At 43.3% G+C, this 72,089-nt stretch overlaps 1 protein-coding gene across 1 annotated transcript; it reads right to left on the bottom strand.

The window, feature by feature from the left end:
• Window positions 1-19,100: 19,100 nt before the first annotated feature.
• On the bottom strand, window positions 19,101-71,136 carry LOC122931757 (oocyte zinc finger protein XlCOF6-like; the record flags this gene model as incomplete). The annotated part of the gene is made up of 4 exons (XM_044285818.1): window positions 70,354-71,136; window positions 69,805-70,170; window positions 20,356-20,438; window positions 19,101-20,214 (listed from the first exon to the last, which is right to left on the bottom strand). Coding segments are annotated over exons 1-4 (2,346 nt in total), but the record flags the coding sequence as incomplete, so codon positions are not given.
• Between the last annotated feature and the right edge of the window lie 953 nt (window positions 71,137-72,089).

The following is a 72,089-nucleotide window of genomic DNA, read 5'->3' as shown; positions in this document are numbered from 1 at the left end:
AAAAATTCAAGCTGACGAGTATACAAATATGTTTTTTTCTTTAACCCCTTAAGGACCAGGCTCATTTTCACCTTAAGGACCAGGCCATTTTTTGCAAATCTGACCAGTGTCACTTTAAGTGCTGATAACTTTAAAACGCTTTTACTTATACAGGCCATTCTGAGATTGTTTTTTCGTCACATATTGTACTTCATGACACTGGTAAAATAAAGTCAAAAAAATTAATTTTTTTGCATAATAAAATACCTAATTTACCAAAAATTTTGAAAAATTTGCAAATTTCAAAGTTTCAGTTTCTCTACTTCTGTAATACATAGTAATACCCCCAAAAATTGTGATGACTTAACATTCCCCATATGTCTACTTCATGTTTGAATTATTTTGGGAATGATATTTTATTTTTTGGGGATGTTACAAGGCTTAGAAGTTTAGAAGCAAATCTTGAAATTTTTCAGAAATTTACAAAAACCCAATTTTTAGGGACCACTACAGCTCTGAAGTCACTTTGCGAGGCTTACATAATAGAAACCGCCCAAAAATGACCCCATTCTATAAACTACACCCCTCAAGGTATTCAAAACTGATTTTACAAACTCCGTTAACCCTTTAGGTGTTGCACAAGAGTTATTGGCAAATGGGGATGAAATTTGAGAATTTCATTTTTTTGCCTAATTTTCCATTTTAACCCATTTTTTCCACTAACAAAGCAAGGGTTAACAGCCAAACAAGACTGTATCTTTATTGCCCTGACTCTGCCATTTACAGAAACACCCAATATGTGGCCGTAAACTACTGTACGGCCACACAGCGGGGCGTAGAGTGAAAGGTGCGCCGTATGGTTTTTGGAAGCCAGATTTTGCTGGACAGTTTTTTTGACACCATGTCCCATTTGAAGCCCCCTGATGCACCCCTAGAGTAGAAACTCCATAAAAGTGACCCCATCTAAGAAACTACACCCCTCAAGGTATTCAAAACTGATTTTACAAACTTCGTTAACCCTTTAGGTGTTGCACAAGAGTTATTGGCAAATGGGGATGAAATTTGAGAATTTCATTTTTTTGCCTAATTTTCCATTTTAACCAATTTTTTCCACTAACAAAGCAAGGGTTAACAGCCAAACAAGACTGTATCTTTATTGCCCTGACTCTGCCATTTACAGAAACACCCAATATGTGGCCGTAAACTACTGTACGGCCACACAGCGGGGCGTAGAGTGAAAGGTGCGCCGTATGGTTTTTGGAAGCCAGATTTTGCTGGACAGTTTTTTTGACACCATGTCCCATTTGAAGCCCCCTGATGCACCCCTAGAGTAGAAACTCCATAAAAGTGACCCCATCTAAGAAACTACACCCCTCAAGGTATTCAAAACTGATTTTACAAACTTCGTTAACCCTTTAGGTGTTGCACAAGAGTTATTGGCAAATGGGGATGAAATTTGAGAATTTCATTTTTTTGCCTAATTTTCCATTTTAACCCATTTTTTTTCCACTAACAAAGCAAGGGTTAACAGCCAAACAAGACTGTATCTTTATTGCCCTGACTCTGCCGTTTACAGAAACACCCCATATGTGGTCGTAAACTACTGTACGGCCACACGGCAGGGCGCAGAAGGAAAGGAATGCCATACGGTTTTTGGAAGCCAGATTTTGCTGGACAGTTTTTTTGACACCATGTCCCATTTGAAGCCCCCCTGATGCACCCCTAGAGTAGAAACTCCATAAAAGTGACCCCATCTAAGAAACTACACCTCTCAAGGTATTCAAAACTGATTTTACAAACTTTGTTAACCCTTTAGGTGTTGCACAAGATTTAATGGAAAATAGAGATACAATTTCAAAATTTCACTTTTTTGGCAGATTTTCCATTTTAATATTTTTTTTCCAGTTACAAAGCAAGGGTTAACAGCCAAACAAAACTCATTATTTATGGCCCTGATTCTGTCGTTTACAGAAACACCCCATATGTGGTCGTAAACCACTGTACGGGCACACGGCAGGGCGCAGAAGGAAAGGAATGCCATACGGTTTTTGGAAGGCAGATTTTGCTGGACTGGTTTTTTGACACCATGTCCCATTTGAAGCCCCCCTGATGCACCCCTAGAGTAGAAACTCCAAAAAAGTGACCCCATTTTAGAAAGTACGGAATAGGGTGGCAGTATTGTTGGTACTAGTTCAGGGTAGATATGATTTTTGGTTGCTCTATATTACACTTTTTGTGCGGCAAGGTAACAAGAAATAGCTTTTTTGGCACGTTTTTTTTTTTGTTATTTACAACATTCATCTGATAGGTTAGATCATGTGGTAATTTTATAGAGCAGGTTGTCACGGACGCAGCGATACCTAATATGTATACAATTTTTTTTTATTTATGTAAGTTTTATACAATAACTTCATTTTTAAAACCAAAAAATTGTTTAGTGTCTCCATAGTCTGAGAGCCATAGTTTTTTCAGTTTTTGGGCGATTATCTTGAGTAGGGTCTAATTTTTTGCGGGATGAGATGACAGTTTGATTGGCACTATTTTGGGGTGCATATGACTTTTCGATCGCTTGCTATTACACTTTTTGTGACGTAAGATGGCAAAAAATAGCTTTTTTTACACCGTTTTTTTTTTTTTTTTTACGGTGGTCACCTGAGGGGTTAGGTCATGTGATATTTATATAGAGCCGGTCGATACGGACGCGGCAATACCTAATATGTATACTTTATTTTTATTTATGTAGGTTTTACACAATGATTTTATTTTTGAAACAAAAAAAATGATGTTTTAGTGTTTCCATAGTCTAAGAGCCATAGTTTTTTCAGTTTTTGGGTGATTATCTTGAGTAGGGTCTAATTTTTTGCGGGATGAGATGACGGTTTGATTGGTACTATTTTGGCGTACATGCGACTTTTTTGATCACTTTTATTACCTTTTTTGGGAAGTAAGGTGGGCAAAATTTCAATTTTCTCATAGTTTTTATTTTCTTATTTTTATGGCGTTCACTGTGCGGGGAAAGTAACATGGCCGTTTTATAGATCAGGTCGTTACGGACGCGGCGATACCTAATATGTGTAGTTTATTTTATTTTTTTAATTTTTATTCAGTGATAAATGTTATTTTTTTTTATCTTAACTTTTTTCACTTATTCTTTTTATTTTTTGACCCAGACCCACTTGGTTCTTGAAGATCCAGTGGGTCTGATGTCTGTAAAATACAGTACAGAAACTATATAGGTTTCTGTACTGTATTTTACTTACACTGAACAGATCTATGCTTTCAGCACAGATCTGTTCAGCACCATGGACAGCAGGACGCCTGAGCAGGCGTCCTGTTGCCATGGGAACCTTCCCCGTCTGCTCAGTTATGGTCAGAACTTCGCAGACGGGGAAGGGTGAGGACGGGGCTTCGGGGGGCTCTCTGGGGGCTCTCTCCCTCTCCCATCGGGGGGCTGCAAAGGCACAGCAGCCCCCCGATCGGAGAGGGAGGGAGCTCCCTCTTACTGTTAACCTTTTCCATACAGCGGTCCGTACGGACCGCTGTATGGAAAGGGTTAAACGGCTGACATCGCATCAACGATGTCAGCCGTTTATACCAGGGTGCCAGCAATGTGCTGGCACCCTGGTATACCCACTGTACACCAACGATTACGCAATAGGAGGCGGGCGGGGGATCGCGATCCCGCCTGCCGCACCGCCCGCCTCCCGCAACGCCCCCACCGCCTGCGACACCCCCCCTGCAGCACCCGCCGCCATCAAATCATGCAGGGGTGCAGGGGGGGGGTGTACTATATTGATTTTAGGCACCCTAAAGTTTCTGATCCCCGCGGTCAGGGACCGCGGGGATCAGAAACTGCAAAAAGTGCAGCAAACCGCAGGTCTGAATTGACCTGCGGTTTTCTGCGATCGTCGATGCGGGGGGGTCAAATGACCCCCCCCTGCATTGTTACAGGATGCCGGCTGAATGATTTCAGCCGGCATCCCGTTCCGATTAACCCCCGCGGCGCCGGCATCGCTATTTAAAGCCATGACGTACCGGTACGTCATGTGTCCTTAAGGGGTTAAGGCGCCATCGCCAATACAAGCCTTCAGATTCTGTTCGCGGCGATATTGGTCCCGGCACGAGTAGCACAGTTTTTTTAAGTCTTTTACTGTTTTTTTTTTAAAAACAAACTAAATAAATTTTTATTAATAATTTTAGAAGAGACTAGCATAACCCTTGCATCTACCACAATCAATTAAAATCCAATTTTGCACAAATGCCTCCATGAGCCATCTGAATAAAGAACAAAATCCATATGACCCTATCAGCACCTACACTACATATGTCCAACCTGTGGCTATCCTGATGGTAAGAAACTACTACTCCCATAATTGACTGATACCCCGCAGCTATCAGCCTACATAAGGCCATGCTGGGAGTAGTAGTTTTCCAACTCCTGGATAGCTGCATGTTGGCTATCACATACATCATTCTATATAAATCCTGAAAAGTGACTATATTAACATTACATTTTATACCAAAAATAATAGATGTATGCAATATGAAGGAGTTAATGGATTTGCTAATATTTTAAACCACGGTTGCTATGCAACCTCAGGTTTTAATGCATTGCACAAAAGGAAAAAACAATGTATGCAAAGCAATAAAGACTAGGCCTTGTACAATAAAATCTAAACCAGGGATGCTCAACCTGTGTTCCTCCAGATTTTGCAAAACTACTACTCCCATCATTGCCGCATACCCCACAGCTATCAGCCTACAGAAGGCGATGCTGGGAGCAGTAGTTTTACAACAACTAGAGGTCCGCAGGTTGAACATCTCTGATCTACAAATCGCTGTGATTGTCCATGTCCAGAAGCAGCATAGAAAATGTTGTAAAGTACTCTTTCTATGCTGTTCCAGGACAGATAGGACACAAAAAACGGACCTAATATCGAATCTGTACACAAAAATGAGACATTACATATTATACTCACTAATTTTATCACGCTTGGCAATATTAGCCGACTCCCAGGCTGCAGACATCAATTCTGTGGCAATCTCCTCCCAACAGCAGTCCTTCAATGCACGGTCCTGATATTGGTCCTTTCTTGTATCCCACAAGGATGGCCGCTCCTGGATCATGATGATCAAACGTTCCACCTCATATGCCATTTTTTGCACAAACTTTTCACTGAGGAGACACTCAGCACAGCAGACAGGAGACAGCTTTCCCTGGTGCTGAGAGCACATGGCACAGGGGGCCGGCCTTTTTTTTATTTCCTGTCAACGGATCCAAAAATCTGGATGACATGAGCATGCTTTTAGCATGTCTTTCGCATTTTTGACGGATCTATTGACTAGAATGGGATGACGGAACGGAAAATCGGACAAATAGTAGGACAGGGTATATTTTTTTCCTGGATCCGAATAACGGAAACCACGGAACGGAACGGAATCACGGAATCGGAGAGCACCATGAGTGCTGTCCGAATATTTGACAATGAATGGATCCGCATAACATTTTATTTTTAATCGGAACGGATGCAGAATACAAAAACGGACATGTGAATGGACCCTAAACAGGATACACAAACTCCTCCTCATTTAGGTACAAAGTACTCTATTAAAGGATATTTTACATGCGATTCCACCCATGTTGTTTATCTTATCAAATGCCCCTGCGGACTGATCTACATTGGCGAGACTACTCAACACATCAGGGATAGAATCTCTAAACATAAATCCACCATTAGAACAGACCAATTATTGCTACCAATTCCCGCCCACTTTAAGGGACACAATCACCAGATTTCTTCTTTGCGCTTCCAAGTTCTGGAACAGGTTCCGATCCCACGGACGGGAGGCAACCGGACATTATTACTTAAGCAACGGGAGTCATATTGGATACATCGCTTGGACACGTTATCACCCAAAGGACTTAACAGGGAATGCAACTTTTTTTGCAATCTCTGATGGATGTACTATAGTATGAGACTTATTCTATAACAAGATTTTTTCTATAATACTGTTTAATGTTATGGTGTGTTCACAATATATCTGATATATAACCCTTTTTATTTCAGATTCGTTAGTCTTGATCTCGGTCCTTAGTGATCTAGCCATGGGTGAGAACCATACCCCTTCCCCCACCCACCCCTTCTTCCCCTTCCTTTCCCTTCCTCCCCTTTCCCGCCCTCTGAATACATTACCTTCCCCCTCCCCCCCTCTTTCTCCCCCTTAATATTCTATGCTTTAACTTATATTCTATGCTTTTTCCTACCTTTCCATCTTCCATATAACATATAATACATAACATTTTCTCCATCCTCAATCTTTAACCTTACATATTCCCTGTGCTCTAATATTGGTTCCCATTATCTCCTTGATCACCTTCCACCTACTACTCATTCGTATTCTTTGCCTCTGCTACTCCCTTATATTACGCTTTACATCCAGTCCCATTACAATATAATGTATTGTTCATTAGCAGCATTCCCATATAAGGAGGGCATAGCTTCTGCCCTCTTCCGTCTTCAATACACGTTACGCACATGCGCGCGTTCCATACAACACTGATGAATGACGTCGGGAGTCTCGGCCCGCTTTAATTTTCAATAATCGCAACGCGCATGCGCACGTTGTACGGATCATCAACGTCAGACGCCACACTTTAAGCCTCTACATAACGGCAATATCCCTATACAGGTGCCCACTTCCAGAGCGCAACTTGAAATTACTTAGGCCACAGGTAAGACCCTCCTGACGCCCTCTTATTTAGTCCTATGACACCACAGGGACACCATCCATACTTACTTATATTTCCTTCAGATTCCTCTGATGATTCCATTTTTTAACTTCCCCACACAGCATTTTCCTTCTATACTAGCAACTTTATGCTATCTCAATTATCTTTACCCCTCTCCTACCATCAAGTGCTTCCAACTCTCAATATTACTCTGGACTATATATATATATTTCTTCTCTACCTAATAGCAACATATGTCATCCAAATGAATTGATCACATGTACATATTGATTCATGTACCAAGGTGCTATATGCATGTTATATATTTAGTCATCTTATATAGAGTTGAGCGAACACCTGGATGTTCGGGTTCGAGAAGTTTGGCTGAACCTCCCGAAAATGTTCGGGATCGGGATCCGAACTCGACCCGAACTTCGCCCCGAACACTATTGAAGTCAATGGGGACCCAAACTTTTAGGCACTAAAAAGGCTGTAAAATAGCCCAGGAAAGAGCTAGAGGGCTGCAAAAGGCAGCAAAATTTAGGTAAATCCCCTGCAAACAAATGTGGATAGGGAAATGAATTAAAAAAATAATAATAATAATTAACCAATATCAATTGGAGAGAGGTCCCATAGCAGAGAATCAGGCTTCATGTCACCCACCACCGGAACAGGCCTCTGTGAGATATTTAGGCCCCGGCACCCAGACAGAGGAGAGAGGTCCCATAGCAGAGAATCAGGCTTCATGTCACCCACTACTGGAACAGGCCACTGTCGGATATTTTTAGGCCCCAGCACCCAGACAGAGGAGAGAGGTCCCATAGCAGAGAATCAGGCTTCATGTCATGGCAGAGAATCAGGCTTCATGTCACCCACCACTGGAACAGGCCATTGTCAGATATTTCTAGGCCCCGGCACCCAGACAGAGGAGAGGTTCATATAATGGTAAAATTAAAAAGAGGATTGAATGAGAAAGTGCCCTGGAGTACAAGAATATATGGTTAAGGGGAGGTAGTTATAAATGTCTAATCTGCACAAGGGATGGACGGGTCCTGTGGGATCCATGCCTGGTTCATTTTTATGAACGTCAGCTTGTCCACATTGGCTGTAGACAGGCGGCTGCGTTTGTCTGTAATGACGCCCCCTGCCGTGCTGAATACACGTTCAGACAAAACGCTTGCCGCCGGGCAGGCCAGCACCTCCAAGGCATAAAAGGCTAGCTCTGGCCACGTGGACAATTTGAAGACCCAGAAGTTGAATGGGGTCGAACCATCAGTCAGTACGTGGAGGGGTGTGCACACGTACTGTTCCACCATGTTAGTGAAATGTTGCCTCCTGCTAACATGTTCCGTATCAGGTGGTGGTGCAGTTAGCTGTGGCGTGGTGACAAAACTTTTCCACATCTCTGCCATGCTAACCCTGCCCTCAGAGGAGCTGGCCGTGACACAGCTGCGTTGGCGACCTCTTGCTCCTCCTCTGCCTTGGCCTTGGGCTTCCACTTGTTCCCCTGTGACATTTGGGAATGCTCTCAGCAGCGCGTCTACCAACGTGCGCTTGTACTCGCGCATCTTCCCATCACGCTCCAGTGCAGGAAGTAAGGTGGGCACATTGTCTTTGTACCGTGGATCTAGCAGGGTGGCAACCCAGTAGTCCGCACACGTTAAAATGTTGGCAACTCTGCTGTCGTTGCGCAGGCACTGCAGCATGTAGTCGCTCATATGTGCCAGGCTGCCCTGAGGTAATGACAAGCTGTCCTCTGTGGGAGGTGTATCGTCATCGTCCTGCGTTTCCCCCCAGCCACGCACTAGTGATCGGCCCTAACTGCGTTGGGTGCCACCCCGCTGTGAACATGCTTCATCCTCCTCCTCCACCTCCTCCTCGTCCTCCAGTAGTGGGCCCTGTCTGCCACATTTGTACCTGGCCTCTGCTGTTGCAAAAAAACTCCCTCTGAGTCACATCTAAGAGACTGGCCTGAAAGTGCTAAAAATTACCCCTCTTCCTCCTCCTCCTCCTCCTGGGCCAACTCCTCTTCCATCATCGCCCTAAGTGTTTTCTCAAGGAGACATAGAAGTGGTATTGTAATGCTGATAACGGCGTCATTGCAACTGGCCATGTTGGTGGAGTACTCGAAACAGCGCAACAGGGCACACAGGTCTCGCATGGAGGCCCAGTCATTGGTGGTGAAGTGGTGCTGTTCCGCAGTGCGACTGACCCGTGCGTGCTGCAGCTGAAACTCCACTATGGCCTGCTGCTGCTCGCACAGTCTGTCCAGCATGTGCAAGGTGGAGTTCTACCTAGTGGGCACGTCACATATGAGACGGTGAGCGGGAAGGCCCAAGTTACGCTGTAGCGCAGACAGGCGAGCAGCAGCAGGATGTGAACGGCGGAAGCGCGCACAGACGGCCCGCACTTTATGCAGCAGCTCTGACATGTCGGGGTAGTTGTGAATGAACTTCTGCACCACCAAATTCAGCACATGCGCCAGGCAAGGGATGTGCGTCAAACCGGCTAGTCCCAGAGCTGCGACGAGATTTCGCCCATTATCGCACACCACCAGGCCGGGCTTGAGGCTCACCGGCAGCAACCACTCGTCGGTCTGTTGTTCAATACCCCGCCACAACTCCTGCGCGGTGTGGGGCCTGTCCCCCAACACATCAGTTTCAGAATTTCCTGCTGACGTTTACCCCTGGCTGTGCTGAAGTTGGTGGTAAAGGTGTGTGGCTGACTGGATGAGCAGGTGGAAAAAGAGGAGGAGGAAGCCGAGTAGGAGGAGGAGGCTTCAGGAGGCAAAGAATGTTGCCCTGTGATCCTTGGCGGCGGAAGGAAGTGCGCCAAACAGCTCTCCGCCTGGGGCCCAGCCGCCACTACATTTACCCAGTGTGCAGTTAGGGAGATATAGCGTCCCTGGCCGTGCTTCCTGGTCCACGTATCTGTGGTTAGGTGAACGTTGCCACAGATGGCGTTTCGCAGTGCACACTTGATTTTATCGGATACTTGGTTGTGCAGGGAAGGCACGGCTCTCTTGGAGAAGTAGTGGCGGCTGGGAACAACATACTGTGGGACAGCAAGCGACATGAGCTGTTTGTAGCTGTCTGTGTCCACCAGCCTAAATGACAGCATTTCATAGGCCAGTAGTTTAGAAATGCTGGCATTCAGGGCCAGGGATCGAGGGTGGCTAGGTGGGAATTTACGCTTTCTCTCAAATGTTTGTGAGATGAAGAGCTGAACGCTGCCGTGTGACATGGTGGAGATGCTTGGTGACGGAGGTGGTGATTTTGGTGGTACATCCTGTGTTTGCTGGGCAGCAGGTGCCAACGTTCTTCCCGAGGCGGGGGAAAAGTCCAAGGCGGCAGCAGCAGAAGAGGTAGCAGGTGGAGCCTGAGTGAGTTCCTTGTTTTTAAGGTGCTTACTCCACTGCAGTTCATGCTTTGCATGCAGATGCCTGGTCATGCAGGTTGTGCTAAGGTTCAGAACGTTAATGCCTGACTTCAGGCTCTGATGGCACAGCGTGCAAACCACTCGGGTCTTGTCGTCAGCACATTGTCTGAAGAACTGCCACGCCAGGGAACTCCTTGAAGCTGCCTTTGGGGTGCTCTGTCCCAGTTGGCGGTAGCCAGTAGCAGGCAAACTCTCTTGGCGGCGTGTGTTCTGCTTTTGCCCACTGCTCCCTCTTTTGCTACGCTGTTGGCTCAGTCTTACCACTGTCTCTTCCTCTGAACTCTGATAGTCAGTGGCACGACCTTCATTCCATGTGGGGTCTATGACCTCATCGTCCCCTGCATCGTCTTCCACCCAGTCTTGCTCCCTGACTTCCTGTTCAGTCTGCACACTGCAGAAAGACGCAGCAGTTGGCACCTGTGTTTCGTCATCAACAGAGACATGCTGAGGTGGTATTCCCATGTCCTCATCATCAGGAAACATAAGTGATTGTGCTTCAGTGGATTATTTTCCCTGATATGCATGGGGGTGATGTGACAGACTGATGGGCTTGGTTTTCAGGCGCCATCTGTGCGCTTTCTGCAGAAGACTGGGTGGGCGATAATGTGAACGTGCTGGATCCACTGTCGGCCACCCAATTGACTAATGCCTGTACCTGCTCAGGCCTTACCATCCTTAGAACGGCATTGGGCCTCACCAAATATCGCTGTAAATTCTGGAGGCTACTGGGACCATGGATAGAAGAACAACTGGCACTCACTATGTGAATCACATCAACAGCATTTATTAGCCACTAACTCAGCAATGAAGTATAAGCGGCAAAAATAATACAACATATAATAAAACGATCAAATAAAATACAATATCCGGAAATATCAATCCTAAAAAGTTTAAAAATATAAAATATAGACAGCAGTCCACTGGTATTGGAACCCTATATATGAAGAGTCCTTTGAATATTGCACAGCTTGGTCAATCTAATAGCCTAAATGCGATATCACACCTGTATAGTCTTTATAGGCAATTTCTGGGGTAATAATATCCACAATGTCTCTTTAAGTGCAAAATATGGACTATCCGCTTAATGTTTAGGGCAATGTCCCTTTGAATACAGGTAATAATTTCATAGCGTTCACCTATCAATTGCCCTTTTACCGCAAAAGATATAATTCAGACCTTGTGGAGTATTGAGGGCTTTAATATCTTCAGGTGCACACTTATGTGGGAATATTCTCTTACCGGTATATCACCAAAATTTCCGGCAGTCCCGTTACTCAGCTTACCGCACCACTCGGCTTGTGTTTGCTTCCGGCGTCCTCACTCCTCGATGTCTGTCACGTGATCTCTTCCCGAAGTCTCGCGGGATTTGGTATCTGTATTGTGGTCTTCCAGTGAGATAATACTCACTCTTAGATGCGAGAATGGAGCGCTCCAAATGCGATACGATGATTTTAAATGATCTCACTCATGTCCAGATTCGCTTAATGCAGGGATTTAACGCCAGACGCGTTTCGGGGACTTCACTCCCCTTCCTCAGTGGCTATATCCCTGCTGCCACATCACTTCCTTTTATATTGCCACAGGTACTTTGTTAAACCTGGACTGGAATATCTTTTTCATGTATTGCAATTTTAATGCGTTTTTCATGCGTTTTTTTCTCAACAGGTGCGTTTTTTCTGTATTGTCTTCATATTGCTATCCCCAATACTGGCAATGAAGGAAAAATTGCTACCAGTTTGCTTTCATTAATAAATATACATAAAATCCATAAATATATGCCTAATACATAAAATCTATATATATGTATCACCAGCACTATGAAAGTTTACTTAGATGAAATACTTTAAGATTCCAGCAACATAGTCATCATCATATTCACAGGTGAACGCTATGAAATTATTACCTGTATTCAAAGGGACATTGCCCTAAACATTAGGCGGATGTCCATATTTTGCACTTAAAAAGACATTGTAGATATTATTACCCCAGAATTTGCCTATAAAGACTATACAAGTGCGATATTGCATTTAGGCTATTAGATTGAACAAGCTGTACAATATTCAAAGGACTCTTCATATATAGGGTTCCATTACCAGTGGACTGCTGTCTATATTTTATATTTTTAAACTTTTTAGGATTGATATTTCCGGAGATTGTATTTTATTTGATCGTTTTATTATATGTTGTACTATTTTTGCCGCTTATACTCCATTGCTGAGTTAGTGGCTAATAAATGCTGTTGACGTGATTCACATAGTGAGTGCCAGTTGTTCTTCTATCCATTTTTAAATTTACCTTTACTGATTGGGTGATCAGTTCTCATCTAGAGCACCCTTGCCATATAGAGGAGGGTGGTGAGCTATCCACACCAACCTATTCCAATTTGGGTACTGGGACCATGTCCGCGTCCCTTAGTAGATGTTTTCCTCATTGTTACCGTTCACCACAATAAGAAAAATATTATTTGGCCCAATGTATTGAATTCAAATTCAGGCCTTTTTTTTACAGACACCTAACACTATCTGGCTATCTATTTAGGTACCGTATTACACTAATACAGGCACAGCAGTAACCACTGATTTAGCTGAATATAAATTGTAGGCCTAGTATTTAGGCGCTGGATGACAGGTATATGTTTACGGACAGAATTAGACTTGGAAATGCACGGTAGCGTATGTGTGAAGTTATTGAGGATGACCCTATCAGCACCTTCAATCTAGTATACCCTTTTAGGGATATATTTAAAGTAGGCCTGATACAGCAGAAACCACTGATTTAGGGAATTGCTAAGTTGGGAATTGTATTTCAACCCAGAAAAAAATATATCCTTTGCCAGACAGCAGACAGTATTACAATTGGCTAGCCACAGCTGAAACACCAGATTTAGGGTACTGCTATATTGGCAATTGTATTTCACCCCTCAATAAAATAGCAAGCACAGCCAAGCCCCTGATGTAGGATATAGCCAAAAAATAACCAGACTATTGATGGTTAAATGCACTTGGTGACAACTTGCCCCATATATAGGATATAGCCCAAAAATAACCACACTATTGATGGTTAAATGTACTTGGTGGCAGCTTGTGCTGGCGCACCACAAGACACAAAATGGCCGCCGATCACCCCAGAAAAAAGTGACAGAAAAACGCTCTGGGCAGCCTAAAAACAGTGAGCAATTAAATAGCAGCAGTTCAATGATCCACAGCTGCAGATCGATCAGTTAATCAAGTCCTTTGGAGGAGTTAATCTGCCTAATCTCGCCCTACTGTCGCAGCCGCAACCTCTCCCTACGCTAATCAGAGCAGAGTGACGGGCGGCGCTATGTGACTCCAGCTTAAATAGAGGCTGGGTCACATGCTGCACTGGCCAATCACAGCCATGCCAATAGTAGGCATGGCTGTGACGGCCTCTTGGGGCAAGTAGTATGACGCTTGTTAATTGGCTGCTTTGCAGCCTTTCAAAAAGCGCCAAGAAAGCGCCGAACACCGAACCCGGACTTTTACGTAAATGTTCGGGTCCGTGTCACGAACACCCCAAAATTTGGTTCGCTCATCCCTATTCATGACACCATGTCCCCCCTTATTTGCATCCGCAATAAGGTTTTCTCAGAATATAAACAATACTATATAAATACAGATAATTGATGCTATATAGCGTATATATTGTGTGATGTAATTGTCCATCATGTATTGTGTGGTGTGTTTGAGGCTATGTTATATACTGAACTAGAGCAACTATTAGCAACCATCAAGATAGTATTAATACTACAGCGCACACTTGTGCAGGAATATACATAGCCAAGTTGCACATTGATGGAAATCTAGTGTCTTATTTTATATTTAGTTTTAATTTAGGTTGCATGCATTTAGAATAACATTGTTTCATATTTTTTTTTATAAATGTTTTAATAAATGATTTAAGGATATTCAGTAGAGATGAGCGGAATTCTAAAAAATTTAAGTGGGGCCCTAAATCCCCCAAATCCTGAAATATTGGACTTGCAGTGTGACAGAACTTTGTAGGCACGGACAGCGGCTGAGTGTAGACTGCCACATTATATCTCTTTAGCCTTTCCACTGTAAGCTGCTGATCCTGCAGCCTCCTTGGGTATGTTCACACAGAGTATTTTCTGTGCTTATAAAACCTAATGCAGAATCACATCAGGATTTTTTGGGATGTGTATTTTTTTTTATTATTTTATAAAAGACTTTTTGATGCAGTTTTGGTGTGAATTTTCAGTGATTCCCATTGTTAATGGGAATTGTGGACATGGACCCGCGTTATGAATGGCCTGGGCACTTCTGTTTTTCCATGGTGCAGTTTATAAAACCACAAGCTGCAAAAAAATGTGTTATGCCATCCGAGCCCCTGAAGTGAAGGGAGAGCACAGTGTGCATGCACGGTCATCCTCCATTATGCTGTGAGTGTCCCGATAATAGCTGATCACTGGCTCTGCAATTTATAGAAATTCTAGAGCAGTGAATAGAGATAATGCTGCACATGCACTGTTATGGGGAACGGGTGGATGTTACACTGGTATGAGGGACCTGTGGATGTCACACTGTTATAGGGGACCTGTGGATGTCACACTGTTATAGGGGACCTGTGGATGTCACACTGTTATGGGGGACCTGTGGATGTTACACTGGTATGGGGGACCTGTGGATGTCACACTGTTATAGGGGACCTGTGGATGTCACACTGTTATAGGGGACCTGTGGATATCACACTGTTATGGGGGACCTGTGGATTTCACACTGGTATGGGGGACCTGTGGATGTCACACTGTTATGGGGGACCTGTGGATGTCACACTGTTATGTGGGACCTGTAGATGTTACACTGGTATGAGGGACCTGTGGATGTTACACTGTTATAGGGGACCTGTGGATGTCACACTGTTATAGGGGACCTGTGGATGTCACACTGTTATGGGGGACCTGTGGATGTTACACTGGTATGAGGGACCTGTGGATGTCACATTATTATGGGGGACCTGTGGATATCACACTGTTATGGGGGACCTGTGGATGTCACACTGTTATGGGGGACCTGTGGATGTCACACTGTTATGGGGGACCTGTGGATGTCACACTGTTATGGGGGACCTGTGGATGTCACACTGTTATGGGAGACCTGTGTATGTCACACTGTTATGGGGGATCTGTGGAGGATACACTGTTATGGAGGACCTGTGGATGTCGCACTGTTATGGGGGATCTGTGGAGGACACACTGTTATGGGGGATCTGTGGAGGACACACTGTTATGGGGGATCTGTGGATGACACACTGTTATGGGGGATCTGTGGATGACACACTGTTATGGAGGATCTGTGGATGTCACACTGTTATGGGAGACCTGTGTATTTCACACTGTTATGGGGGATCTGTGGATATCACACTGTTATGTGGGACCTGTAGATGTTACACTGTTATAGGGGACCTGTGGATGTCACACTGTTATGGGGGACCTGTGGATGTCACACTGTTATGGGGGACCTGTGGATGTCACATTATTATGGGGGACCTGTGGATGTCACACTGTTATAGGGGACCTGTGGATGTCACACTGTTATGGGGGACCTGTGGATGTCACACTGTTATGGGGGACCTGTGGATGTCACATTATTATGGGGGACCTGTGGATATCACACTGTTATGGGGGACCTGTGGATGTCACACTGTTATGGGGGACCTGTGGATGTCACACTGTTATGGGGGACCTGTGGATGTCACACTGTTATGGGGGACCTGTGGATGTCACACTGTTATGGGAGACCTGTGTATGTCACACTGTTATGGGGGATCTGTGGAGGATACACTGTTATGGAGGAGCTGTGGATGTCGCACTGTTATGGGGGATCTGTGGATGACACACTGTTATGGGGGATCTGTGGATGTCACACTGTTATGGAGGATCTGTAGATGTCACACTGTTATGGAGGATCTGTGGATATCACACTGTTATGGAGGATCTGTGGATGTCACACTGTTATGGAGGATCTGTGGATGTCACACTGTTATGGAGGATCTGTGGATGACACACTGTTATGGAGGATCTGTGGATGACACACTGTTATGAAGGATCTGTGGATGTCACACTGTTATGGTGGATCTGTGGATGACACACTGTTATGGAGGATCTGTGGATAACACACTGTTATGGGGGATCTGTCACTTGGTTGTGCCCTCCAGTCACATGGAGCCCACAGGACACAAGGAGCTCACACAGGGGGCACGGCGGCACAGGGAGAACTCAGGAGGGGGCACAGGGGAAACACAGAGCTGACAGTGGGAACTCACAGGTCAGTGACCATCAGTACTTGAGATCAGTGCAGGGCTTCTACAATGATAGTGTGACCCCAGCAGCCCTGCAACCCCTCCACAGACACTGCTGCATGCTTCTTACTAGATGGACTTACCAGGTGCTTTAATAGGAGGATCCTGGGAGCTCCTGCAGTATGGCAGCTGAGGTCAGAGCCTGTGGCATTATGGGTAATCCCACCTTCCCAGTTCCTTTCTCCGTGTCTTCACATGTGCTGCAGCCATTTTAGGAAAAAAATCGAAAATTCGGATCCGGTGCGAAACAAATTTTTCCTGAAATTCGGATCAAATTCCACTTCATCAGCTTTGATTTGCTCATCTCTAGTAACTAGAGATGAATTAAGTTGGTAAAAATTCGATTCAGCTGCTTCGCTAAATTTTACAAAACAATTTGCTTTGTGATTGCATCGCTCTTGTCACTGAACCCCTCAGATGCTGCGTTTATTACTGATCACAGCATCTGAGATGAATATTCAGTCCTTTGAGGGGTTGATGAGCTAAAAAAAAGATTAATTGTACTCACCTTATCCATTTGAGCGCAGAGACTGCAGAGGCCATCTTGCTGGAAGATCCAGCGCGAAATCTAACTTTTCGTGATGAGATTTTGCACGGAATCTTCAAGCAAGATGAGCACAGCAGCCTCTTCACCCACAAATGGATGAGGAGAGTATGTTTTTTTTTTTTTTTTTTGCCATTTCAGGGAAAACTGATTCATTAGCACAAAAAGCAACAAAATTCGGCTTTGTAGTAAATCGAATTTTCAGATACTTCAATTCACTCAACACTAGTGGTAATAACTTTGGAAATCTCATGGTGGGTTTAAGACAAAGTGTGGCTCTGGGCAAAATTGAAAGTGGGGCCCTAAACCCTGAAATCCAGTAGATACATGACATCTAATGTATCCAGTCAAAAAGGACTATTCATTTTTTACAACAGTCCAGGGATCACTGTCTCGCATAGATTACCTATTTACTACAAAATTATCCACACTCCCTTATTCTTGACAAGGTCACATCTGATCCTAGTTTTCTAAAGATAATTTGTTGGGGCTTCAGAAAGTGGTGGAGTCATGTTGCAGAGGAAAGAGGAAGGAAATGTCAGGTGATAACTTGTAAACTTCTCTTTTTATGTTGCTTTATTTTCCCCAAACCCCTGGACTGCTATGTGGGGGGAGCACAATCACCATCTGAATAATGGGAGTAGTTGTCATTGTGAGGCTAATGTCCAGGTGGGCAATCACACATCTCTGTGAATGTGGTAGACGATACACAAGGCGCGGCCTCATCTACACATTACAGTGGAGCGATATTTCATGATTTAAAAAAACTTTATTTGCATTTGTTTAATAAGGACACAACAATTTTATTCTATTTTATTTGCACATTTCAAGAGAGATTACATAACTTTTAAACTATTCTACAGTGACAACATGAAAAATATTGTGACTCTGCCATTGCTTTTTGAGTTTGCTATTTCAAACATTCAGTTTTTTTTTACTTTTGGACAGTAATACCTTTTTTTTGTTTTTACATTTTTTTGCTTCTCTTCATTCAATGGCCCATAACATTTGTACTTTTCTAGAAATCTAGCTGCATGAGAGCTTGTTTTGAGGGACAAGTTACAATTTCCATTGGTGCATACAACTTTTTGATTGCCTTCCTAATTGTATTTTGTGAGCTGGAATGCTAATCACTGCTTATTTTGTTTAATGCTAATGTTCATGGGATCATGAACATTTGATCTGCTCATCGCCCATTTAATACACTCTAAGGCTATATGCACTTGAACGTTGTCTGTTTCCAAGTCTATTCTGGTTTTTTTTTTGCGGATATGATGCGAGCCGATTCATTTCAATGGGTCCGCAAAAAATGCGGTCAGCACACCATGTCCGTTCCGTAGTACCGCGAAAAAAAATAGAACATGTTCTATTCTTGTCCATTTTAGGCATTGTTACAATGGATCCGCAAAATTAAACGGATGGCATAACGATGTGATCCGTTTTTCTTTGCTGATCCGCAATTTGTGGACCGCAAAACAGATATGGTCGTGTGCATGTAGCCTAATACTTCTGATTTGCCTTGTATAGAGTGGGCCCGCTGCAGAGGCCCGCTCTATATATCCCCTAAGGTATTATGACGTACAGCCCGGACAACCCCTTTAATTTACAGCCAAAGCATTCCCCACATTCTGTATATTAAATAGGCTTCTCTCTAGTGTGAATTCTCAGATGTCTCTCAAAACTTGATTTCTCAATAAACCACTCCCCACATTCTGAGCATGAAAATGGCTTCTCTCCTGTGTGAGTTTTCTGATGTTTAATAAGATTTGATTTGCTACTAAAACATTTCTCACATTCGGGACATGAAAATGGCATCTCCCCTGTGTGAATTCTCTGATGCACCTTAAGACTTGATTTCTCACTAAAACACTTTCCACATTCAGTGCATGAAAATGGTTTCTCTCCTGTGTGAATTTTAAGGTGTCTCACAAAATATGATTTCACACTAAACCACTTCCCACATTCTGAGCATGAAAATGGCTTCTCTTTTGTGTGAGTTTTCTGATGTTGAATAATATTTGATTTGTTATTAAAACATTTCTCACATTTGGGACATGAAAATGGCTTCTCCCCTGTGTGAATTCTCTGATGCACCTCAAGACTTGATTTCTCACTAAAACACTTTCCACATTCAGTGCATGAAAATGGTTTCTCTCCTGTGTGAATTTTCAGGTGTCTCACAAAACTTGATTTCACACAAAACAACTTTCCACATTCTGAGCATGAAAATGGGTTCTCTCCTGTGTGAATTTTCAGGTGTCTCACAAAACTTGATTTCACACTAAACAACTTTCCACATTCTGAGCATGAAAATGGGTTCTCTCCTGTGTGAGTTCTCTGATGTTGAATAAGATTAGATTTCTTACTAAAACATTTCTCACATTCGGTACATGAAAATTGGTTCTCCCCTGTGTGAATTCTCTGATGCAGCTCAAGACTTGATTTTATACTAAAACACTTTTCGCATTCAGGACATGAATAGGGCTTCTCTCCTGTATGAGTTCTCAGATGTGTTTTAAGAAGAGCTTTCCGAATAAAGCACTTCTCACATTCAGGACATATAAATGGTTTATCTCCTGTATGAACTTTCTGATGTTTATTATAACTTGATTTATCAGTAAAACATTTCTCACATTCAGGACATGGAAATGGTTTCTCCCCTGTGTGAGTTTTCTGATGTTTAATAAGATTTGATTTGCTACTAAAACATTTCTCACATTCTGGACATGAAAATGGCTTTTCCCCTGTGTGAATTCTCTGATGCTGCACAAGATTATATTTATAATTAAAACATTTCCCACATTCAGGGCATGAAAATGGCTTCTCCCCTGTGTGAGTTTTCTGATGTTTAATAAGATGTGATTTGCTACTAAAACATTTCTCACATTCTGGACATGAAAATGGCTTCTCCCCTGTGTGAATTCTCTGATGCACCTCAAGACTTGATTTTATACTAAAACACTTTCCACATTCAGGACATGAATAGGGCTTCTCTCCTGTATGAGTTCTCAGATGTGTTTTAAGATGATCTTTCCGATTAAAGCATTTCTTACATTCAGGACATATAAATGGTTTATCTCCTGTATGAACTTTCTGATGTTTATTATAACTTGATTGATCAGTAAAACATTTCTCACATTCAGGACATGGATATGGTTTCTCTCCTGTATGAACTTTCTGATGTCTATTATAATTTGATTTATCAGTAAAAAAAATCTCATATTCAGGACATTGATATGGTTTCTCCCCTGTGTGAATTCTCTGATGCAGCACAAGATTTGATTTATCATTAAAACATTTCCCACATTCAGGGCTTGAAAATGGCTTCTCCCCTGTGTGAATTCTCAGATGTTTTACAAGACATAATTTATGACTAAAACATTCCCCACATTCCGAACATGAAAATGGCTTCTCCCCTGTGTGACTTTTTTGATGTTCAACAAGATGTGATTTCTGACAAAGACACTTCCCACATTCTGAACATGAATATGGCTTCTTTCGCGTGTGATTTCTTTGATTTTTAGTAACACTTGATATTTCATTAAAAGTTTTCTCTCTTTCAGAACATGACCGTTCATCATTATGAATCTCTTTGTGCACAGAAAGATTTGCATTATTTTCGAAATCTTTCCCATATTCAGAATTTGCAGACATCTCACCCAGAATATGCCCGGTTCTATTATTGCTAATTTGTGATTGATTACCTTCTATTTCATAAGAAGGAGATAGAATAAGATGACCTTGGGAGCCTTTTATCCAGTCTTCACCTGGAGAAAAAAAAAATTATAAGATAAAAGGTTCTCTTTTTCCTCGAGTTCAAGAAATGTTTTTTTACAGTACAAATTAATTTATGAAGTTATTACGCGAAGCCTTGCTAGACTTCACGAAGCAATAACTTTGGCTCATCTGAGCCAATGCTCTGTACAGTATTAGAACAAAGTTTAATGCAAATCGATTTCGGATGTTTCACCCGAAGTCGATTTGCTCATCCTTCCTTATACATGACTTTCACTGCAGCCAGTACACCAGAGCAACCAATGTGAGGAAACATGGCAACCCATGTCACAGTAAACCACACCATGACACTACCATTATAAATAATGAGAGGAATCTGGTAATGCATTTATAATAAAGTAATATTTTAGAATTCTGAATCCTTTTGTTTAATTGTGGGAGATGTGGAGTTACAGATTGGTACATGGATCCCAACAGCCCCTAGAAACTGGCACATGAACCCAGGTGGAGAAGTTAGGCTTTGACACATATTTCTTATAAGAAAATCACAAAAGTCTGATTTCTCATTTAAGTCAGTTAAGACGGCTTTATGACACTTCTAAGCTTGTGTGTAATAGCTGACTTTGGGGTGATATTTACTATATACTGTACTGACTGCTTTCTGTATAGAGACCGTTATTATATTACTATGTACAGATATCTATAGAGGTGCAGGAAATAAAAGTATATACAATGAAAATAACGTATCGATAAATCAGACACCAATTAAAGATTCCCCCTGTCAGAAATCTTATTTCCTCCTATTATTGATGCTTTGGAGCGGTCCAGTGATGGCAGTCAGGATCGGTGATTGTCCGTGTTCCCTGCACAATTACAGGTAAATACTATCACATGTATGGACACTACGTGTACAATTACTTATACACTACTGTGCGGACAATCACCAGTCACTGCTGCCATCACTGAACCTCCAAGAAAGAGTTATTCTCATTGTAAGAATTCCCTCCCTCTTACTGGGTCTGAGTCTAAGGTTCAGGGCAAGAAATGAATTACAAGAAGAACTGTAGAAAATGTGTATTGTAAAAGGTGGAAAATCAGTGTCCAGTTATGATGGGAGTTATATGGAGATCTACATGGAGACATACACAAGAGACATTACAGACAGACACATTGTCCTTATATACAGCACAGATTACAATATCTTATAATTCCTTCCACTTACAGACAGTTCAGTGACACTTACCAGACATAGACCCTCCACACACTCAGGACTTGATCTCCAGTCAGTGTCTTCTCCTCAGCAAGTCAGTGATCCAAGTTAATACTCTTGGTAACTTCCAGCTTTCTGAGACATGCTTGGGTCCTCCTCTTCCCCCAGGAGACGCCCAGTCCCACCTTCATAATCAGTGAAACTTAGGATGATCAGATATGACTTCCCTCGTTACCATATACAATGGCAGAATAATGGTGCCTTCTCCTCATCAACCAGTTTAGCATTTTCTAGCCTCCTGAGATGGTCCTTCATTTACACATTGTATTTACACATTGTAAAGACCTATTGTTCACACTCCTATTTAGCATCTGTAAGAGATTCCTGGGATACTTTGAGACCTTTTCATATGAGAATCGGTGTAAATTGTACATTCCAACCAGACCTACAACCACATAACTCTCCATCTATAATACACATATATAAAAGTTTCTATTTACGGGTGAACGAAGGTCCTATTCTTCACCGTCTTATGCTGATCAATGACCTAGTGAAGTTAATATGTCCACACTGTGCACAAGGCTGGTATAAATGTTTTGTGGATCGGTGGTTTGCAGACCGAAAAACTGACATGGTTGTGTACATGGGGCCTCAGAGGGAAATACCTATGTGACAACGTTACACAAGTATTTGTTTATATTAAGGGTGTCAGGCTGCTACTTTTAGGTTGTAACTGATATGATTTGGGGCTTGGGCTGTTAGTACATCCAGTAATATTCTCAATTGGCTAACTGTAGATATGGTCCAAGATAAGTTAAATAAGGTAAATGTGAACAAGGCTCCGGGTCCAGATGGATCACACCCAAGAGTTCATAAAGAGCTCAGTTCAGTCATTGCTGTGCTCCTGTTTATAATTTTTAAAGATTCTCTAGGTACAGGTACAGTGCCAAGAAATTGGCGCAAGGCAAATGTGGGGCCCATATTCTAAAAAGGATCTAGGTCCTCCACAGGTAATTATAGACCAGTAAATAATAACATGTAAATATGATTATAAGTGACAAGCAACATGGGTTTACCAAGGGCAGAAGTTGACAGACTAACCTGATTTGTTTTTATGAGGCGAGTAGTAGCCTGGACAGAGGGGCGGCTGTGAATGTAGTGTTTCTGAATTTTGCAAAGGCTTTTGATTTTGTCCCTCATGGATGTTTTATAGGTAAAGTAAGGTCTATAGACTTGGAAAGTATAGTTTGTAATTGGATTGAAAACCTGCTAAAGGATAGTGTCCAGAGACTTATGGTCAATGATTCCTACACAGAATGGTCCCGGGTTATGAGTGGTGTAGTCCTGGGTCCTCTATTTAATTTATTTATTAATTATATCGAGGACAGTATTAATAACACCATTTCTATTTTTGCAGATGACACTAAGATATGTAGTACTGTACAGTCTATGGAAGATGTCCATAAACTACAAGCTGACTTGAACACTCTTGAATAAATGGGCATAAACTTGACAAGTGAGGTTCAATGTGGATAAATGTAAAGTTATGCATCTTGTTAGTAATAATCTCTGTGCTTCATATGTGCCTAGGGGATGTAACACAAAAAATAAAATAAAAAAAATCGTATCAGAGAGGGCAAGCCCCAAATAAATCCTATAATACACCACCTCAAGGACACACCTCATCCCCTCACCTACCAGTCCTCATCCCTCACCTATCCATCGCTATAGCTCCTACCATCATTGTGGATAATACCAGCTCAGCCTCCTGCACCCTAGGGCCTTTTTTTATGTTCAGCCACTACCGGCAATACGCAACCCCTATCAACCAAAAAACTCCTCATCCCAAACTAAACACACTACTACAAGCCGACACCTGGAAAAAGAAAAATAGACCACGAGGAAAAAGAGGAGGCACACAGATACCAAAAATTAGAAAAACACCAATAAGCTCCACTACCTTCATATCAACCCCGGGCGCTAACATCCAATTTACTATTAAGATCTTTAATCTATCCACATACAAACTCACAGCCCATGAAAATAAACCCCGAAAAAAAGGGTCTATCTTTCTGCCCCCACAAAAGGGTAAATCCGCTGGAACTATACCTAGATGTACAAACATTTTGGAAAAATCTAACCATTAAAAGACACTCTGAAGTAGAACAAACCAAGAATGTTCACAACAAGACCATAGATAACAATCCAAATAATCCAACTAGCCCGACATATAAACATATTGATGTTAGACCCGAGTCCAATTTTTTCCCCTACAGAGTCAGGGGCACATTATCCCTACTTTTTTCAAACTAATATTACAGGAACTAAAGACAAAAACAAATAATATAAATACCCTAAACTATATAGGAAAGTTGAACAGAACGGAACAAGCAGCACTTAATAACCTAAAAAATAATGCCGATATAATTATGCGCTCTGCTGACAAAGGCAAAGGAATTGTGATACCGGATGTCCATGATTATGAATGAGAAGCCGAAAATATCCTCAGTCCCTGTGTCCCACCTGTTATTTCGAAAAACTCACGGGGGACCCTTTCCCAGAAGTAACCAAAAAACTGAACAAACTAGTAAAACAAGCCTATGCTAACCAGTACATAAATAAAAAATAAAAAAAGCACCGAAAACACCATGCACCCCATATTTCTACCACTTACCCAAAATACACAAAAATACAACACACCCACCTGGAAATCCAATAGTTTCAAATACAAAATATTCCACTAGCAACTTATCACAATACCTTGACCTATTCCTACAGCCATAAGTCAATTACCAAGATATTTACACAATTCCAGTCAACTTATCCTGCGAATTACAGACAATAGAGTGGCTACCTGATTATGTTCTCCTCACACTCGATGTGACCGCTATTTACTCTAATATACATCATGAACTAGGGATTCGCCAGTGTAAGAAACACTCTCTCTAAGGATAAATCCCTCAGATCATCACAGATAGAATTCCTATTGAGAGGCCTTCGATTTATCCTAGAGAACAACTACTTTATATATAACAACAATTTTTTGAGGAGTTACACATCTGGGGCCACCAGACACACAAAAATAAGATTCTCCACTTCGGAAGATACATAGATAAACTGTTAATTATTAGGAATGGAGACAAAAAAATCTGCTCTTGATTTTTGTAGTAGCCTCAACCTCACTGATTGGGGCATCACCTTTACCCCAAAATTCAGCAAAGAGACGATTCCTAGACAATTTCATTACTAATATACCTATACAAGATAGACTGAGACTAAACAGGCTCCAAATCATAAATATTCTTTATTAAATACACATATATGACATAATAAAAAGAGACATAATACATCAAGAAAATAAAGTGCGGTCGACTCCTGAGGAAATTATATCAAAGTACATATATGAGGGAAACAACAAGGGGTCATATGGATGCAATATACCAAAAAAGGACACAAATGGTAGGGTAACCAACTAAATTATATGAATATATATGTGAAAATACATTGGTAAATGATCCCCATCAATAACAAGAGGGGAGTATATCAGTAAAGTGTCCCAGAGGCAAATTGGTAACATAACCAACTATATCATACAAATATATATATATATATATATATATATATATATATATAGGAAAAGAAGAAGTAGGACTGCACCCCAGAATAGTGATAAAAAACGGTGGTTTATTCACCCATATTATGGCAAGTCTTGCGACGTTTCGGCTCACAAGCTTGAGACTTGAGAAAGGCTCTTGTGAGCCGAAACGTCGCAAGACTTGCCATAATATGGGTGAATAAACCACAGTTTTTTATCACTATTCTGGAGTGCAGTCCTACTTCTTCTTTTCCTGTACCATTGGGTATTGCCGTTACCCTATCTTGGACCCTGCACCCATGTTCTGGTTGGTGCTCCCACTTTTCTTATAGCAGTGCATAGATAAATTGTCCCTATCAAAGCAGAAATGTTAAAGTGCATATGTAAAAATGTATAAATAAGTATATCCCTGATATGGAGTAACGCTCACAGTATCACATACCCATAGTAGGGAGATCACCTCAGGAGAACCACACACCCAGACGCACCTTTTGGCGATACCTTTCTCTGGGCACGCGGCTCTCCTTGCAAGTGTACTCTTTTTAAAATACATAGTTCACCTGATGAAAATCACAATAATAAAAAAATTTGAAAAAATGACCATTCACTCGCACACCTGTGAGAATCGTCATCCCTATAGGACCAGAGGTGCACGACGAACATCTGTTGGCCAGTCAGGTGATCGAGAGCGTGACTCGGCCCATGTGACGAGTTCAAACACGTGATGGCCAGTCATGATCAGGTGACCATCCCCATAGGCAGCTCAATAGACCAAAATACAATGCTGAATAACCGGCACGTGACAAAAAAAATCACACAACCAGCCCCCTCATATGATCACGAACAACAAGTAATGGGAAGAATCGTCATCCCTATAGGGCCAGAGGTGCACGACGAACATCCGTTGGCCAGTCAGGTAATCGAGATCGTGACTCGGCCCATGTGACGCATTCAAACACGTGATGGCCAGTCATGATCAGGTGACCATCCCCATAGGCAGGTCAATAGACCAAAATACAATGCTGAATAACCGACACGTGACAACAAATCACATGACCAGCCCCCTCACATGATCACAAACAACAAGAAATGGGAAGATCTCTAAAATAAAAGTACATCCATGTAACAAAAATACATTCCAATAGTGGACCAATATAAGGAAGTAGGACGTTAAGGCAGATTAAGCCAGGTTTGATGACGCAATATAATATATACTTATGTGAAAATAAAAAAAAGAGAAATATATGAGTGATTACATAATTGCATAAATCATTTAAAAGCCACAAAAGCCACGTCCCATGATTAACAAGGCACTGTGATAAATAGATAAAAAAAGGTCTAAAGTGCAAGTGCCCAAAAAATATAATGAACATTGTCATTACTAACCAGAACAACACTTATCACAAAAACAAAAGGATTTGGCGGCTCACTCACTGTTAACCTATGGAGTAGGTGCTCTACCACACAGCACTCCCTATTGCTGATAAAATACAGTTAAAGAAAATAGAGTTTGGCGTCACTCAATATCGGGCAACAATCAGACAACAACATAGATCTGAAAATATTATTTTATATTCGCAACATGTTGCATAAAAATCACAATAAAATACAATAAAATTACAATGAAATTATAATATATAACCATATAAAAACATATAGAACGTGATCCCCTCTAAAAGCGCTAATTAGTCTGTCTGGCTTTAATGTGCGGTTTCCCTGATAGCCACCAGGGTAAAGCCAAGGGAACAGTTGCGTTGTAAAAGAGTCACAATGAGTTTTTTGTATTGATACAATATTGCTTGGGAGTTTAAATGTACTTTACCACTCCTATGGGTTGGATTTCCTGTAAGATGCAGTCGCTCTGTGAGCTACGTGGAAATGTAAGTCCGATCTCTTTAGATTAAAACACCCGGCTGTTTGACGATGATCTTTGTTACTTTGGCCTTCCAGGACCTGCTTGTGGCGTCCCACGTGGTGCTACTGGATAGGTCACGTGACTTTCGATTCCAGGCGGGGTTTTCAAATCTGTTCAGTATCCGATCATAGATGTTAAATGCTTCCTTTTCTTGTCCCTCACTGTCTGCAAACCAAACGCGTTTCGGGGTACAGCAGCCCCTTCCTCAGTGGTACCACTGAGGAAGGGGCTGCTGTACCCCGAAACGCGTTTGGTTTGCAGACAGTGAGGGACAAGAAAAGGAAGCATTTAACATCTATGATCGGATACTGAACAGATTTGAAAACCCCGCCTGGAATCGAAAGTCACGTGACCTATCCAGTAGCACCACGTGGGACGCCACAAGCAGGTCCTGGAAGGCCAAAGTAACAAAGATCATCGTCAAACAGCCGGGTGTTTTAATCTAAAGAGATCGGACTTACATTTCCACGTAGCTCACAGAGCGACTGCATCTTACAGGAAATCCAACCCATAGGAGTGGTAAAGTACATTTAAACTCCCAAGCAATATTGTATCAATACAAAAAACTCATTGTGACTCTTTTACAACGCAACTGTTCCCTTGGCTTTACCCTGGTGGCTATCAGGGAAACCGCACATTAAAGCCAGACAGACTAATTAGCGCTTTTAGAGGGGATCACGCTCTATATGTTTTTATATGGTTATATATTATAATTTCATTGTAATTTTATTGTATTTTATTGTGATTTTTATGCAACATGTTGCGAATATAAAATAATATTTTCAGATCTATGTTGTTGTCTGATTGTTGCCCGATATTGAGTGACGCCAAACTCTATTTTCTTTAACTTATCACAAAAACCTTCTTTAGAACAGTGGAAACAAACAGTTCCATCCAATACACAAGTTTCCATCACAAAAAATGGCTTAAAAACATTTCCTATAGTCAATACAAAAATATCAGACGCAGCTCCACCAATGATACCGATTTCGTCACACAAGCAAGTATACAATAAAAAATATTCAAAGAAAAACAATACCCCAATAATATTATACAAGATGCATACAAAAAGCGCCTACAACTAACACAAGCAGAATGCTTGAAACCTAGCACAAAGGAACCCTGAAAAACCTCTTTTTTATTACACAATTCAGCACATCAAACTCTACCATCCTGCAGGTCCTACAAAAACATTGGCACATCCTAATACAAGATGTATATTTTAAAAAACACCCTCCAAGTAGACCCAGAATCACATACAGACATGCCCCGACCATCAGAAATCTATTGGCACCAAGCAAACTAAAACATCATAAGAGGGGACACGCCCTAAGAACCACTAGCAAAGTGGGAAGCTACAAGTGCAACACTTCACGTTGTCTCTGCTGTATAATCATCACACACAACAAAACGACCTTCTCTTCAAACACGAACAAAACCTCTTTTAATATCAAACACCATCTAAGATGCCAATCTTCATATGTCATCTACATGATCGAATGTCACTGTGGTTTACAATACATAGGATGCACAACCCAAGCACTACACTGCCGCCTAAACCAGCATCGACATAACATACAAAAACAATACGTCAAACATAGTCTATCCAGGAACTGTGCTAACACCCCATCAAAATCACCCCGATAGATTTCATACCACCCAACCCGTATAATAGATTTTATCTCCTTCAAAAACGAGAAATTTACTGGATTTACCAGTTAAACACACTTACTCCTTATGGCCTGAACGAAATAAGGCCTCATGCACATGAACTTATTTTCTTTCCGTGTCCATTCCATTTTTTTTTTCCGAACCGTATGCGGAACCATTCATTTCATTGGGTCAGCAAAAAAACGGAAGGTACTCGGTGTGCATTACGGACAAGGTTAGTACTGTTCTATAAGGGGCCAGCTGTTTACAGTAAATGCATATTTTTTGTGGATGTGATTTTTGCGGACCACAAAATACATACGGTCGTGTGTATAAGTCCTAAATTAATTGATAATATAATTCCAAAAATAAAATAATATCCAATATATATAATAATATATTCTAATAAGTAGGGACTGCCCAAAGAAGGGAGTCTGCTTTGGTAGTGAAATAACATTGTAAGTTCGTATGACATGAAGATGACAGGCTTCACTCTCGGAATCACTGCACACTACACTTATTTGGTCAGTCACGGGGTCAAAACTGACCAAATAACTCAAGTATGAACTCAGCCTTACAGGTTGATGATAGCGTCAAGAAGAAGCACACTCATTTTACACCCTCATCAGCTGAAAAATCCTCTCTTCCAAATCTCACAGAAATTTCGTGAACATGGGTAAGCGGTCAGTTCACACAGATTCACCTTTCTCTTGGGAACCTTATGAGAAAATAAGGTGCCGCAGATAGTGAAGTACAATCACAAAAGTTCCAACTGCAAGGCATTTATTGTACTGACAAGATGGGTATGGTAACAAGCAGTATGTACATGTCATTCACCCAACCCGGGTTTCGCTTTAGGAAGCTTTGTCAGGGGTATCTACTCTGCCTACCTAGAGGCGGTCTTTATATACCTGCCGGTGATAAGCCACCACACCTCCTTAAAATCATCATAGACCTTACGGCTCAATACAAAAATAAAACTCAATAAGGTACATAAAATACATTCATAAAATACATATCGCAACAGAAGACCTCCACAGGGTCACCCGATTACTAATTAAATAAATATTAGAAACATATCTGGACTAATCCAGACTAATCGCATCTGATCGAATACTATGCGATCATATCCAAATTTATCGCATACGATCGCATAGCACTCTCATAGTTGACACTAAAATTCTCATTGTTAGTACAACAATTAACCTTATCCTAAAACAACTGATACCACCCATGTGGTACCCTATTCTCCCTATTTTTATCTTTACAAAGGGGATGTAACACTGGGAGAGTCACTTATAGAGAAGGATTTGGGTGTCCTTGTAGATGGTTGATTAAATAACAGCACAATGTCAATCAGCTGCTTCTAAGTTCACCAGGATATTGTCATGCATTAAATGAGGCATGGACTCGCGGGGCAGGGATGTAATATTAACCCTTTACAAAGTATTGGTGCGGCCTCATCTGGAATATGCAGTTCAGTTCTGGGCACCAGTCTAAAGGATGCCCTGCAGCTGGAAAAAGTACAGAGGAGAGCGACTAAACTGAAAAGGGGCATGGAGGGTCTTGGTTATGAAGAAAGATTTAAATAATTAAATTTATTTAGTCTTCAGAAGAGACATCTAAGGGGGGACATGATTAACCTACACAAGTTTATATAAAAGGACCATACAAAAAATACGATGAAAAACTGTTCAATGTAAAATGCCTTCAAAAGATAAGGGGACACTGCCTCCGACAAGAAGAAAAAGTTCAGTCTCCAGAAGCGTCAAAGCTTCTTTACTGTAAGAACTGTGAATCTGTGGAATAGACTTCATCAGGACGTGGTCACAGCAGGAACAGTGGACAGTGTTAAAAAGGGTTTAGATGAATTCTTGAAAGCAAATTACATTAAAGGATAACTGTCACAATTAGACCCTAATTTCAATTTTCATATATGTAGTTACTAATAACATGATATTCCAGAATCAGTTACTATTAGACTGACTTACCCCATATTTAATAAGATTCAGCCCTTAGCAACCAGTCTGCATAAAACTGCAATTTAACTATTCCGTTAAGATGGCCGCCACTGCCCTCACCCTGAGGCTAATCCCGCCTGCTCTCACTAGCCAGTAACAATAGCCCCCCAAAATTGTCAGTAACCAGAGCCCTCCCCCTAAAGGGTTAATCTCCTGCAGCACAAAGGGGTCCTCTTACCACATGTTGCTTTCATTTATACACTGAGCAGACGGGAGATCTCCCTTCCCTGGTCTGCGCTGCTCCAGCTCTGCCTTCTCCAGCTCTGCTGAGTGAGGGAGCGTCTGCCAAGCGCAGGGACAGGGAGAAGTGCACACAGCCAAGGCACTGTTATCAGCTGCTGGGGAGGACCTGGCTTTACTCATTTACTTACAGTCCCTGGCTGTCAGTATTGTGAGCCTGCTTCTGCGTCCTCCGTCCTTCAACACATAGACGGACCATGCCTAGCAACAGACAGACGGACCATGCATAGCAACCCTATTTTAAGCACAGGTAAAAGTAGGCAGTACAGGGAATAAACTGTGGAATTAAGGGGTAATTGAATACACAGTGAAAATTTTAAATAGGGCCACCAAGGTGATATTAATTACCACAATCCAATACTCCAAAAAAAAAATATATGACAGTTATACTTTAATGCTTATGAAAACATGTAGAAATCTGGGTCTCACTTCCTTCAGGGATTTGCGTCCCCACAGATCCCTTGGTTGAACTTGATGGACTTATGTCTTTTTTCAACTGTATTAACTATGTAACATTTCAATGAAAACTGACTCATTACATTTGAGTCTCATTACCACAAAGCACAAGGAAATGTTCCTGAAATTCGGATTAAAATCCACTTCAGATACTTTGATTCGCTCAATACTAATCATTACATTTACCTGGATAAGTCCTTTAATAAACTCACTGAAAAAAGTGGCCTAAATGGGTGAAAATGCTTTTGAGTTTTTTGTCTTTATGTGTATGGAATGTGCCACTTTAATTTGTTGTTAACATTCTTTTGCACCTGGTAGCTTCTGTGTCACATGGTCTGTTGTGGGTGCGGTTCATAGCTTTATCCTACCTCACAGTGCATTGGTGATACCACTATGGAGGCTTGTGAGAGTCTGGCTGCGAGTGGGTTTCTAGCACTGTTCAGACCCTGTTCACACACCACGGGCAGTTGAGTGGTAGGACCCCATGCTTGCTGAGACACTGTGACGTGGTGCATGAGGGGCTCCGATATGTTCCTGACTGGAAGATATTGGAAAAGTTCTCAGCTTTTAACATCGGCCTGAGGAATTAGCTAGTATTGTCAGTTTGCGTATCATTTTGGTGCATTCTTTGTAGTGATTTTATGTAAGTCCTTTAATACTACCATTGGGGGTAGTAGTGGTATAAAAAGAACAAAGCTAGCAATATTTTAGGCCTAAAGACTCTTTAAAAGGGTAATAAAAAAAAAAGATAAAACGGATCAACCAGGTTTCAGAGTATTGTGGTAAATATACTTTGCAGTACTATGAAGATCATGGGGAATCAGATTATTTTTTATTATTTTTATTATTATTAATGTTGAAATGGTTGGGGAAATATTTTAATAGTTTTTTTCCTCCTCATTTCTCTCTGAGTGGGTTGGCGGAGGGCTATGGCATCTTTTATTTATTTTTGCATGTGTTTCTTTTTTTATAATTGTCTATAGAAGATTTATTGCAAATTAAGTGGAATCAAAAAAGCTAAGTTCCACAGATATGTAACCGTTGCTCCTCTGTAATATGAAGATGAAAAACTGTAGGATTTTGTTGTTTAATCATCAAACTAGGCTATATCCTTAAGTATTTACAAGAGCATGTCACCTGATAGATATAAAAAAAACTGTTGTCAATGAGAAAAATGCAAATAGACAAAAGTTTCAACAAAACAAAAACATTACCACACCGGGATGTGTAGATGAGGCCGCGCCTTGTGTATCGTCTACCACATTCACAGAGACGTGTGATTGTCCACATAACAATAGTGAGAGATCCTCACCTGGACATTAGCATCACAATGACAACTACCCCCATCATTTAGATACTGATTTTGCTCTCCCGAATCTGCAGATACAGGTCAAAAGTTGTGGCTGGGGCAGATTTTAGCTTTTTGCTGCCTGTGGTAAAAATTGAAATAGTGTCTCCACCTTACCAAATTCTCAATCCAGCCCCTACCCCAGCCCTACTGTTAACGGTATATTTGAATTAAGGGTTCCTGCGCACGACCGTTGTTTGGGTCCACATCCAGGCTGCATGTTTTGAGGCTCAGATTTGGACCCTTTCACTTCAATGGAGCCGCAGAAGATGTGGACAGCACTTTGTTTGCTGTCCGCTTCCGTTCCATGGCCCCGGAAAATAAAAAGAACATTTCCTATTCTTGTCCAGTTTGCTGACAATAATAGGCATTTCTATCATGAGTCGCCTTTTCTGTTCCACAAATTTGCGCAACGCACATTGCCGGCATCCATGTCTTGCAGATCTGCAATTTGCGGACCGCAAAACACGGCACATTTGTGTGCATGAGCCGTAAGCATTACAAACAGTACGATATACCTCTTACATGCAGTGATGTCTCCTCTGATGCAGATGTTCTCTTTTCTCATGTTATCCATTTGTATCAAACCAAGACAAATGTATTTCAGACATGTCCTAGCATTAGAATTATTTATGTACGTTTGATATGTTATACATCTTATTATACACACTCACCTAAAGAATTATTAGGAACACCATACTAATACGGTGTTGGACCCCCTTTTGCCTTCAGAACTGCCTTAATTCTACGTGGCATTGATTCCACAAGGTGCTGATAGCATTCTTTAGAAATGTTGGCCCATATTGATAGGATAGCATCTTGCAGTTGATGGAGATTTGAGGGATGCACAGGGCACGAAGCTCCCGTTCCACCACATCCCAAAGATGCTCTATTGGGTTGAGATCTGGTGACTGTGGGGGCCATTTTAGTACAGTGAACTCATTGTCATGTTCAAGAAACCAATTTGAAATGATTCAAGCTTTGTGACATGGTGCATTATCCTGCTGGAGGTAGCCATCAGAGGATGGGTACATGGTGGTCATGAAGGGATGGACATGGTCAGAAACAATGCTCAGGTAGCCCGTGGCATTTAAACGCTGGCCAATTGGCACTAAGGGGCCTAACATGTGCCCAGAAAACATCCCCCACACCATTACACCACCACCACCAGCCTGCACAGTGGTAACAAGGCATGATGGATACATGTTCTCATTCTGTTTACGCCAAATTCGGACTCTACCATTTGAATGTCTCAACAGAAATCGAGACTCATCAGACCAGGCAACATTTTTCCAGTCTTCAACAGTCCAATTTTGGTGAGCTCGTGCAAATTGTAGCCTCTTTTTCGTATTTGTAGTGGAGGTGAGTGGTACCCGGTGGGGCCTTCTGCTGTTGTAGCCCATCCGCCTCAAGGTTGTGCGTGTTGTGGCTTCACAAATGCTTTGCTGCATACCTCGGTTGTAACAAGTGGTTATTTCAGTCAACGTTGCTCTTCTATCAGCTTGAATTAGTCGGCCCATTCTCCTCTGACCTCTAGCATCAACAAGGCATTTTCGCCCACAGGACGGCCGCATACTGGATGTTTTTCCCTTTTCACACCATTCTTTGTATCCACCATGCACGGTCACTAACTCAACTGTTCTTGTAACTCCCATAGAATTGAAAGGTGGATTCTGTGAGTTGTAGTTTCAGAACAGCTGGAGAGCCAGAGGTGGCTGATCCCTGTTGTAGGCTATCAATACTAATCTTGGGGGTCTGAACTCTACATCCCCCCCACCAATCACCATAGTAAAAGGAGCTACACCTTCTTACAAGTCATGCACTCCCTTTTTTGTTGTCACAGACACAATGGTCCCCCATACAGGACGCCTGTGCTCAAAAATGCATCTTGTCCTGTTTAAGTGAAAAAAAGCAGAGGCACAGCCAAATGGATGAAGAAATGCAGAACTCATAGGAGTGCCATGTCTTCTTTACAGTGATAACGGGGGCAGAGGACCCCCACTAATCATTCATTGCCTAAATTACAGTGCAAATTAATATGCTGAACACAGCAATGTGGGGGAAGCTGGGAAAGGGAGAGATTTTACCTGCAGTCCTATGCAAATTAATATGCTGAACATAGCAATGTGGAGGAAGTGGGGTAAGGGGGAGATGTTACCTGCAGTCCTGTGTAACAACACAGATAACTCTGTGAGTACAGAGAATGTAGTAGATGTCACCTGCAGTTCTATGTAACATCACATATAATTCTGTCAGTACAGAGAATGTGGTAGATGTCACCTGCAGTCCTATGTAATACACTCACCTAAAGAATTATTAGGAACACCATACTAATACGGTGTTGGACCCCCTTTTGCCTTCAGATCTGCCTTAATTCTACGTGGCATTGATTCAACAAGGTGCTGATAGCATTCTTTAGAAATGTTGGCCCATATTGATAGGATAGCATCTTGCAGTTAATGGAGATTTGAGGGATGCACATCCAGGGCACGAAGCTCTCGTTCCACCACATCCCAAAAATGCTCTATTGGGTTGAGATCTGGTGACTGTGGGGCCATTTTAGTACAGTGAACTCATTGTCATGCTCACGAAACCAATTTGAAATGATTCAAACTTTGTGACATGGTGCATTATCCTGCTGGAAGTAGCCATCAGAGGATGGGTACATGGTGGTCATGAAGGAATGGACATGGTCAGAAACAATGCTCAGGTGCCAGTGGCATTTAAACGATGGCCAATTGGCACTAAGGGGCCTAACGTGTGCCCAGAAAACATCCCCCACACCATTACACCACCACCACCAGCCTGCACAGTGGTAACAAGGCATGATGGATACATGTTCTCATTCTGTTTACGCCAAATTCGGACTCTACCATTTGAATGTCTCAACAGAAATCAAGACTCATCAGACCAGGTAACATTTTTCCAGTCTTCAACAGTCCAATTTTGGTGAGCTCGTGCAAATTGTAGCCTCTTTTTCCTATTTGTAGTGGAGATGAGTGGTACCCGGTGGGGTCTTCTGCTGTTGTAGCCCATCCGCCTCAAGGTTGTGCGTGTTGTGGCTTCATAAATACTTTGCTGCATACCTCGGTTGTAACGAGTGGTTATTTCAGTCAACGTTGCTCTTCTATCAGCTTGAATCAGTCGGCCCATTCTCCTCTGACCTCTAGCATCAACAAGGCATTTTCGCCCACAGGACGGCCGCATACTGGATGTTTTTCCCTTTTCACACCATTCTTTGTAAACCCTAGAAATGGTTGTGCGTGAAAATCCCAGTAACTGAGCAGATTGTGAAATACTCAGAACGGCCCGTCTGGCACCAACAACCAGGCCACGCTCAAAATTGCTTAAATCACCTTTCTTTCCCATTCTGACATTCAGTTTGCAGTTCAGGAGATTGTCTTGACCAGGACCACAACCCTACATGCATTGAAGCAACTGCCATGTGATTGGTTGACTAGATAATCGCTTTAATGAGAAATAGAACAGGTGTTCCTAATAATTCTTTAGGTGAGTGTATATCTAACCTTTTTACAGTGGCACATATTGGTCACTGAAATGGCATATCTGTGCAAAAAAATGAAATTTTTATTTTTTACTCTTAATTCAAATAAAAAATAAATAAATTAAAAAAGTGGTTTTAAAATGCTCACTACTTCCCCTTGAAAAATACCTTGAAGAGTGTATTTCCAAAATGGGGTCACTTCTTCTGGTTGTCTTTTTATTTTACATCTGATCATCAGGCATGATCAGTCAATGCTGTGTAAATCACCATATCAGGCCTCAAAGTGAATGGTGAGCCCTGTCTCATGGGCAGATTACAGTTTAGGGCCACATGTGGGACATTTCTACAATCAGGGAACACGGTATAAGAATCTGAGTTACATATTGTGCACAGAATATTTGGCACTGAAATGGTTTATCTGTGGAGAATTGCAATATACTTTTTACACCATCCACTAAGCATTTATTTCTGGAAAACACATGAGGGGCCTAAATTCCCACTAAATTCCTTGGGGGTAAAGTTTCCAAAATAGGGTAACTTTTTGGCGGTTTCTATTGTAGGGTACCTTAGGGTCTCTTCAAATGCAACATAGTGCCTAAAAACCATTCCAGCCAAATGTGCCCCCCAAAAAATATATTGCGCTCCTTTCTCTTTAAAATTCTGCCTTATGCCCATGCATCAGTTCACAACCTTCACTGTTAACCTGCTTGTCCTCAGCGGCACAGTGTAATTATTATTGTTGAGCGAAGCAAAGCATCCAAAGTGGAATTCGATCTGAAGTTTAGGAAAATTTCTATTACAACACGCAACAAAAAAAAAATATTTCGTCTGCTACTGGGCAAAAACCATTTGTCCTATAACCTGCCACAAACCGAGTGTGTGGCTTACAAATCCGAAGTCAGAATTTTTGTAACACATCACAAAATTTTGCTATACATAAGTATGCCTAAATAAATTAAGCACTTGGAAAGCATTGAATAATTTTGAATAGAACGAGTTTTACTCAACAACAATTACCTGATCTACATCAAAGTTTGCGTAGTAAACAGTGTATGAAAATGTAATGGAATAACAACATTTCAAAAAGTGCTTTTTCAATTTAAAAGTCTTACTTGAGCAAGGCCCAGTACTGTTAAAAGTGCTTCAGGCATCTGCCTTTGCGTTTGTGAACGGTCATATTTTCCCGTTGCACAAACCAGCAGTAGTACCCCATCATGTTGGGATTCCAGCGGCCTTGATACCTGTTCTCCATTGTAGAAATATCTTTATCGAACCGCTCTCCATGTTTGTCACTTACATGTCCCAAATTGGGTGGGAAAAGGTCAAGATGAGAATGTAAGAAATGCACTTTCAATGACATTCGGCAGCCAAGTTGTTCATATGCTGTAAGCATTTTGTCTACTACTTCAGCATAGTTTGCAGCTCGTCTGTTCCCGAGGAAAATCTGCACTACGAGCACAAATGCAGCCCAAGCTGCAAGACACTCTCGCTTTGTCAGATTCTTGCGCTAATCATAAGTAGTGTATGTGCCACATATGTAGCAGAAATTGTCTGGATCGTTAACACATTTGCGTTTATCCATCTTAAGTTTCAAAACTGATAGCACTATAACAGATCACTTTATCAAAATCTGTCCAGCTTACCTTATATACTTCTGAACAGGTCTAGACATGTCCATTGGAATATCTCCAATATAATGTATTAATATTATAACTGAATAGGCTTTGCATGTACTTAAAATCTAGACGTGTCGGGCAAATTCCGAGTTCAGATTTGGAATCAGCGCGTTCATTTTAGTATAAAATTACATGTTTTTCTCTCAGTAGCAAAATGATTGTTGCGCTGTGTTAGCAATGAATCTTAATTTCCTCATGCTTAGTGTAATAAATCTTTTTTTCCCTAAAATTATGGCTACACGTGTTACAATATCCCCTCCGCTCGAGTCAGAGGAATTATTTTCCCATCCATTCCAAGACCTTACCGATGCGCAGCCATACTTGGCATCGGATCAGGAAGAGGAAGTATCAACGGTCGCCAACGAGCAGTCTGACGTCAGTACCCAGATCAGCCCAAGGAGTGTGGTCCCCGCTGTTGCTGCCTACTCCGAGATCTCTAATGTCAGTGGTGGTGAAGGGGACGATGATGACGAGTCTATGGACGTCACGTGGGTGCCCACAAGAGAGGAAGAGGAGGGGAGTTCAGAGGGAGAGACAGAGCAGCAGATAGGGAGGAGAAAGAGGAGAAGCAGGCAGAACTTACAATGCACAGGAGGCAAAAAGCAGACTGCTAATGTATCTGAAACGAGCCATCCACCATGCACGGTCACATCTGGCGATTCCAGGACGCCGGCACATGGCTCCGCAGTGTGGGCTTTTTTTAACGTGTCCGCTGCTGACATAGTGTTGCCATCTGCAGCCTGTGCTGTCAATGCATAAGTCATGGTAAGCCCAACACTCACCTAGGGACGACCGCCTGAAGAAGGCACCTGGCCTCCCATCACCGAGCCCAGTGGGAGCAACACCGTCAGAACCCACAAAGCCACACTCCCGGCTCTCCACGTCCTGCCTCTTCTTCTCATTCTCCCTTCACCTCTAATTTGTCCTCCACTCCACCTTCCATTATACCGTTGTCGTGGTCATCTGGCAAAAGGCAGGCTTCCGTGGCCCAAATGTTCAAGCGTAAAAAGATGTTGACGCCGGATAACCCTTTTGCTCTACAGCTGACCGCTGACTTATTGGAACTGCTTGCCCGCCAACTACTGCCATATAAACTGGTGGACTCAGAGGCCTTTAGAAAATTTGTGGCACACTGCAATGGAAGGTCCCCGGAAGGAAATATTTCTCCCAGAAGGGCATCCCGAATATATCCTATATAGCCACGTTCAGCGACAAGGTGAATGTATCTCTGGCACACAGTGTTGTTGCCAAGATACATCTGACCACAGACACGTGGTCTAGCAAACACAGGCAGGCAAGGTACATAAATTTTACTGCCCACTGGGTGAACCTTCTGACGGCCGTCAAGCATGTAACCCGTGGCACCGGTGTGGATTTGGTGTTACTGCCACGGATTGCATGCAGGCCTGCTGTCACGACCATGGTCATGGTCGTGACTCCTGTAACCGCATGCAGTTGCCTGCGGTCTAGGTCTGGTTGTCAATCACAGGTGAGGGCTGTAGTATGTTGCCTCACCTGTGGTTGCAGCTGGCAACATTGTTTATGTGGCAGCATAGCAGCCTGAGCTGTTGCGAGGCAGCTTACTATGTTGTGCATGCGGTTGCACCAGGCAACCTGTCTATTTAGGTGTTCCTTGTTTCTGTGCATGAGGTTTATTTATGGGTGCACGTTCCCCTTTAAGTGGCTTTCTTCCCTTCCCTGGTGTTGGAAGGGTTAACTTCCTTCCTAGTGTGTGTGCACTGGGTGTGTCTGTGTGGGTGTGGCTACATGGGCTATTTAACCTCAGTTGAGACCTGATGTCTGAGGGGTACTCCATCCTTGTAGTAAGCTGAAGGCACCCTCCTGGTCTCTAATACCATCTGCCAGTGAGGGCCACCCTTGTGGTCATAAAATGTTATACATGATGTTTAGTTGATGTTCTTTTCTCTTTTATATTTTATGCACCTATGGATCTGGGTTCCTGTGTGTTTGTGTGTGTGCTGTGTCCATTTATGTTTGGGTGTGGACACTAGATTTTATTGCACGGGATCCAGTCTGTGTGTCTGTGGCAGGTAGGTGTGAAAGTACTTTTCATCCTCCTGCCATATCCATAGGCTGTTCATGTTCCTATCCCCTTGCAGCTTGGCCACTTTAGACTTCTGTTTCTCCACGTCCAGGAGGAACGGGCTGTCTACCCAGCTCCTAACTCAGGGATCTGCGGAGGGTGAGTAGAGATCCGAGGTTCCTGAGCATGAGCCCTCCTAACTTCAAGGTCGGCTCATGTAGCTAGGAGTCAGGGTCAGATTAGGGAAGCTCTTGGAGGTGACCTGCTCCCTAATTCTGTGGTCCTGGCCAAGTAGCGACCTACCATCTTCTGGCATTGCACGACTGAGGGTTTTTCCCATCCTCAGCCTTGACAACTGCCTCTTCTTCTCCTCCTCCTACTCCATCCTCCATCTCCTGTCTTCCGCTGTGCCCCCCAAGCTCCCCAGAACCTATTCGACATGCTAGGTGAGATGTTGCCATACTGTGCTGCGGCTGTTGTACCTGGAAGCCAAGAGCCACACCGGTCCTGCACTCCTTTCAGCTCTGCGGTCACAGGCCGATCATTGCCTAACCCCGCTGTATTTAACCTCTTCAGGACACATGACGTACCGGTACGATATGTTGTCTTGGTACTTAAGGACACATGACGTACCGGTACGTCATGTGTTGTTCCGATCACTGCCGCCTGGCCGGTTTGCTGCGCTTTCTGCAGTTTCTGATCCCCAAGGTCCCTGACCGCAGGGATCAGAAACTTTAATATGCCTAAAATATATATGTTTCACCCCCCCCCCTGCACCCCTGAATGATTTTATGACGGCAGGTTGAAGACGGTGCGGGAGGCGGGCGGTGCTGCACGCGGGATCGCGATCCCTCACCAGCCTTCCCTTGAATAATCGTTGGTGGCCAGTGGGCATACCTGGTATAAACGGCTGACACCTGTGATGCGATGTCAGCCAGTTAACCCTTTACATACCGCGGTCCGTACGGACTGCGGTATGGAAGAGCAGAGGTTAACAGTCGGGAGATCCCTCCCTCTACCATCGCGGGTCTGCTGTGCCTTTGCAGCCCCTGGACAGGATGAGATGACAGAGGGGGGGAGCCCCCTCCTTACCCTTCCCCGTCTGCACAGTTGTGGCCACAACTGAGCAGACGGGGAAGGTTCCCATGGCAACAGGACGCCTTCTCAGTCATCCTGCTGTCCATGTCCTAAAAGCATAGATCTGTTCAGACAAAGTGTAAGTAAAATACAGTACAAAACACTATATAGTGTACTGTACTGTATTATACAGACATCAGACCCACTGGATCTTCAAGAACCAAGTGGGTCTGGGTCAAAAAAAAAAGTGAAAAAAAGTGAAAAAAAAGTAAAAATCCAAAAACACATTTATCACTGATTAAAAATAAAATTCCCTACACATGTTTGGTATCGCCGTGTCCGTACCGACCTGATCTATAAAACGGTCATGTTACTTTACCCGAACGGTGAACGCCATAAAAATAAAAAATAAAAAACTATGATGAAATTGAAATTTTGCCCACCTTACTTCCCAAAAAAAGGTAATAAAAGTGATCAAAAAAGTTGCATGTACGCCAAAATTGTAACAATCAAACCATAATCTCATCCCACAAAAATAATTCCCTACCCAACATAATTGCCTAAAAACTGAAAAAACTATGGCTCTTAGACTATGGAAACACTAAAACATGATTTTTTTTGTTTCAAAAATTAAATAATTGTGTAAAACTTACATAAATAAAAAAAAATATATACATATTAGGTATCACCACGTCCGTATTAACCGGCTCTATAAAAATATCACATGACCTAACCCCTCAGGCGACCACTGTTAAAAAATAAAAACCGTGTAAAAAAGCCATTTTTTGTCATCTTATGTCACAAAAAGTGTAATAGCAAGTGATCAAAAAGTCAAATGCACCTCAAAATAGTGACAATAAAACCGACATCTCATCCAGCAAAAAATGAGACCCTACTTAAGATAATTGCCCAAAAACTGAAAAAAACTATGGCTCTTAGACTATGGAGACACTAAAACATTTTTTTTGTTTTAAAAATGAAATCATTGTGTAAAACTTACATAAATAAAAAAAAGTATACATATTAGGTATTGCCGCGTCCGTGACAACCTGCTCTATAAAATTACCACATGATCTAACCTGTCAGAAAAATTTTGTAAATAACAAAAAAAAAAAACTGTGCCAAAAAAGCTATTTCTTGTTACCTTGCCGCACAAAAAGTGTAATATAGAGCAACCTAAACTAGTGCCAATAATGCTGCCACCCTATCCTGTAGTTTCTAAAATGGGGTCACTTTTTTGGAGTTTCTACTCTATGGGTGCATCAGGGGGGCTTCAAATGGACATGGTGTAAAAAAAACAGTCCAGCAAAATCTGCCTTCCAAAAACCGTATGGCATTCCTTTCCTTCTGCGCCCTGCCGTGTTCCCGTACAGCAGTTTACGACCACATATGGGGTGTTTCTGTAAACTACAGAATCAGGGCCATAAATAATGAGTTTTGTTTGGCTGTTAACCCTTGCTTTGTAACTGGAAAAAAAATATTAAAATGGAAAATCTGCCAAAAAAGTGAAATTTTGAAATTGTATCTCTATTTTCCATTAAATCTTGTGCAACACCAAAAGGGTTAACAAAGTTTGTAAAATCAGTTTTGAATACCTTGAGGGGTGTAGTTTCTTAGATGGGGTCACTTTTATGGAGTTTCTACTCTAGGGGTGCATCAGGGGGGCTTCAAATGGGACATGGTTTAAATAAACCAGTCCAGCAAAATCTGCCTTCCAAAAACCAAACGGCGCACCTTTCACTCTACGCCCCGCTGTGTGGCCGTACAGTAGTTTACGGCCACATATGGGGTGTTTCTGTAAATGGCAGAGTCAGAGCAATAAAGATACAGTCTTGTTTGGCTGTTAACCCTTGCTTTGTTAGTGGAAAAAATGGATTAAAATGGAAAATTAGGCAAAAAAATGAAATTCTCAAATTTTATCCCCATTTGCCAATAACTCTTGTGCAACACCTAAAGGGTTAACAAAGTTTGTAAAATCAGTTTTGAATACCTTGAGGGGTGTAGTTTATATAATGGGGTCATTTTTGGGTGGTTTCTATTATGTAAGCCTCGCAAAGTGACTTCAGACCTTTAGTAGTCAATAAAAATTGGGTTTTTGTAAATTTCTGAAAAATTTCAAGATTTGCTTCTAAACTTCTAAGCCCCCAAAAAATAAAATATCATTCCCAAAATAATTCAAACATGAAGTAGACATATTGGGAATGTAAAGTCATCACAATTTTTGGGGGTATTACTATGTATTACAGAAGTAGAGAAACTGAAACTTTGAAATTTGCAAATTTTTCCAAATTTTTGGTAAATTTGGTATTTTTTTATGCAAAAAAAAAATATTTTTTTGACTTCATTTTACCAGTGTCATGAAGTACAATATGTGATGAAAAAACTATCTCAGAATGGCTTGGATAAGTCAAAGCATTTTAAAGTGATCAGCACTTAAAATGACACTAGTCAGATTTGCAAAAAATGGCCTGGTCCTTAAGGTGAAATAAGGCTGTGTCCCTAAGGGGTTAACAGTTGGTAAAGTGGTGTGCGACAACGGTGCCAATCTGCTGAGCGCGCTGAAACAAGGCAAAATCACACACATGCCATGCATAGAACACGTCCTGAACTTAGTTGTGCAGCGATTCTTTGCCAAATACCCCGGGGTCCAGGACGTCTTGTGGCAGGCCAGGAAAATCTCTGGCCATTTTAGAAGATCTTACATGGCCATGGCTCGCCTTGCTGTTGCTCACTGGCGACACCACCTGCCCGTCAGATGTCTGATTTGTGATTGCCCGATGCAATAGAACCCCACCTTGAATATGCTTGATAGGCTGCCCCAGCAGAAATATGCAATTAACGACTAACTGTACAAACTCTACGGCAGGACAGGTTCTGGGGAGCTTGTTTTTTTTTTCACAGTGCCAGTGGCTGCTCATGCACAACGCATGCAAACCATTTGATGAGATCACCAAACTGGTCAGTCGCAGCCAGGGCGCTATCAGTGACATCGTACCTTATGCCTTCTTTCATTGCGTTGTGTCATTGATGAAGCTGTCGAGGAGCAGGAGCAGGAAGATGATGAAGTCGTAATGCTGGATGAATTCCCAGGTGGGCTACTCCATCTGAGACAAGTCAACAGGAGTCTGAAAAGGGAGTCAGAGGAGGATGGTTCCGGTGCGTAGGAGGAGAAGGAGCAAGGAGAGCATGCTTTAAACTTTTCTGGTATCCCTGGTGTTGTTCGTGGCTGGGGGAGGAGACCGAGGACAACATTATCCTATACGATGAGCAGCAATCAGGCCACTCCACCACTACCAGTTTAGTGCAAATGGAGGCTTTCATGCCCCAGTGTTTGAAGAGGGACCCGCGTATAAAAAGCATAAAGGTCAAGGACCAGTACTGGGTGGCAATGTACTTAGACCCCCTGTACAAACACAAGATGGCGGACATGTTACAAGCATCACAGAGGGCTGTCAGAATGCAGCACTTCCAAGCGGGCTTCTAGAAAAGCTGCAATCTGCTTTTGCGGGCACTGGCAGAGGAATTTCCACTAACAGAGAAACAGTTGCGGGTACCAATCCAACAGCGTATGCAAGAAGAGGGCGGTTTGAAGATGTTTTGGTCACTTCGGATATAAGATCATTCTTGCAGCCAACCAATCGACAGCCGCCCTCAGGATCCAGCCTCAGGAAACTCCTAGACCGTCAGGTTCCGACTACATCGGGTTAGCAGCCGATGTGGACTCTATGAGAAGCGAGAAACCCCCTGGACTATTGGGTGTGCAGGCTTGACCTATGGCCAGAGCTGGCACAATTTGCCATGGAACTCTTGGCTTGCCCCTTGTCCAGTATCCTGTCCGAAAGGACTTTTAGCGCAGCAGGGGGGATCGTGACCGATAAGCGCACTAGCCTAGCTCACGACAGTGTGGATTACCTTACATTTCTAAAAATGAATGAGGCATGGATTTTGGAGGAATTCAACACCTGCAATGACCATGTTTAATTGAATTTTCTTATGCTAGCCCAAACATATCCTACAACACCAAGAACAAAGAATGGTCCTTGTCTTATGTAAATAATGAGGCATAAAAGGCCTTTTCTGTCTGTTGAATGCCTAATGTTTTGGGCCACGGAGGAATTCAACACCTGTGACGACCACGTATTTCAACTATTATTATTAGGGTTCTTTTCAAAACGGGGGATTTTGTTAGCCATTTTCTTAATCCAATTTTATATTTTTAGTTCTTTTAAACATATGTGTTTGACCTGTATTTGTACTGGCCTGCAAAAGAATTGATATCCATTGACCGTCTAATATACCTCCGGCCACATAATCACTTGATCTTTTATGTAAGGTGAATGCATAATTTTGGGCCCTGTAATCTAACTGGCCAACAAATTGCTATACGGTGACCGCCTAATGTACCTCCAGCCGCATTATCAATTGTTCTTTTCTGTCCGGTGAATGAATAATTTTTGGGGCCTGTACTCCACTGGCCTGCTGTAAAATTGCTATCCAATGACCGTGTAATCTACCTCCAGACACATACTTACTTGTTCTTTTCTGTATGGTGAATGAATAATTGTTGGGCCTTCGGAGGAATTCAACACCAGTGACGACCATGTGTTATCGAATTTCAACTATTATTATTAGTTTTTTTTTTCAAAAGGGGAGATTTCGTTAGTCATGTTTTTAATCCAATTTAATATTTTTAGTTCTTTTAAACATATGCATTTGACCTGTAGTTGTACTCGCATTTGGTACGGATCCATCGTGTATCTGCACATACGGATCCGCACCGATAATACAACCGCATGCATCTGTTCAGAACGGATCCGTTTGTATTATCTTTAACATAGCCAAAACGGATCCGTCTTAAACATCATTGAAAGTCAATGGGGGACGGATCCGTTTTCTATTGTGCCATATAGTGTCAGTGAAAACGGATCCGTTCCCATTGACTTACATTGTGTTTCAGGACGGATCCGTTTGCCTCCGCATCATCAGGTGGACACCAAAACGCTGCAAGCAGCGTTTTGGTGTCCGCCTCCAGACCGGAATGGAGGTGGGACGGATGCAAACTGATGCATTCTGAACAGATCCTTATCCATTCAGAATGCATTAGGGCAAAACTGATCCGTTTTGGACTGCTTAAGAGAGCCCTGAAATGGATCTCACAAACGGAAACCAAAACGAAGCCTTAACTGTTCTTTTCTGTACAGTATTTAAATAATTGTTGGGGCTTCGGAGTAATTCATCACCAGTGACGACTAGAGATGTCGCGAACATAAAATTTTCAGTTCGCGAACGGCGAACGCGAATTTCTGCAAATGTCGGCGAATTGGGCGAACCGCCATTGACTTCAATAGGCAGGCGAATTTTAAAACCCACAGGGACTCTTTCTAGCCACAGTAGTGATGGAAAAGTTGTTTCAAGGGGACTAACACCTGGACTGTGGCATGCCGGAGGGGGATCCATGGCAAAACTCCCATGGAAAATTACATAGTTGACGCAGATTTGGATTTTAATCCATAAAGGGCATAAATCGCCTAACAATCCTAAATTTTTTTGAACAACGTGGTTTAAAACATCCAGTGTGTGTATACGATCAGGTATGATGCTGTATCGATCAGGTAGTGTAAGGGTTACACCCACTTCACAGACATTGACAGACCAAACGCCCCTTTTAATGCACCGCAAACAACCACAAACAGTCCATTTGCCCAACCGCAAACTTCCCATTTGCACAAGGTTGGATACCAAGCTAGCCATGTCCCATTGATGTCATTGAAGGTTTCTTCCTCCACCCACCACGAACACCAAGGGTCCCCAAAAGGTGAATTGAATTGATTTTTCGATCGGGGAGATGGTTAAAAAAACGCTGGCTCCCTCCCCTTTGTTTGAATCCACGCCACGGTCACTGCGTCTGCGCCGTGCAATTTACTGTCACACCCGATATGAGTGGTATTTTCTGTAGTACTATTCTCATCAGTTTAATCCCTGTATGGTCCCCAATCTGGGATCAATTTATTAAATTGATTTTTGGAACGGGGAGATGGTTAAAAAAACGCTGGCTCCCTCCCCTTCGACTGCCTTCACAGTGACAGACCAAACTCTGATACACCAAACTGAATTGATTTTAGGAACCGGGAGATGGAAAAAGCAGCTTGGTCGGTCCTCTTACTCCCAACTTGGGGCACTGCGCGTGCATGGAGCAATGTGCTGTGACACCCTATATGAGTGGTGTCTTAACTAGAACTATTCCTATCAGTTTAATCCCTGTTACGTCCCCTATCCGGGGACGTGTGTCGAATTGATTAACCATTGTCGAATTAACGAACCATTACGACATCCTGAAATAATTTAGTTCTGAGCTTTGTACTTGCTTTGTATTGGAATTGATGGGGATTTTTTAAATTGTCTGCATTATTTCTAATAAACTATTAAGAGACTTTATTATGATTTTTTTATTTTATGTATTAAAAACCCATACAACTTAAAAAAAAAAAAAATGAAAGAAAATGTATGTTTTTTCTATGAAAAATTATCCAGCCGATCGCTTTTGGTCTGATCATAATGAAGCAACGGCCTTATCATCTGGAGTGTGGCAACATTGCCAACACACTCATAGAGGTGATGATCGCTTCATTGTGATACGCAAGCCCCTTCACCACAACAAGGTAACGTTTACGAAGGGGAATTGACACTTGTTTGTGCCTTTTTTTTTTGCAGCCACAGTGCAGCACCAGAGGCCAGAAAAATTAGGCATGTACACATGCCTGAAAAATAATGTTATTGTTGCAGCCACTGTTGTACAGCAGCGTGGGGACCATTTTGAGGCCAAGGCATGTCATCAGGCGTTTTTTATTAGTCAAACGTATCCCCCACTGGCAGTCCCTTCGGGATCCATGCCTCATTCATCTTAATGAAGGTGAGGTAATCAACACTTTTTTGACCGAGGCGACTTCTTTTGTCAGTGACAATGCATCCTGCTGCACTGAATGTTCTTTCCGACAGGACACTTGAAGCGGGGCAGGCCAGAAGTTCTATCGCAAACTGGGATAGCTCAGGCCACAGGTCAAGCCTGCACACCCAGTAGTCAAGGGGTTCATCGCTCCTCAGAGTGTCGATATCTGCAGTTAAGGTGAGGTAGTCTGCCACCTGTTGGTCGAGTCGGTCTCTAAGGCTGGATCCCGAAGGGCTGTGGCGATGTGTAGGACTGAAAAAGCACCGCATGTCCTCCATCAACAGCACATCTGTAAAGCTTCCTTTCCTTGCCGCCGTGGTCATAGTAGGAGGAGGATTACTTTCACCTCTTCCCCTGTTAGATTCCCGTTGTGCTGTGATATCCCCCTTATAAGCTGTGTAAAGCATATTTTTTTGCTTGGTTTTGAACTGCTGCATCCTTTCTGACTTCTGGTAATTTGGTAACATTTCCACCACTTTCTGCTTATACCGGGGGTCTAGTAGCGTGGCCACCCAGTACAGGTCGTTCTCCTTCATCCTTTTTATACGAGGGTCCCTCAACAGACATGACAGCACGAAAGACCCCATTTGCACAAGGTTGGATGCCGAGCTACTCATTTCCCGTTCCTCGTCCTCACTGATGTCATTGACGGTCTGTTCTTCACCCCAGCCACTTACAACACCACGGGTCCCAGATAGGTGACATGTCACGCCAATTGGGATCTCAGACATACAGATAAACCAGCAAACCAGGCTCTAGGCGAGAAGCAGGGGAAGGGTCACCTCCTAGCAAATCCCTGACTTCTCTCCCTGCTCTGCTCAGCCCACATTCAAACCTTGATGGTAGGAATGAAGTGTCCTCGTGCCTGGGCTAAAACACCCTAGATTGCCTGAGATGGTGAAAAGGGGAATAGGAGCAGCCTGCTCGCACAGAACCTGGATGGGAGAGATGACACCAATACAACCAAGATAGCAAACAACAAAAACTGAAACCACACTTATCTTTTCCGGGCTGGAACAGATAACTTTCCCTCCTTGCTTCCAAGACCAGAATGATTTCTATAACCCGCTCAGAGCACTGGGATAGAGTGCTATTTAAACTAATGACCCCACCCAGTGTACCTGATGGGAGGCAGATCCAGCACGGCTCCAAAACAGAACACTAAACACGTGCTGCTATTCTGGCTGACCACAACTCTTCCTCTTCCTCTTCACGCTCATCTACAGCCTGATCCAGCACTCTTCGCAGGGCACGCTCCAGGAAGAAAACAAATAGGATGAGGTTGCTGATGGTGCCTTCGGTGCAACTGACTAGGTTTGTCACCTCCTCAAAAGGACGAATGAGCCTACAGGCATTGCGCATGAGCGTCCAGTAACATGGCAAAAAAAATCCCAGCTCCGCAGAGGCTGTCCTAGCACCCCGGTCATACAAATACTCGTTGACGGCTTTTTCTTGTTGGAGCAGGCGGTCGAACATTAGGAGTGTTGAATTCCAACATGTCGGGCTGTCGCAAATCAAGCGCCTCACTGGCATGTTGTTTCGGCGCTGAATGTCTGAAAAGTGCCCATGGCTGTGTTGGAACGCCGGAAATGGCAGAAATAAGATAATAATGCACTTATTAAAGCAGATGCAAGCACTATATATGGACCAAGTCCTCACTCTGATATGATAATGTCTGAGACACTTAGTCAATATATTTTGATCAAAACACATCTAAGCCCGCCTACCGAACGTCAAGGTGGTCTCAGGTCAGGCGGGTCCTACGCTAAACCTACCTAAGCCGTTGGGCTTCTATGTTCAGGAGCGCAGACGCCGCACATATGGTGTGCTGCTCCTAGTAACCTCCATGTGCATCAAGCAACCAATGGGAGGAGGAGCAAGCACAGCCATATGTACCACCTAATTAAGGCGCTCATTGGATAGGGGAGGGGGGCAAAAGTGCAGAGGAATGCTGCTCCCAAGATACTAGGTGCGCATTCACACTTGAAGGTGCCACTCCCTCAAGCAAACACTACATAAACAAAAAAATCACAGAAAAAACTAAGATAAAAACATCCTGCACGATATAATACAAATTTGCGGATGTCCCTGGCCATATTATTGAAGAAAACCACAGAAATAAGATAATAATGCACTTATTAAAGCAGATGCAAGCACTATATATGGACCAAGTCCTCACTCTGATATGATAATGTCTGAGACACTTAGTCAATATATTTTGATCAAAACACATCTAAGCCCGCCTACCGAACGTCAAGGTGGTCTCAGGTCAGGCGGGTCCTACGCTAAACCTACCTAAGCCGTTGGGCTTCTATGTTCAGGAGCGCAGACGCCGCACATCTGGTGTGCTGCTCCTAGTAACCTCCATGTGCATCAAGCAACCAATGGGAGGAGGAGCAAGCACAGCCATATGTACCACCTAATTAAGGCGCTCATTGGATAGGGGAGGGGGGCAAAAGTGCAGAGAAATGCTGCTCCCAAGATACTAGGTGCGCATTCACACTTGAAGGTGCCACTCCCTCAAGCAAACACTACATAAACAAAAAAATCACAGAAAAAACTAAGATAAAAACATCCTGCACGATATGATACAAATTTGCGGATGTCCCTGGCCATATTATTGAAGAAAACCACAGAAATAAGATAATAATGCACTTATTAAAGCAGATGCAAGCACTATATATGGACCAAGTCCTCACTCTGATATGATAATGTCTGAGACACTTAGTCAATATATTTTGATCAAAACACATCTAAGCCCGCCTACCGAACGTCAAGGTGGTCTCAGGTCAGGCGGGTCCTACGCTAAACCTACCTAAGCCGTTGGGCTTCTATGTTCAGGAGCGCAGACGCCGCACATATGGTGTGCTGCTCCTAGTAACCTCCATGTGCATCAAGCAACCAATGGGAGGAGGAGCAAGCACAGCCATATGTACCACCTAATTAAGGCGCTCATTGGATAGGGGAGGGGGGCAAAAGTGCAGAGGAATGCTGCTCCCAAGATACTAGGTGCGCATTCACACTTGAAGGTGCTACTCCCTCAAGCAAACACTACATAAACAAAAAAATCACAGAAAAAACTAAGATAAAAACATCCTGCACAATATAATACAAATTTGCGGATGTCCCTGGCCATATTATTGAAGAAAACCACAGAAATAAGATAATAATGCACTTATTAAAGTAGATGCAAGTACTATATATGGACCAAGTCCTCACTCTGATATGATAATGTCTGAGACACTTAGTCAATATATTTTGATCAAAACACATCTAAGCCCGCCTACCGAACGTCAAGGTGGTCTCAGGTCAGGCGGGTCCTACGCTAAACCTACCTAAGCCGTTGGGCTTCTATGTTCAGGAGCGCAGACGCCGCACATATGGTGTGCTGCTCCTAGTAACCTCCATGTGCATCAAGCAACCAATGGGAGGAGGAGCAAGCACAGCCATATGTACCACCTAATTAAGGCGCTCATTGGATAGGGGAGGGGGGCAAAAGTGCAGAGGAATGCTGCTCCCAAGATACTAGGTGCGCATTCACACTTGAAGGTGCCACTCCCTCAAGCAAACACTACATAAACAAAAAAATCACAGAAAAAACTAAGATAAAAACATCCTGCACGATATGATACAAATTTGCGGATGTCCCTGGCCATATTATTGAAGAAAACCACAGAAATAAGATAGTAATGCACTTATAAGTGCATTATTATCTTATTTCTGTGGTTTTCTTCAATAATATGGCCAGGGACATCCGCAAATTTGTATCATATCGTGCAGGATGTTTTTATCTTAGTTTTTTCTGTGATTTTTTTTTGTTTATGTAGTGTTTGCTTGAGGGAGTGGCACCTTCAAGTGTGAATGCGCACCTAGTATCTTGGGAGCAGCATTCCTCTGCACTTTTGCCCCCCTCCCCTATCCAATGAGCGCCTTAATTAGGTGGTACATATGGCTGTGCTTGCTCCTCCTCCCATTGGTTGCTTGATGCACATGGAGGTTACTAGGAGCAGCACACCATATGTGCGGCGTCTGCGCTCCTGAACATAGAAGCCCAACGGCTTAGGTAGGTTTAGCGTAGGACCCGCCTGACCTGAGACCACCTTGACGTTCGGTAGGCGGGCTTAGATGTGTTTTGATCAAAATATATTGACTAAGTGTCTCAGACATTATCATATCAGAGTAAGGACTTGGTCCATATATAGTGCTTGCATCTGCTTTAATAAGTGCATTATTATCTTATTTCTGTGGTTTTCTTCAATAATATGGCCAGGGACATCCGCAAATTTGTATCATATCGTGCAGGATGTTTTTATCTTAGCTTTTTCTGTGATTTTTTTGTTTATGTAGTGTTTGCTTGAGGGAGTGGCACCTTCAAGTGTGAATGCGCACCTAGTATCTTGGGAGCAGCATTCCTCTGCACTTTTGCCCCCCTCCCCTATCCAATGAGCGCCTTAATTAGGTGGTACATATGGCTGTGCTTGCTCCTCCTCCCATTGGTTGCTTGATGCACATGGAGGTTACTAGGAGCAGCACACCATATGTGCGGCATCTGCGCTCCTGAACATAGAAGCCCAACGGCTTAGGTAGGTTTAGCGTAGGACCCGCCTGACCTGAGACCACCTTGACGTTCGGTAGGCGGGCTTAGATGTGTTTTGATCAAAATATATTGACTAAGTGTCTCAGACATTATCATATCAGAGTGAGGACTTGGTCCATATATAGTGCTTGCATCTTCTTTAATAAGTGCATTATTATCTTATTTCTGTGGTTTTCTTCAATAATATGGCCAGGGACATCCGCAAATTTGTATCATATCGTGCAGGATGTTTTTATCTTAGTTTTTTCTGAGATTTTTTTGTTAACGCCGGAAATGGCCACACACCTTCCTGGCCTGCTTAAGGACGTCCTGTAAGCCTGGGTACTTAGACACAAAGCGTTGTACGATGAGATTCAACACATGTGCCATGCACGGCACATGTGACAACTTGCCCAAATTCAATGCCGCCAACAAATTGCTTCCATTGTCACACACCACTTTGCCGATCTCCAGTTGGTGCGGGGTCAGCCTCTGATCCACCTGTGCGTTCAGGGCAGACAGGATTGCTGGTCCGATGTGGATCTCTGCTTTCAGGCAAGTCAACCCCAAGACAGCGTGACACTGTCGTATCCGGGATGTGGAATAGCCCCTGGGGAGCTGGGGGGAACAGTTGATGTGCAGCCAGACGCCGCAGCAGAAGAGGACTCAGCCGAGGAGGTTATCGAAGAGGATGGAGTAGGAGGAGTAGAGGAGGTGGCAGCAGGCCTGCCTGCAAGTCGTGGCTGTGTCACCAACTCCGCAGCAGAGCCACGCATTCCATGCTTGGCAGCCATCAGCAGGTTTACCAATGCGCAGTGTAGGTGATATACCTGCCCTGACCGTGCTTTGCAGAACAGGTATCAGTGGTCAGATGGACCCTTGCCCCAACACTGTATGCCAGAGATGCCATGACTTCCTTTTCAATCACTCAGTAGAGGTTTGGGATTGCCTGTTTTGAAAATAAAAAATTGTCCAGGTACCTTCCACTGTGGTGTCCCAATAGCGACAAATATTTTGAAGGCCTAAGACTCCACCAGCTGGTATGGTAAAAGCTAGCGGGCTAAGAGTTCCGTCAAGCCAGCTGAGAGACGCCGGGCAAGGGTGTGACTCTGTGACATTAGCTTCTTACACTCAAACATTTCCTTTACAGACACCTGACTGTGGGCAGATGAGATGGAACTGCTGAAGGTGAGAGGTGGAGTGGCGGGTGGTTGAGAGGGGGCAAGGAGGACAGCAGTGGTTGACGTGGCTGAAGATGATGGACCAGAAGGAGGATGGTGGCTTTGAGCTTGTGTGCTGCTTCTACTCGTCATCATGTGTTGATCCCATAGGCGTTTGTGATATGCGATCATGTGCCTTCGCAAAGCAGTTGTACCTAGGTGAGTGTTGGATTTCCCACGACTCAGTTTCTTTTGGCACAGGTTTCAAATGGCATCACTGTTGTCAGAGGCAGACACACAAAAAAAATGCCACACTGCTGAGCTTTGCAATGACGGCATTCTGGTGGTGGCAACAGCATGCGTTGATAGGCGTGCTGTCTGGCTGAGCCCGGGTGCCAATACATGCTGTCTGACTGTGCCACTAGCTCCTTGCGACGACCTCCCCCTGCTTCCAACTCGTCTCCTTCTTCTCTCTGTCTCCCCTTCTGAACTTTCCCCCTCTTCTTCTTCTCTTCGAGCGGGCACCCACGTGGCATCCACGGACACATCGTCATCATCAACCACTTCACTTGTATCTGACACCTCAGCAAAGGAAGCAGCAGCAGGTACAATATCATCATCATCATCATCACACTGTACGTCCATGTGTATAATGCTGCCTGACTGAGACATATCCCTGTTATCTACATCCTCTGGTAATAATGGTTGCGATTCACTAATTTCATCCAACTGATGTGTAAATAACTCCTCTGAGGGATAAAGTGAAGCGGCTGTGGTGGCTGTAATGGTAGTGGTGGTGGTGGCGGGGGGTGGGAGAGTGGTAACTTGAGAGCAGGTGACCAAAGCTGAGCAGGAGGAGAATGGTGCGTTAAGGTTCTTAGCAGAAGCTGTTGAAGATTGGGTGTCCTGTGTAAGCCAATCAGCTATTTTCTCCGAATTTTTTGGGTTCAGGGTACGTGGCCAATGAACACTGGGCATTATTCCAGGGCCAGTGGAAATCACAGCACCACGACCACGACGGCCCCTGCGGGGTGGCCTGCCTCTGCCTGTCATTTTTTTTTAGATAAGTGATACTATGCGTGCAAGGTACTGTGCCACCCTATATAAGTGGTGGGCAGTGGGCACAGTACAGTCTGTGTGGGCTTGACACATACTGGCTTGCAAATGGGATTATATCACTGAAAAAGATTAAATAGAATTTTTTTATTTGCAAGGTATTTGAGTGAGTGACACCCTGTAACGGTATAAGTGGAGGCCTAGCTACTAGCCAGAGGCCACAATACAGTCTGTGTGGGCCTGACACACAAGGGCTTGCAACTGGGATTATATCACTGAAAAATATTTAATATCATTTTTTTTATTTGCAAGGTATTTGAGTGAGTGACACCCTGTAACGGTATGAGTGGAGGCCTAGCCACTAGCCAGTGGCCACAATACAGTCTGTGTAGGCCTGACACACACTGGCTTGAAACTGTGATTATATCACTGAAAAATATTAAATAGAATCTTTTTTTTTATTTGCAAGGTATTTATGAGTGAGTGACACCCTGTAACGGTATGAGTGGTGGCCTAGCCAGTGGCCACAATACAGTCTGTGTGGGCCTTACACACACTGGCTTGAAACTGTGATTATATCACTGAAAAATATTAAATATATTTTTTTTTATTTGCAAGGGAGGCCTAGCCACTAGCCAGTGGCCACAATACAGTCTGTGTGGGCCTGACACACACGGGCTTGCAACTGTGATTATATCACAGAAAAATATTAAATATAATTTTTTTTTTATTTGCAAGGTATTTATGAGTGAGTGACACCCTGTAACGGTATGAGTGGTGGCCTAGCCAGTGGCCACAATACAGTCTGTGTGGGCCTTACACACACTGGCTTGAAACTGTGATTATATCACTGAAAAATATTAAATATATTTTTTTTTATTTGCAAGGGAGGCCTAGCCACTAGCCAGTGGCCACAATACAGTCTGTGTGGGCCTGACACACACGGGCTTGCAACTGTGATTATATCACAGAAAAATATTAAATATATTTTTTTTTATTTGCAAGGTCTTTGTTAGTGAGTGACACCCTGTAACGGTATGAGTGGAGGCCTAGCCACTAGCCAGTGGCCACAATACAGTCTGTGTGGGCCTAACACACATGGGCTTGCAACTGTCATTATATCACAGAAAAATATTAAATATAATTTTTTTTATTTGCAAGGTCTTTGTGAGTGAGTGACACCCTGTAACGGTATGAGTGGAGGCCTAGCCACTAGCCAGTGGCCACAATACAGTCTGTGTGGGCCTGACACACACGGGCTTGCAACTGTGATTATATCACAGAAAAATATTAAATATAATTTTTTTTATTTGCAAGGTCTTTGTGAGTGAGTGACACCCTGTAACGGTATAAGTGTAGGCCTAGCCAGTGGCCAAAGTACAGTCTGTGTGGGCCTGACACACACAGGCTTGCAACTGTGATTATATCACAGAAAAATATTAAATATAATTTTTTTTTATTTGCAAGGTATTTGAGTGAGTGACACCCTGTAACGGTATGAGTGGAGGCCTAGCCACTAGCCAGAGGCCACAATACAGTCTGTGTGGGCCTGACACACACTGGCTTGAAACTGTGATTATATCACTGAAAAATATTAAATATAATCTTTTTTTTTTATTTGCAAGGTATTTGAGTGAGTGACACCCTGTAACGGTATGAGTGGAGGCCTAGCCACTAGCCAGTGGCCACAATAGAGTCTGTGTGGGCCTGACACACACTGGCTTGCAACTGTGATTATATCACTGAAAAATATTAATTAGAATTTTTTTATTTGCAAGGTATTTGAGAGTGAGTGACACCCTGTAACGGTATGAATGGAGGCCTAGCCACTAGCCAGTGGCCACAATACAGTCTGTGTGGGCCTGACACACACGGGCTTGCAACTGTGATTATATCACAGAAAAATATTAAATATATTTTTTTTTTATTTGCAAGGTCTTTGTGAGTGAGTGACACCCTGTAACGGTATGAGTGGAGGCCTAGCCACTAGCCAGTGGCCACAATACAGTCTGTGTGGGCCTGACACACACTGGCTTGCAACTGTGATTATATCACAGAAAAATATTAAATATAATTTTTTTTATTTGCAAAGTATTTGAGTGAGTGACACCCTGTAACGGTATGAGTGGAGGCCTAGCCACTAGCCAGTGGCCAAAGTACAGTCTGTGTGGGCCTGACACACACGGGCTTGCAACTGTGATTATATCACAGATAAATATTAAATATAATTTTTTTTATTTGCAAGGTATTTGAGAGTGAATGACACCCTGTAACGGTATGAGTGGAGGCCAAGCCAGTGGCCACAGTACAGTCTGTGGGCCAGACACACACTGGCTTGCAACTGTGATTTTGTCACAGAAAAATATTAAATATAATTTTTTTTTATCTGCGAGGTATTTTCTGTCACATCCTGTATGAATGGTGTGCACACAGTACTGTCTGTGACTGAGCCTGCAGCCTCTCACACACGGGCAGCCAGGCAACTGCAATATATATATATACAAATAAAAAAAACAGACTGATGTACCAGCCCTGAAAAGGGCTTTTTGGGGTGCTGTCAGGACGCTGTCCTTACAGCAGATGAGTCTGTGGACACAGAACACTGCCCTAGCTAACGCTTTCCCTATTGAATCAGCAGCAGCAGCACTGTCCCCCTCTCACTAAGAATGCAGCTCCTGAATGAATCTAAAATGGATGCTGTCCAGGAGATGGGAGGGTCTGCTGCTGATTGGCTGGAATATGTCTGCTGACTGTGAGGTACAGGGTCAAAGTTTACTCAATGATGATGTATAGGGGGCGGACCAAACATTGCATATGTTCGCCTGCCGCGGCGAACACGAACAAGCTATGTTCGCCGGGAACTGTTCGCCGGTGAATAGTTCGGGACATCACTAGTGACGACCACGTGTTATCGAATTTCAATTATTATCATTAGGGGTTTTTCTAAAGAGGGGGGATTTCGTTAGCCATGTTTTTAATCCAATTTAATATTTTTTTTTTAAACATATGTATTTGACCTATATTTGTACTGGCTTGCAGTAAAATTGATATCCATTGACTGTGTAATATGCCTCCAGCCACATAATCACTTGATCTTTTCTGTCCGGTGACATAAACAGTGACATACTAGAGAGGGATCAATTACAAAAATTCCAACAAAAAATATGTATCTTAATCAGGGGACATTTTTATGCGTCTTAAAGGGAATTCTCTGAAATGTGCCCTGTTGGAGCCTAGAAAATTTTTACTGTAGGCCACTGGACTACAAGCCCCAAACATTAGGCATGTTTGGGGCTTGTAGTCCAGTGGCCTACAGTAAAATTTTTCTAGGCTCCAACAGGGCACATTTCAGAGAATTCCCTTTAAGACGCATAAAAATGTCCCCTGATTAAGATACATATTTTTTGTTGGAATTTTTGTAATTGATCCCTCTCTAGTATGTCACTGTTTATGTTGTGGGACTATTTGTGCACTTCTATTAAGTATGTGGTGGCTGCAATATGAGCTGAAGGTTTTTCAGGTTCGCCTGGCATTAAAGTGAACAGGGCCCGCCGCGAACTTGGGGTTCGCAAACATTTGATCGCGAACCGTCCGGTCGATTTTTTTGTCATCTTACATCACAAAAATTGCAACACCAAGTGATCAGAAAGGCGTATGCCCCCTAAAATAGTATCAATCAAACCATCACCTCATCCCACAAAAGATAAGACCCTATTTAAGGTCAAAAAATAAAAAAGCTATGGAGACACTAAAACATCATTTATTTTATTTTCAAAAATTCTATTATTGTGTAAAACTTAAATAAATTTGAAAAAGTATACATATTAGGTATTGACACATCCGTAACGATCTTTTCTATAAAAATGTCACATGACCTAACCCCTCAGGTGAACACTGTAAAAATAAATAAAAACTGTTCTAAAACAACCAGTTTTTTGATCACCTTGCCCCATAAAGTGTAATAATGAATGATCAAAAAATCATATGTACCCAAAAATGGTACCAATAAAAACATCAACTCTTTCTGCAAAAACAAGCCCCTGCACAAGATGATCGGCAGAAAAAAAAGACGTTCAGAAAATGGAGAAACAAAAACATTTTTTTTTTCAAAAATGCTTTATTATGCTAAACTAAAACAAACAAAGAAAGTAGACATATTTGATATCATTGCATCCGTAACAACCTGCTCTATAAAAATAGCACATGATCTACCCTGTCAGATGAATCTTGTAAAAAATAAAAACCAAAACAGACATTTTTTGGTTAACTTGCCTCACAAAAAACGTAATATAGAGCAATTAAAAATCATATGTACCCTAAAATACTACCAATAAAATCGCACCTTATCCCCTATGAACACCTTAAAATTAATGAGTACAATAAATCCCATTTGGTTTTAAAATTTATATAGTCTTTATTAGAAAATTAAAGTATGAACATGATTACATCACTTATAACAATAAATTGTAAAAGTAGTACCAAGCCATTAAAGTGAAGCTAGCTAATAGCTAAAGAGCCTATTTATTAAGTGTGACTATTCTCATAGAAAGGGATCATCAAGGTCAAATCACTGCAAGATGGTAGACTCAGTGAAGCTATATATCTGGGGTGCACTAGGAATATTATACTAGAAGCAGTCACCCATATAACAATGTAAAAGAGACTATCACCTAAACCGTGGGCATTATGCAGATTTATGGAGCTAAAGTCTGAAGCTACTAACCGTGTGATGAAATGTAGAACCTGTCAAGAGGGGTCAAGAAATGGGCTCTGGATCTCCCCGACGTACGTTTCGCCGTTCTGCGTCCTCAGGAGGAGACCTTATCCCCTAGTTTCCAAAATGGGTTCACATTTTAGGAATTTCTACTGTAAGGGTGCATCAGGGGGGCTTCAAATGGGACATGGCATCTATAAACCAGTCCATCAAAATCTGCCTTCTCAAAACCGTTTGGCGCTCCTTTATTTCCGCGCCCTGCCGTGTGGCCTTATATCAACAAACATGTGGGGTGTTTCTGTAAAGCGCAGAATCAGGGTAATAAATATAAAGTTTTGTTTGGCTTTTAACCCGCGATGTGTTAAATCAAAAAATGGATTAAAATGGAAAATCTGCCCAAAAACTGAAATTTAGAAATGTTATCTCCATTTTACTTTAAATCTACACCTAAAGGGTTAAAAAAGTTTGTAAAATCAGTTTTGAGTAACTTGAGGGGTGTAGTTTCTGCAATGGGGTCATTTATGGGGGGGTTCCATTATAAAAGCCCCACAAAGTGACTTCAGACCTTAAAAAGTGGGTTTTGGAAATTTTCTTAAAAATTTTAAGAATTGCTTCTAAAATTCTAATAGTACAGATTTTAGGGCGCTCGAGTTCTATTATACATAAGTTTATCCGTTAATACCTAATTGTGGAGTTGGTGTGAAATTGTGTCCTGATACTACTAAGTTTTGGGGTGTTTACTTTTTTATATCTAAAAACATCCATTCGTCCTTGTTTTGGGGGTGAAATTGCGGCCTGACACTATTGCTCTTTTACTCTTACAGTTACAGTACAATATGTCCGACAGACAGGTGCCAGGGCCTTCTAAGGGAACGGGCAGTGGTCAAAATGTTGCTGGAGTTGGCAGGAGTTCTAGCAGAAGAAGGGAGAATTATAGCAGCAGCCGCAGGGACAGGCCAGAGCTGCCATTGTTATCCAGCGGTCATGTTTTGAGCTGTCCTTGAATTGTTGACTCGGACTTTAACTTTGTCGCAAGTGACATCAGATACCCCAGCTAGGAGTCGGTGGGTTCCTATGATACCACACTTTCATTTTCTGTTCCTTCTTCTCGAGAAGTATTTGCCGTCGGCTCATCTCCACTTTTTAGTGAGGACGAGCTTCTAGAGGACAGTCAGCAGCTACTGCCAAGCCAAGATGTGGAAGAGAGATCTACTGCTTCATCCGGTAGGCTGGCAAGTAGTAAGGATAATGTTGCGAGTGGTCAGGCATGTGGCCCTGAGACTGGTGAGGGTGACACAATTGATGTGCAATCAGTAGTTGATGATGATGTATCTGATCGCACATGGGAGTCGAATGAAGAGGTGGCTTCATCATCATTAGGAGAAGAGGGTGCCAGCTTGTGCTTGAGGCAACTGCTGAGACAGCAGGGTGGTAGCGTGGTCATGAGTCAGCAAGATGGCAGCAGTGTGACATCTGGAGCCAAACGTGCCAGGGGAGACTATCTGCTATACAGGAGCCTACCTATCTGGAATGAAGTGGCGGTGCATGGGTTCACAAAGGCAGTAGTAGCAGACAATCAGCACAGAATGGTGGAGGAAAAATGCCATACTTGGCGGTGTAGGAATTTTTTATCAAGATGCCTGAGGATGTCAGCATGGCCATTTGTATTATATGTGGACAGAAGGTCAAGCGTGGCCAGAATGCCAATGTTGGCATCATGGCCCTGCGTCAAGACATGCAGCATCAGCATGAAGTGACCTGGAAAAAACGTGGCACTAATTTAGTGGTACAGCCTAATGCAGCAACTGCTGCATCACCCAATGGTCCGCACCAATTCACCAGCAGTTAAGGCTCCACCACCTTAGCAGAAGGAAGCTGTGTTTCCTTCCCATCATCTACTGGTCCTAATGCTCCTGCTTCTCTTTCTACTCCTTATCACTCATTTTATAGTTGGCCAGCTAAGACCTGTCCTAGGTTGCTAATATAGCTTATATGTTTATACAGCTAGACCTGCCAATAACCTTAATACAGTTCCTAAGTTTGTGTGTTAAAGACAAAAGGAAAGTTATTTACAGTGACGTCATGTTTGGATGTCATATAATTGTTATATATTGTGTTCATAGAAGCAGAAAAGATAATATGCCTTTAAGATTCATTATATGGATGTGAGGTAAGCTCAATGACACAGCAGAAACAACAGACAACACAGTCTGTGTGGGAAATCCCTCTAGCAGGAGCTGCTAGAATCATTACACCAGAGAAGAGAAGCTGAACAGACATTCAGTCTACTAAGAGCTAAGTTTTATGGAAGCAGAGAGGCCAAAATAGGCATTTTAAACAGTTATATATATGTTCCTACTGTTAATATAGTGATTAGAATTGTATACTGAACCAGTTATATGTGGGTTTACTTACAGTTCCACCAATTGCAAATACCAAATTCAAAGAAAAAATATGGGGGGTTTAGCCCGCACAACCCTATGCAGGTGCAGATTGCTATGGCAAAATACAGATACAATTGCAAAAACACAAATGCAATCGCACTCTGCAACCAGCACTCTGCCCTGCCTTTATGCTGGATGTTGAATAAGGCATTGGTGTACATTTTGGCCAAAGTGTAATAAGCCACTCACCACGTCAAGGTCGCCTTCATGAGTGGTCCCTAAAACTAGTTCCTACCTGTTATGGGCCATGACAGCCACACAAAGTCCAGGGAGTGTAGGTACAGCATGCACGCCAAGCACACTCTGCTTTTAACCACGTCCGGTGCCATTACAGCTTTCATCGGATCCAGGGATGCAAGTACCAACATGCATGCTGAGCCCACTATATACTTCTCCTGGAGCCAAATGGCTACAGATAGGTGCTATATAAGCAGACTCAGTTTTATACTGACTTTAAAACCAGTCTCCAGGGCATACTAACTGGTCAGGTGTGCATGACTGCTTGGAGATCGCCACGCCTCCAATATATACTACAAAGAAAGACTATGGGGGGTTCAGCCCTGGCTAAATACCAAATTCAATTGCAAACTGCAAAGTTCACAACTAGAGTTGAGCGAACACCTGGATGTTTGGGTTCGAGAAGTTCGGCCGAACTTCCCGGAAATGTTAGGGTTCGGGATCCGAACCTGACCCGAAATTCGTCCCGAACCCGAACCCGAACCCCATTGAAGTCAATGGGGACCCAAACTTTTCGGCACTAAAAAGGCAGCAACATGTAGGTAAATCCCCTGGAAACAAATGTGGATAGGGTAATTAATTAAAAAAATAAAAATAAAAAAAATTAACCAATATCAATTAGAGAGAGGCCCCATAGCAGAGAATCTGGCTTCATGTCAGCAGAGAATCAGTCTTCATATCATAGCAGAGAATCAGGCTTCACATCACCCAACACTGTAACAGTCCATTGTCAGATATTTAGGCCCAGGCACCCAGGCAGAGGAGAGAGGTCCCGTAACAGAGAATCTGGCTTCATGTCAGCAGAGAATCAGTCTTCATGTCATAGCAGAGAATCAGGCTTCACGTCACCCAACACTGGAACAGTCCATTGTCATAAATTCAGGCCCCGGCACCCAGACAGAGGAGAGGTTAATTCAACTTTGGGTTGCCCTGCAATATAATGGTAAAATGAAAATAAAAATAGGATTGAATGAGGAAGTGCCCTGGAGTACAATAATATATGGTTAAGGGGAGGTAGTTAATGTCTAATCTGCACAAGGGATGGACAGGTCCTGTGGGATCCATGCCTGGTTCATTTTTATGAACGTCAGCTTGTCCACATTGGCTGTAGACAGGCGGCTGCGTTTGTCTGTAATGACGCCCCCTGCCGTGCTGAATACACGTTCAGACAAAACGCTGGCCGCCGGGCAACCAGCACCTCCAAGGCATAAAAGGCTAGCTCTGGCCACGTGGACAATTTAGAGACCCAGAAGTTGAATGGGGCCGAACCATCAGTCAGTACGAGGAGGGGTGTGCACACGTACTGTTTCACCATGTTAGTGAAATGTTGCCTCCTGCTAACACGTTGCGTATCAGGTGGTGGTGCAGTTATCTGTGGCGTGTTGACAAAACTTTTCCACATCTCTGCCCTTTTCCAGATGCTAACCCTGCCCTCAGAGAAGCTGGCCGTGACACAGCTGCCTTGGCGACCTCTTGCTCCTCCTCTGCCTTGGGCTTCCACTTGTTCCCCTGTGACATTTGGGAATGCTCTCAGTAGCGCGTCTACCAACGTGCGCTTGTACTCGCGCATCTTCCTATCACGCTCCAGTGCAGGAAGTAAGGTGGGCACATTGTCTTTGTACCATGGATCCAGCAGGGTGGCAACCCAGTAGTCCGCACAGGTTAAAATGTGGGCAACTCTGCTGTCGTTGCGCAGGCACTGCAGCATGTAGTCGCTCATGTGTGCCAGGCTGCCCAGAGGTAAGGACAAGCTGTCCTCTGTGGGAGGCGTATAGTCATCGTCCTGCCTTTCCCCCCAGCCACGCACCAGTGATGGGCCCGAGCTGCGTTGGGTGTCACCCCGCTGTGACCATGCTTCATCCTCATCCTCCTCCTCATCCTCGTCCTCCAGTAGTGGGCCCTGGCTGGCCACATTTGTACCTGGCCTCTGCTGTTGCAAAAAAACTCCCTCTGAGTCACTTCTAAGAGACTGGCCTGAAAGTGCTAAAAATGACCCCTCTTCCTCCTCCTCCTCCTCCTGGGCCACCTCCTCTTCCATCATCGTCCTAAGTGTTTTCTCAAGGAGACATAGAAGTGGTATTGTAACGCTGATAACGGTGTCATCGCCACTGGCCATGTTGGTGGAGTACTCGAAACAGCGCAACAGGGCACACAGGTCTCGCATGGAGGCCCAGTCATTGGTGGTGAAGTGGTGCTGTTCCGCAGTGCGACTGACCCGTGTGTGCTGCAGCTGAAACTCCACTATGGCCTGCTGCTGCTCGCACAGTCTGTCCAGCATGTGCAAGGTGGAGTTCCACCTGGTGGGCACGTCGCATATGAGGCGGTGAGCGGGAAGGCCGAAGTTACGCTGTAGCGCAGACAGGCGAGCAGCGGCAGGATGTGAACGCTGGAAGCGCGAACAGACGGCCCGCACTTTATGCAGCAGCTCTGACATGTCGGGGTAGTTGTGAATGAACTTCTGCACCACCAAATTCAGCACATGCGCCAAGCAAGGGATGTGCGTCAAACCGGCTAGTCCCAGAGCTGCAACGAGATTTCGCCCATTATCGCACACCACCAGGCCGGGCTTGAGGCTCACCGGCAGCAACCACTCGTCGGTCTGTTGTTCTATACCCCGCCACAACTCCTATGCAGTGTGGGGCCTGTCCCCCAAACATATGAGTTTCAGAATGGCTTGCTGACGTTTACCCCGGGTTGTGCTGAAGTTGGTGGTGAAGGTGTGTGGCTGACTGGATGAGCAGGTGGAAGAAGAGGAGGAGGAAGCTGAGTAGGAGGATGTGGCAATAGGAGGCAAAGAATGTTGCCCTGCGATCCTTGGCGGCGGAAGGACGTGCGCCAAACAGCTCTCCGCCTGGGGCCCAGCCGCCACTACATTTACCCAGTGTGCAGTTAGGGAGATATAGCGTCCCTGGCCGTGCTTACTGGTCCACGTATCTGTGGTTAGGTGGACCTTGCCACAGATGGCGTTGCGCAGTGCACACTTGATTTTATCGGATACTTGGTTGTGCAGGGAAGGCACGGCTCTCTTGGAGAAGTAGTGCCGGCTGGGAACAACATACTGTGGGACAGCAAGCGACATGAGCTGTTTAAAGCTGTCTGTGTCCACCAGCCTAAATGACAGCATTTCATAGGCCAGTAGTTTAGAAATGCTGGCATTCAGGGCCAGGGATCGAGGGTGGATAGGTGGGAATTTACGATTTCTCTCAAATGTTTGTGAGATGGAGAGCTGAACGCTGCCGTGTGACATGGTTGAGATGCTTGGTGACGGAGGTAGTGGTGTTGGTGGTACATCCCCTGTTTGCTGGGCGGCAGGTGCCAACGTTCCTCCCGAGGTGGAGGAAGAGGCCGAGGCGGCAGCAGCAGAAGAGGCCGAGGCGGCAGGAGCAGAAGAGGTAGCAGGGGGAGCCTGAGTGACTTCCTTGTTTTTAAGGTGTTTACTCCACTGCAGTTCATGCTTTGCATGTAGGTGCCTGGTCATGCAGGTTGTGCTAAGGTTCAGAACGTTAATGCCTCGCTTCAGGCTCTGATGGCACAGCGTGCAAACTACTCGGGTCTTGTCGTCAGCACATTGTTTGAAGAAGTGCCATGCCAGGGAACTCCTTGAAGCTGCCTTTGGGGTGCTCGGTCCCAGATATCGGCGGTCAGTAGCAGGCGGAGTCTCTTGGCGGCGGGTGTTCTGCTTTTGCCCACTGCTCCCTCTTTTGCTGCGCTGTTGGCTTGGTCTCACCACTGCCTCTTCCTCCGAACTGTGAAAGTCAGTGGCACGACCTTCATTCCATGTGGGGTCTAGGACCTCATTGTCCCCTGCATCGTCTTCCACCCAGTCTTGATCCCTGACCTCCAGTTCAGTCTGCACACTGCAGAAAGACGCAGCAGTTGGCACCTGTGTTTCGTCATCATCAGAGACTTGCTGAGGTGGTATTCCCATGTCCTCATCATCAGGAAACATAAGTGGTTGTGCGTCAGTGCATTCTATGTCTTCCACCACTGGGGAAGGGCTAGGTGGATGCCCTTGGGAAACCCTGCCAGCGGAGTCTTCAAACAGCATAAGAGACTGCTGCATAACTAGAGGCTCAGACAGTTTCCTCGGTATGCATGGGGGTGATGTGACAGACTGATGGGCTTGGTTTTCAGGCGCCATCTGTGCGCTTTCTGCAGAAGACTGGGTGGGAGATAATGTGAACGTGCTGGATCCACTGTCGGCCACCCAATTGACTAATGCCTGTACCTGCTCAGGCCTTGCCATCCTTAGAACGGCATTGGGCCCCACCAAATATCGCTGTAAATTATGGCGGCTACTGGGACCTGAGGTAGTTGGTACACTAGGACGTGTGGCTGTGGCAGAACGGCCACGTCCTCTCCCAGCACCAGAGGGTCCACTAACACCACCACGACCATGTCCGCGTCCGCGTCCTTTACTAGATGTTTTCCTCATTGTTATCGTTCACCACAACAACTAAAATATTATTTGGCCTAATGTGTTGAATTCAAATTCAGGCCTTTTTTTACAGACACCTAACACTATCTGGCTATCTATTTAGGTACCGTATTACACTAATACAGGCACAGCAGTAACCACAGATTTAGCTGAATATAAATTTGAGGCCTATTATTTAGGCGCTGGGTGACAGGTATACGTTTACAGACAGAATTAGACTTTGATATGCACAGTAGCGTGTGTGTGAAGTTATTGAGAATGACCCTATCAGCACCTTGAATCTAATATTCCCTTTTAGGGATAAATTTAAAGTAGGCCTGGTACAGCAGAAACCACTAATTTAGAGGATTGCTAAATTGGGAATTGTATTTCAACCCAGAACAAAAACTGTGCTTTGACGGACACTAAATAACTTGCCCAGCCACAGCAATAACCACAGATTTAGCTGACTACAAATTTGAGGCCTATTATTTAGGCGCTGGGTGACAGGTATACGTTTACGGACAGAATTAGACTGGGATATGGCCAAAAAATAACCACACTATTGATGGTTAAAATGCACTTGGTGTGACAGCTTGACCAACCACACTATTGAGGGTTAAATGCACTTGGTGACAGGCTCAGCTTTCCCCTGATGTCGTATATGGCCAAAAAATAACCACACTATTGATGGTTAAATGCACTTGGTGTGACAGCTTGATCCTGATGTAGGATTTAGCCAAAAAACAACCACACTATTGAGGGTTAAATGCACTTGCTGGCAGCTTGTGCTGGCGCACCACAAGACACGAAATGGCCGCCGATCACCCCAGAAAAAAGTGAATGAAAAACGCTCTCGGCAGCCTAAAACCAGTGAGCAATTGAATATCAGCAGTTCAATGATCCACAGCTGTAGATCGATCAATGAATGAAGTCTTTTGGAGGAGTTAATCACTGCCTAATCTCGCCCTAACGTCGCAGCTGCAACCTCTCCCTATACTGATCAGAGAAGAGTGACGGGCGGCGCTCCAAATGGACAGAAAATGGGGGGGGGGGGGGGGAAGGAACAAGTCAGTCAGAATGTCAAATATTCGAACCCACGGCTATTACCACAATACTGATACCTCTGAGATATAAAGAGTGTGAATGAATGGAACAAGCATTGCCTACTATACCACAATAATGAAGACGACATTAGCCCATGCCCTGAGCATATCTCTCCTCCATATGCACAAGCCAAGGCTTCCAGATTTTAAGAAATAAGTCCCTGTTATTATTTTCCCACCCAGCCAACTCTTCCATCCTACAGATAAGATTAACTTTCTCATACCACATAGTCAAGGTTGGTGGGTCAACCTCCCTCCATTTAATAGGGATTAGGAGTTTTGCAGCCGTGATCATATGAGTAGCCAGCGAGGATTTTTTTGGTCTAAAGTTTTTCTCTGGGCGCCATAATAGAACCAATGGGCCTGTGAGTACAATGGTAACCTGACATACCCTGTTAATAGCGGTCTCAATTTCATGCCAAAAATGTCTCAATGACTGGCATGCCCACCAAATGTGCGAAATGCTACCTACCCCCTTGGAACATCTCCAACATACATTTGAGGGAATCAAATTAATCTTGTGGAGAAATTCTGGTGTACGATACCACCTAGTCAGTATTTTGACTGAGTTCTCTTGGACCCGCACACATCTCGAGAAACCATGGGAATGAGATAGAATAAATGCCTTTTCTTTGTCATCCAGTGTGATATTCAGTTCTCTCTCCCACTCCCTCAAATAAGCTGGAGTCTGCTTATCTCTCTCAGCCAGTAGTTGTCTATATATCAGAGAAAGACACTTTGGGGGCGTGGAAGGGAGAAGAACATAGTTCTCTAACCAGGTAGGATCCGGAAGGGGGATCAGTGAAGATCTCAAGAACTTGGCACAAGTACTTTCGAAGTCCCATTTTTGAATCATATCTATTCCATCCACAGGGTTCCTAGTCAAGGCATTGTAATAATCTGACCTTAGGCCAATTTTCACTAAGTCCCCAAATCTGAGATCATGAACAAATCCCCAGATCTTGGCACTTCTACTCGACGTGGTTGAGAGCAGCTGTGGAAGTAGCTGACGAGGTACTATGGGTGAAAGGCAGTTCCTCCCCATATTGAGAGCTGCGGTGGCATTACAGTGCATAATTGTACATCTCGTGATGTCGCTCAGGACAGCCCGTCTACTGGGAGTCTTGCCACTGTGTCTCCATATGAGGTGTTCCTGGTTCTCTCCCAGAAGAGCCCTCTCTAGTGAAATATGTAGGGGAAGAGATTGCGTTCTAGAAAGAGTTAGCCATCTCTCTAAGTGTATAGCCTGAATGTACATAGACAGGTCCGGAAGGGATATACCTCCCTGTTTCCGGCGTCTGGTTAAGAGTGCATAAGACAGTCTGGCTCTCTTGTCAGCCCAGAGAAACCTACCCATGAGTGTTTTCAGCTTGTTCAAGAACGACTTCGGGACCGTGATCGGAAGAGATCTAAATGTGTACATAACCTGAGGAAGGACGTACGTCGTCAATACATTTTTTTCTCCCCAACCAAGAAAGATTAGGTAGTGAGGGCTTGGAAAGGAAAGCTTTTATTTTATTTAGTAAGGGGGCATAATTAAGCCTGAAGAGGAGAGCTGGATTAGCCGGTACCATGATCCCTAAATATTTTATAGCTTCAGGTGGCCATCTAAAGGGGGTCAAGGCTTGCAACCGCCTCCTTTTTACAGGATCCAATGAGAAACTTAAGGCTTCGGATTTATCCATATTTATTTTGAAATTAGAGACACCTCCAAACTGTTCAAAAATTCCCAGGACATGAGGCATGGCTTCCTCTGGGTTCGTGATCATCAGAAGAAGGTCATCAGCAAAGGCCACCATCTTATGATGTACACCTTCAATTCTCAGTCCTTCAATGACGGGGGACTGTCTAAATTTCAACAAGAGGGTCTCCAAGTTCAAAACAAACAGGGTTGGAGAAAGTGGGCACCCCTGCCTAGTTCCATTCTTAATCTGAAAGGCGTCCGACAGAGTTCCATTAACCAACACTTTGGCTGAAGGGGCTGAGTATAATGAAAATATAGCATCAATGACCTGCAAAGGAAAACCAAACGCAACCAAGCAGGCTTTCATGAAAAGCCAATTAACTCTGTCGAATGCCTTTTCAGCATCTGTCCCTAGGAGCAACAGGGGGGTCCTTCTTTCTTTGGCCACGAATATTGAGTGTAATACTCTGCTGATGTTGTGTCTTCCCTCCCTCCCCGGCACAAACCCTACCTGTTCTTCTCCTATTAGCCCTGGGAGCAATTTGGAAATGCGCTGGCTCAAGAGCTTCGCCCACCATTTCAAATCTGTATTAAGCAATTCCTCCGGGTCTTTCCCTTCTTTATGTAAAATACTTATGTGGGCCAATTGGGCCTGGGGAGTGAGAGAAGAACCCGACATCAGAGAGTTGCATAAATTAGCAAAGTGAGGCAACAATACCTCCTTGAATTTTTTATAATAGGCAATCGGGAATCCGTCAGGTCCCGGGCTTTTGCCAGACGGGATAGTGTGGAGAGTTGCTTCTATCTCCTTGATAGTGAAAGGTATTAATAGGCTAGCTTTCCCAGCTTCATTGAGGGTAGGAATTTTTATGGATTGAAGGAACGTATCAATGTGATCCTGCATATGGGGAGGAGCATCTCTAGAGGCGTCCTCTAGGTTGTATAATGAGGTATAGAATTTACAAAATTCCTCGGCAATGGCAGGGGTCGTCGTCATTCTATTACCCGATTTAGTCTTCACCGCACTAATAAAGGTTTTGTTTCTCTGGGCCTTCAAAAGAGCCGACACTAGTCTAGAACCCTTGTCTCCATGCGAATAATATTTAAACCTTAACTTTTGCAAAGCTCTGGCAGATGTAACATTGAGCACGTCTTTTAATTGGGAGCGTAATAGATCCAAGTTATGTTGAGCTTCTTCTGACATATTGGATTTGTGTTTCCTTTCTAGACTGGCTATTTGCATTAAGAGCCCTTCTACTTTCTTCGCCCTTAATTTCTTTACCCTAGTTCCCATACTTATTAATTCCCCCCTAACCACTGTTTTATGGGCTTCCCACAAAATAGTCTTGGAGGTTTCAGGAATATCATTGACTTTAAAATAGTCAAGTATTTTATCTTTGATGAGGTCCCTATTAACCGCGTCCTCTATAAGCGTGGTATTCAATCTCCATGACCAAACTTTAGGTGGGATGTCCTGAAGCCTAAAACAAAAGCTGACAGGAGCATGGTCTGACACAGTAATACTCCCAATCGAAGCTCTAGTTACCGACAGTAGGGCTGTATTAGATAAAAACAAATAGTCTAACCGTTGATAGGATTTATGGACCTTGGAGAAATAAGTATAATCTTTATCGCTCGGATGTAATACCCGCCATATGTCAGAAATTCCCAAATCTGTTAGGCTAATTTGAATCCTACGTATCTGCTTCCTAGGGACAGAAGCATGCTTGGATGTGGAGTCCTTTGAAAAATCTAACGCCAGGTTAAGATCACCTCCCACAATAAGGGTCCCCTAAGTAAATTTCTTAAGATCTTCTAATATCTGGACCACCCATGACACCTGTTTAACATTTGGGGCATACAAAGTAGCGAGCGTAACCACGGAATTCAAGATTCTCCCTTTAAGGAACAAATACCTGCCCTCGGGGTCTATTTTTTTATCCAACACCACCAAGGGAATGTTACTGCTAATCCCTATAGAAACTCCCCTGGCTGCTGACGAATAAGTAGCATGGTGCCAACTGCTAAAATACTTATTTACCATATTGGGTATATGTAGATGCCTATAATGTGTTTCCTGTAGAAACGTGATGTCAGCTTTGTCCTTCCTGAGCATGTGATATACCTGGCTACATTTTTGCGGCGTGTTCAACCCATTCACATTCAGCGTCACTACCGTGACTTCAGCCATATGAGAATTGTAAGAGGTACACAAAGAGCATTTTCTACCAATCCTGGACTGACAAG

This window comes from Bufo gargarizans, chromosome 3 (assembly GCF_014858855.1).
Source record: "Bufo gargarizans isolate SCDJY-AF-19 chromosome 3, ASM1485885v1, whole genome shotgun sequence".
Taxonomy (NCBI): domain Eukaryota; kingdom Metazoa; phylum Chordata; class Amphibia; order Anura; family Bufonidae; genus Bufo; species Bufo gargarizans.
Note: the sequence above shows the minus strand (reverse complement) of the source record. Positions and strands in the feature narration are given on the sequence as shown.